Source organism: Miscanthus floridulus, chromosome 17, assembly GCF_019320115.1.
Source record: "Miscanthus floridulus cultivar M001 chromosome 17, ASM1932011v1, whole genome shotgun sequence".
NCBI classification, from domain to species: Eukaryota; Viridiplantae; Streptophyta; class Magnoliopsida; order Poales; family Poaceae; genus Miscanthus; species Miscanthus floridulus.
The window spans coordinates 109,272,675-109,344,763 of record NC_089596.1 but is presented as its reverse complement, the minus strand read 5'-3'; the positions used below and the strand labels follow the sequence as shown (position 1 = coordinate 109,344,763).

Below are 72,089 nucleotides of genomic sequence, written 5' to 3'. Positions count from 1 at the left end.
GGAGCACCTCCCCTGCTCTCGGTCACTGACCCGCAGGGCCCAGCCGTAGTGGCGTGGCCTTGCCCGGCCGAGCTGGGCCAGGCTGGCTTGGGCCGAAGCCCCGAGCCAGGCCGCCGCCCTCTCCTTCGCTCGGTCTGCGCGGGCCGAATGTGGCCGTGGGCTAGTTGGTTTCCACGGGCTGGCCTAGTAGTAATAGGAAGATTTCTTTTTCAGTTTTCTTTTATTATTTAGAAAGAGAAATGATTTGGAAAATGTTTGTATACTCAAATTTGCTCCAAATCTGTTAAAACAAATTTTGCTAGGTTCCCTGTCACCAGATCTACATGATAAAAATATTGCATGTCATTTTTGAGATACTTTTCTGTAGAGCTTTATTTAATCCTTGATATTGCTGATAACTTGAAAAATGTGTAGAAAAACCTATAGGCTTCAGAAAAATAGGATTCCAAGTTTGTTAATCTTCTTATGTAATGTACTTCCTAGGAAAAATATGTGTCATGCATGTGCTGTAGAAAAATTATGAGGTGTAGTTCAAGTGCCTTTAATGGCTAATTTTTGTTATTTTTGCTAGAGAGCAAAATTTGTATAAAACATGCATGTGATAATTTTTGTACAGTGGTTAATTGCTGTGTAGAACATAGGAAAAATATTTCCTCTGTTGTTTGACACTTTTCACAGCACAAAGTATTTTCATGTTCATAATCATGCCATAGCTTGTTATTTTTGTGTAGGCTAATCCACTCATTCAAATACCATGAAAATCTGATGGTAGACTACTTAGGGTAGTACTGTGATATGGTAATTTTCTAAGTTTTTTCTAAGCAATAAAAATAGATGTTGCTATTCAAACCTATTATTAATTAGGGTTTAATCAAGTGTTGCTTTATGTGTGATTAAGAAATTAGTGAAGCTTTGGTGTATCTTTGAAGCATTTAATAAGATGTGTTGACTTAGCATATTAGTAGTAGAAGAGAATGTAGTAGATGACATGTGCTTGTAGTATATGTTCTTGGATGATGTTGACTGCCTTGCATTCAAGCATATCCATTGTATTCATCTCATCCGATGCACCGATTGCATAAGCACTTACGCACATTGCATCATACAAGATCGCAAACCGAGAACCCAGTCGTCATACCCGAGGAGCAGCTCGAGGTGCAGCCGCAGGAAGTGCCCGAAGCCGATGAGGAGGACGTTGAGGAACTTTCGGAGTGCCCCGATCACCGCCCAAGCTCCTTCGAGAGAGGCAAGCCCCGAAGCATTTTCTCCTCGGTTTGCAATTATTAATTCAATGCTTTACTTTCATTGATGCATTACATTCAGGAGTTGTTTGCAACCGTTGCTGCATTATGCCTTGTCTATCTTTGTTATACTATATCCTTATTACCCTAGTATCCGCAGTCGAGTCAATGCTTAGCTGGCTTAGACCGGTAGAAGTCGGGTGATTTCCTATCACCTGCGAGCTATAGGTGGTTACCTGAATCTACTTGGATAACTATGTAGCCATGGTATAACTAAGTGTTAAATGAAGTTGAGACCGGACGGAGACTTATAGAATTTTGGACTGTAGTGCTTTCTGTCTGTGTCGATTAAGGACCGACCGTTGTTGGGCCTCGAGTCATGTTGAACACATGCCTTACATTTAGCTGGCCGGATAAAGTACCTTCCAACCATGAACCTAGGAGATTATTCGGGCTGAGTAGATTGCCCACAGCGCACTATGCCAGAGCAGGTGTGGTAGAACATGGCGGCGAGATGATAAGACCAAAGTGCAGTCGGTCGGCCCCCGGGTACATGTGGTTCCTGGTAAACTCGAGATTCCTGGATAGTTGACTCGGTGATCAATATCTCACTTTAGCGGGTGAGTGAGGTTTGTGTAAGGAATAAATCACCAGCTGGTTAGGAATCAATTCGAATCGCCATCGCTCTTGGATAGTGAGCACTTGACTTGAGTTACTTCATCGTAGTAATGTTAATGGAACACTTGGACAGTTATAATGAATATGACAATATGGAAGTTGTTAATGATCATTAGTTATCATTATTGGCTTAATCACAAGTTTGCTCTAGTATAGGTGCAAATCTAGTCGACAGGTTAATAATAATTAACTTGACAATAATGCTTTTGGAAAGGTTCTTGAAATGCTAAAAATGCTTCTTTTTGCAAATGAGTCAGCTACCCTACTATAAAGCCTTCATAATCCTTGGTGTCACTTATTTTCGGTTATGTCGGGTAAGTCTAGTTGAGTACCTTCTCGTACTCAGGGTTTTATTCCCACTTGTTGTAGATGGGCAGATGTATTACGGCTACTATATCAACTGCCTTTATCCTGCGATGGGTGATGCTTAGGACCATGGGCATTGTCATTCCTTATGTCTTGTCTGATGCTTTTATTGGAGATGATCATTAGCTGGCACTGTATTTGAACTCCGTGTGAGTGCGTGTGGTTTTGAACAAATGGCTTCCGCTACTTCTATTTGAACTCATTTTGTAATAACTATGTTTAAACTCTGATGTATCTGAGATGCAAACTTTTATGTAATATGTGATGGTGACCGCTAAACTTATTATGATCTTAGCTGGTATGTAAGTTGGTTTGAAATCCTTCGTGATTTCACGGACTACCGGGTTATACGGGCTTAAGTTTGCTAAATCGTCTACTCTAGCGAATGATTTTCTTACTTAATTTCATATAATTGGTCGGTTCTGTTACAGCTGGCATCAGAGCATGGTTTAGCATGTTACTGTTCAAAAGTGTATTTAAAACAAAAAGGCATTTGAAAAACATGATTTCCAAACTAAAAAGTGTGCCAGTGGTCATATCCTTTATGCCCAGTTAAGGACTCTAGGTGGCTTAATTAAGTACTAACTTGGGGTTCTTGCATCATATTTCTCTTTCATCGCTCATACGGCGTGCTATTGTATGAGTGCCACTTGTTTGAGTGGTAGTGTATGGATCATTTGCCTCTACGCCTCGGTAAGTGTGAGTTGTGAGAGTATGATCGGATACACCGCCGATCTAGGGTGAATGCTTATATAATGCTAGAGTAATTACATGTTCTAGCATGTTTTACAAAGGTATCTCATGTGTGGGTATTCTGTCTGTTGAGGCGATGCCGTCAATAGGACGATGGTTCGGGTAGTTACTACCGTTGTACACGTATCTGGGGATTCGTGTAGAGTGTGTAGATAAAATTTACTGCTTTTATGCATTCATTGGGAATTGGGCTGAAATGAATCTTCTGTAGGTACATAACAACGCTATCGTGTAGAACGTATTAGCTACGTATTTGAGAGATCGTTTGTATGCCACTGAATTCATCGCTAGAAATTATTTATTCATAAGTTTGTGAGAACGTACGGCACGTACATACATCATATTACTTGTGCATTTCATTCATGTCATGCATTCCTCCCCTTATAAATTGATTATCTCATTTTGATAAAAGTTGTATCACCTAAAATATGTTTCCCCGGGGTAATAAAAGAACTTTTGCTATAGATGGCCCGCACGAAGCAAACCGCCCGTAAGTCCACCGGAGGAAGAGCACCTCGACGTCCGTTGGCCCTGAGGGAGCACCACACCACGGACACCTTCTTGAGCGAGTTTGGCATGCCGACCTTGCTTTGGAGAGTGCTCCATGATGTGGGGTACCCAGAGGGTCAAGAGCCGGTGTACTCTTGGAATGAGAGCCAGTTAGCAGAGGATGGACTTGCAGTGGTAGAGATCACGGTTCCTGCTCTTGGTGATGCTCTAGATTGGGATGGTTGGCACTTGGAGTTTGAGGGTCGCACTCCTGCTGAGGGTGCAGAGGGAGCAGCTTTCCGTGTCATCAGGGATATCATGAGCATATTTCCCAGTGAGCTTGTAGTAGCTCTAGCTGGCACTTTTCCTAGGGATGATCCTCGTGATGCTATTTGGGTTCAGCCTCAGGGAAGTGCCTTGGTCAGAGGTCTAGCTGAGGGACAGGCTAGCGACAATCAGGCTATGAGTGCTATGTTCACCACCATCAGAGCATATGAGGGTCTTGAGAGTACCTACTGGACTTTGACTGGCTTACGTGGTCAAGATAAGCTCAAGGGGAGAAAGCAGAAGAAGAAATAGGCACGTGCTATAGCTAGTTTGCAGGAGCAGTTAGCTGATATGAACTTACAGCGGAACCAGGCGGTTGAGAGAGGTGATAGAGCTATGTAGCGGGTGTATACGTTGACTTAAGCCAACAACAATGCAGACCGCATAATTGGATAGTTGGTTCAGGAAAGGAATGAAGCCTAGGACGAGAGGGACCTTCTGCTACAGAGGGTCAATGAGCTAGAGGAGTACAACGGCAACCTGCACGAGGAGTTTCACATGCTCTACAATGGGGTTGGCCCATATGCTCCTCCAGACGCCACTGGCATGGACATCGACGACGACAACAAGGATGAGCCTGTAGTTTCACCTAGGGGTGATGGTGATGTCTTTGATCCCGACGATGGCCCCAAGGAGTAGGCTAGTTGCCTTGCGCTAGTATCTAGGTCCTATCGCGATGACCTTTCTTTTGTTGGCATGTAACCTAATGTATTTTGCTTTGAACTTATGAGACTTGGCATATGGTTGGAACTTGATTAAGAATGCGATATCTAAACGCATAAAAGTCTAGTGTATGTATGCTGGCAATTTGGTTGTATGGACGCGATGTTTGCTGTTGAAGTAATTTGATTAAGTGATGTTGTTTTAATTGGGATGCGATTGTTGTGCCTCTGTTTTATTGTATGAATTTATTCTCTCTAGTAAATTCAGTACGGCACAATTTTTCCTTCACTCGCAATTATTACAGCTTCACTCAATCATTACTTGTTGCTGAAATATGCATATGACAAACACTCGCCAAACCATGTATGAGGCCACTGAGACCGGTGCTAATGGTGCAGGGACCAGTGGTGGTGGTGGAAACCATGGCAACAACAATGAGCCTCCCCATGAACTGCATTTGCCACCTCCTCCCCCATTTACCCTCGAGATGTTCCTCGCACAGTTGCTCAGGAGTCAGCGCAACGCGGAACAATCCTAGAAGAACATGGAGGATTTTCTGCATACCATCGCCAACAACGTTTAGCGCGGTAACAATCAGGGTGGTGGCATTAGGGTGAACCAATATAGCAGCTTCAAAGATTTTATGGACACCAGGCCACCAATATTCAAGGAAGCAATAGAGCCACTTGATGCTGAGGAATGGATCAATACTATGGAAGATAAATTCCGTGTGTTGAGGATGACTGAGGTATTGAAAATGGAGTATGCTACACATCAGTTGCAAGGACCAGCGAGAATGTGGTGGAAGCACCACCTTCCCTCCAAATGCTCAGATTTCATGGAGAGAGTTCGCTGAGGCCTTCCGTGGAGTTTATATTCCACCTGGGCTGACCGAGATGAAGTTGGGAGAGTTCTTGGCGTTGAATTAGGGCACCAAGACCGTGACGCAATATTTGCATGCCTTCAACAACTTGTGTCGTTATGCTCCCGACATGGTTGACATCGATGCTAAGAGAATTGCCAGTTTCAAGAGGGGACTCAATCCAAAGATGATGAAGCATGTGGGTACCAATAACCTCGCCAGATTCAATGACTTCATCAGCGACTATCTAAAGCAGGAAAAGAACAACAATGCCAGCACCGTAGCCAAGACTCGCATGAGAGCACTAGAGGGTGGTCCGTCCCAAGCAAGAGCACCTACGGGAGGTCGTCCTCCATATCACCCATCGGCACCTGGCGCTAGGTTTAGGCCACCTCAGCAGAGAAGTCAGAATTTTCGTGGACCCTAGAAGCCTTACAAGATGGCAGTACATCCCAACAAGGCAGCCGCAACTGCGATACAAGGCAGTTCTAAGGGAGCTGTGGGATCTGCTAGGATAGTGAGGGGACCCTGCTATAATTGTGATCAACCCGGCCACTTCTCGAGGTTTTGTCCTTATCCACCCAAGAAGAAGCAGCAGACTTATAATGCTAGGGTGCATAGTACGACTGTGGATGAAATTCCTGAGGGAGAGCCCGTAACCGCTGGTAAGTTTCCAGTCAACAAAAACCCTGCAGTTGTTCTATTTGATTCTAGATCATCGCATTCTTTTATGAGTCAAGCATTTGCACAGAAACATGAACAACTATGCATAGAATTGGGTTATGGTTACCGTATAAGTTCAGCAGGGGCTGATGTTTTGACCAATCGAATGGTTCGAGGGGCAACCCTTGAATTAGGTAGCAGGAAGTTCTGAGTGAACTTGATAGTTATGCCTGGACTAGTTTTGGATGTCATTATAGGGATGAATTGGATGAAGGATTGGGGAGTAGTCATAGATACTGGAAGTCGAGTACTTACCCTTAAGGATCCCCTGGGTGAGGGTACTTTCCAAGTACCATTGCCTTGGAGAACAGACCTTATAAGTGTGACATGTGCTATGGCAGTCATTCCTATTCATCAAATTCTGGTAGTGTGTGAATTCCTGGATGTATTCCTAGATGAGCTACCTGGTCTTCCACCGGATAGGGATATTGAGTTTGGAATTGAGTTAATCCCTAGAACAACTCTGATTTCAAGGAGACCCTATCGGATGCCTCCAGATGAATTAGCTAAGCTGAAGAAGCAACTAGAAGATTTATCAAAAAAGGGGTTTATTCGGCCAAGCAAGTCTGAATGGGGATGTCCCACCTTGTTTGTGAAGAAGAAGAAAGAGGGCACATTGAGAATGTGCATAGATTACAGGCCACTTAACGCTGTAACCATCAAGAATAAGTATCCCTTGCCTCATATTGATGTTCTGTTTGACCAGTTAGCCAAGGCTAAGGTGTTCTCAAAAATAGATTTGAGATCCGGTTATCATCAGATCAAGATTAGGCCATAAGATATATCAAAAACTGCATTTTCCACCTGATACGGGTTGTATGAGTATCTTGTCATGTCCTTTGGCTTGACAAATGCTCCTGTATACTTTATGTTTTCGATGAATACAGTTTTCATGCCACAATTGGATAAGTTCATGGTCGTGTTCATTAATGACATTCTGGTGTACTCCGAGAACGAGAAGGATCATGAAGAGCATCTGAGAATTGTCTTGACCAGACTTAGAGATCATCAACTATATGCTAAGTTTAGCAAATGCAAATTCTGGTTTAAGAAAGTTCCTTTCCTTGGTCATATTCTGTCAGAAAATGGAGTTTCAGTCGATCCAAGTAAGGTGCAAGAGGTTATAGAAGGCACCGACCATAGTTCCTGAGATTAGAAGTTTCTTAGGACTAGCCGGTTACTACCATCGCTTTATACTAGACTTCTTGAAGATTGCCAAACCGATGACAAGTCTGCTATAGAAGGATCACAAGTTTGTGTGGACAGAGGAGTGTGAAGCAGCTTTCCACACTTTGCGGAAACTGTTGACCACTGCTCCTATTCTAGCACAACCAGATATCGAGAAACCATTTGATGTGTTTTGCGATGCATCGAAAACTAGATTGGGTTGTGTTCTTATGCAAGAAAGGAGAGTCATTGCTTATGCCTCACGTCAATTGAGAAAGCACGAGGTCAACTATCCAACACATGATCTCGAACTTGCTGTAGTTGTGCGTGCCCTAAAAATTTGGAGACATTATCTACTTGGTAATGTGTGCAACATTTTCATAGATCACAAGAGTCTCAAGTACATCTTTACCCAACCCAAGCTGAACATGAGACAGCGTAGATGGTTGGAATTGATCAAGGATTACAACTTGAATGTGCAATATCATCCTAGAAAGGCCAATGTAGTGGCAAATGCTTTGAGCAAAAAGTCACATTACTTGAATGTGCAGCCATTACTTGAAGATGGGTTCGATCTGATGCATCCTGCTGTGTTACATAGTATTTAGATTAGTTGCTCTTTGGAGAGTAAGATAATAGAAGGCCAAAAAACCGATAAGGGAATATTCCACATCAAAGAGAAAATAAAAGAAAAGCCATCTCAGCACTTTAAAGTGGATGAATAGGGCGTGTTGTGGTTTGACGACCGTCTTGTGGTTCCTAAGGATCGAGAGCTTAGGAATAAACTCATGGATGAAGCTCACCTTTCTAAGCTATTTATCCATCCGGGAAGTAGTAAGATGTATCAAGAACTAAGACCTCGTTATTGGTGGACCAAAATGAAGAAAGAAGTTACAGCATATGTCGCCAGATGTGACACATGTTGTAGAGTGAAAGCCATTCATATGAAACCTGCCAGTATGTTGCAACCCTTGTCAGTCCCTAGTTGGAAGTGGGATGATATAAGTATGGATTTTATCTTGGGTTTGCCCACTACTCAAAAGGGACATGATTCGATTTGGGTGATTGTGGACCGTCTTACTAAGACCGCTCATTTCTTGCCTGTCAAGACAGAATATCGACCCCCTCAATATGTCGAGAAGTATATCATAGAAATTATAAGGTTGCATGGTATACCAAAGACTATAGTATCTGATAGAGGATCATAGTTCATGGCTCACTTTTGGGAACATTTACACAAAGGCTTAGGAACTAGTTTGATTCGTAGCATCGCTTATCATCCTCAGACAGATGGTCAGACTAAACGAGTGAATGCTATTTTGGAGGATATGTTAAGAGCCTGTGTATTGTCTTCTAAGGGATCATGGGAGTCATGGTTGCCATTAGCTGAGTTTTCTTACAATAATAGTTATCAAGAAAGCATCAAGATGGCTCCATTCGAAGCTTTGTATGGCAGAAAATGTAGAACACCATTAAATTGGGTCGAGCTAGGAGATAGCAGGTATTATGGCATTGACTTTGTAGAAGAAGCCGAGAAGAAAGTTCATATTATTCAGCAAAATATGAAGGCGGCCCAATCTCATCAGAAAAGTTATGCAGACAGAAGAAGGAGACCTCTTGTGTTTGAAGTTGATGACTATGTTTATCTGAAGGTCACGCCAATGAAGAAGAAATGGTTTGGAGTCCGGAGAAAACTTGTCGCTAGATTCGTAGGACCATACAAGATTTTGGAAAAAAGAGGTCCAGTAGCTTATAAGTTAGAGTTACCTGAGACAATGAGTACCGTCTTCCTAGTTTTCCATGTATCCCATCTCAAGAAATGTTTGCGTGTCCCGGAGGAAAGAATAGAACCTCGAGGTATCCAACTTAAATCAGATTTGGTGTATCGTGAGCAACCGGTCCATGTGTTAGACACTAAAGAATGTGCTACTCGGAATAGTGTGGTGAAAACATACAAGATATAGTGGAATCATCATGATGAGGGAGATGCAACTTGGGAAACGGGAGAATATCTACAAAAAGCTTATGAAGATTTTTATAACAAATGGTTCGTAACCCAAATCTCGGGACGAGATTTTTATAAGGGGGGAGGGCTGTAACACCCCGATGTTATGCCAGCATTTAGGCACTGCAAATCATGCATATCATGCATCATCAAGCATCCTAATCATACATGTCTAATCATGTAAATAATAACTGAAACCCTGCTTCGAAACGTAGGAAACATGCTCGGGAAACATGAATGTTGCATACACTTGTTTAGAGTTGTTTTTGCCCTAATTATGTTTGCTAGGTTAGTACAACATGTTTGGCTATCATTGTAAAGCATCTAGAATTATTTAGCACAGTTTTTGGAGCAAAGTTTGTATTTAAATTATTGCCAAATTTAGCTTTAAAAATAATTCTCCAAAATTAAGGTTTTGAGTTAAAATTGACTTTAATTTTATAATTCAAAATCTAGCAAGAATTGGACTTTGGTCATAAAAGCAAAGATGTAGAGGATTAAATTCTAAGCAACTTTTATTTTTGGGCCATTTTCAAAAGAAGTCATTTTCTTGCTCAAAATGATATTTGAAAACTGGTATTTGAAATTTCCTTAAAAATCAAAAATTGAAAAATGCTTTTCTCCTTTCACGGGCCGTCGCCTCCTTTCTCGGCCCACGGCCGAAGCCGGCCTACCAACGCGCTGCTCGCCCATGCGCTTCTGGCCCAGCAGGTCATCGCCTCAGCCCAGCCCCGTGCCGCGTCTGGCCTGCCTCCGCGCTGCGCCGCACCGTTCCCGCGCGCCACGTCTCGATCGCGCCAGAGCACGCCCGTCGTGTGGCGACCATGAGCCGGCGACGCCCGCCGTGCGGCAGCCACGGCCTGACCTCACCTCCACGCACGCGCCTTCTTCTGCTCGACCATGCTGCCTCCTCCTCATTCCTCCTCCCGCTCTCTTAGGCACAGCGCCAGCAGCAGCAGCTCGCGCCCACACTCGCCACGAGCTCCGCCACCGCACGCCGCGCCTCTCCGGCGGCACCCCTCCCATGCCTCCATTCCCCGATTCCCACTACCAGTGGCTCCACCTAGCCTCCCTGCTTCGCTTGCGCTCGCTTGCAGCCGCTGTCGTCGAGGTAAGGACCAAGCTCGGCCACCTCCTTCCTCTCTGGCGAGCGCGCTGCCGCGGCCAGGTAGTTCGTCACGCCACCGGGCCACCTCCACCATCCTAGCCGGTGCGGCTCAGCAAGGCATGCACACTGGCACCACCCGCGCCACCAGAAGGGCTCGCCGCCGGTGAGCACCGGCCGGCGGAGCACCTCCCCTGCTCTCGGTCGCTGACCCGTAGGGCCTAGCCGCAGTGGCATGGCCTTGCCCCGCCGAGCTGGGCCAGGCTGGCTTGGGCTAAAGCCCCGAGCCAGGCCGCCGCCCTCTCCTTCGCTCGGTCTGTGCGGGCCGAATGTGGCCATGGGCCAGTTGGTTTCCACGGGCCGGCCCAGTAGTAATAGGAAGATTTCTTTTTTAGTTTTCTTTTATTATTTGGAAAGAGAAATGATTTGGAAAATGTTTGTATACTCAAATTTGCTCCAAATCTGTTGAAACAAATTTTGCTAGGTTCCTTGTCACCAGATCTACATGATAAAAATATTGCATGTCATTTTTGAGATACTTTTCTGTAGAGCTTTATTTAATCCTTGATATTGCTGATAACTTGAAAAATATGTAGAAAAACCTATAGGCTTCAGAAAAATAGGATTCCAAGTTTGTTAATCTTCTTATGTAATGTACTTCCTAGGAAAAATATGTGTCATGCATGTGCTGTAGAAAAATTATGAGGTGTAGTTCAAGTGCCTTTAATGGCTGATTTTTGTTATTTTTGCTAGAGAGTAAAATTTGTATAAAACATGCATGTGATAATTTTTGTACAGTGATTAATTGCTGTATAGAACATAGGAAAAATATTTCCTCTATTGTTTGACACTTTTCACAGCACAAAGTATTTTCATGTTCATAATCATGCCATAGCTTGTTATTTTTGTGTAGGCTAATCCACTCATTCAAATACCATGAAAATCTGATGGTAGACTACTTAGGGTAGTACTGTGATATGGTAATTTTCTAAGATTTTTCTAAGCAATAAAAATAGATGTTGCTATTCAAACCTATTATTAATTAGGGTTTAATCAAGTGTTGCTTTATGTGTGATTAAGAAATTAGTGAAGCTTTAGTGTATCTTTGAAGCATTTAATAAGATGTGTTGACTTAGCATATTAGTAGTAGAAAGAGAATGTAGTAGATGACATGTGCTTGTAGTATATGTTCTTGGATGATGTTGACTACCTTGCATTCAAGCATATCCATTGTATTCATCTCATCCGATGCACCGATTGCATAAGCACTTACGCACATTGCATCATACAGGATTGCAAACCAAGAACCTAGTCATCATACCCGAGGAACCCGAGGACCAGCTCAAGGTGCAGCTACAGGAAGTGCCCGAAGCCGACGAGGAGGACGTTGAGGAACTTTCGGAGTGCCCCGATCACCGCCCGAGCTCCTTTGAGAGAGGCAAGCCCCGGAGCATTTTCTCCCCAGTTTGCAATTATTAATTCAATGCTTTACTTTACTTGATGCATTACGTTCAGGAGTTGTTTACAACTGTTGCTGCATTATACCTTGTCTACCTTTGTTATACTATATCCTTGTTACCCTGGTATCCGCAGTCGAGTCAATGCTTAGCTGGCTTAGACCGGTAGAAGTCGGGTGATTTCCTATCACCTGCGAGCTATAGGTGGTTACCTAGATCTGCTTGGAAAACTATGTAGTCATGGTATAACTAAGTGTTAAATGAAGTTGAGACCGGACGGAGACTTACAGAGTTTTGGACTGTAGTGCTTTCCATCTGTGTCGATTAAGGACCGACCGTTGTTGGGCCTCGAGTCATGTTGAACGCATGCCTTACATTTAGCTAGCCGGATAAAGTACCTTCCGACCGCGAAGCTGGGAGATTATTCGGGCCGAGTAGATTGCCCGCAGCGCACTGTGCCGGAGCAGGTGTGGTAGGACACGGGGGCGAGATGATAAGACCAAAGTGCAGTCGGTCGGCCCCTGGGTACATGTGGTTCCTGGCAAACTCGAGATTCCTAGATAGTTGACTCGGTGATCAATATCTCACTTTAGCGGATGAGTGAGGTTTGTGTAAGGAATAAATCACCAGCTGGTTAGGAATCGATTCAAATCGCCATCGCTCCTGGATAGTGAGCTCTTGACTTGAGTTACTTCATCGTAGTAATGTTAATGGAACACTTGGACAGTTATAATGAATATGACAATATGGAAGTTGTTAATGATCATTGGTTATCATTATTGGCTTAATCACATGTTTGCTCTAGTATAGGTGCAAATCTAGTCGATAGGTTAATAATAATTAACTTGACAATAATGCTTTTGGAAAGGTTCTTGAAATGCTAAAAATGCTTCTTTTTGCAAATAAGTCAGCTACCCTACTATAAAGCCTTCATAATCCTTGGTGTTACTTATTTTCGGTTATGTCGGGTAAGTCTAGCTGAGTACCTTCTCGTACTCAGGGTTTTATTCCCACTTATTGTAGATGGGCAGATGTATTATGGCTACTATATCAACTGCCTTTATCCTGCGATGGGTGATGCTTAGGACCATGGGCATGGTTATTCCTTACATCTCGTCTGATGCTTTTGTTGGAGATGATCATTAGCTAGCACTGTATTTGAACTCCGTGTGAGTGCATGTGGTTTTGAACAAATGGCTTTCGCTACTTCTATTTGAACTCATTTTGTAATAACTATGTTTAAACTCTGATGTATCTGAGATGCAAACTTTTATGTAATATGTGATGGTGACCACTAAACTTATTACGATCTTGGCTGGTTTGTAAGTTGGATTGAAATCCTTCGTGATTTCATGGACTACCAGTTATACGGGCTTAAGTTTGCTAAATCGTCTGCTTTGGCGGATGATTTTCTTACTTAATTTCGTATAATTGGTCGGTTCTGTTACAGTATGGTCCTCAGTATTATGGTTGACTTGAGCGCCTTACCTTATCTGCTCCACCTGCTCCATGGGCCCACACCAAGCTAGCATTCTCGGTCAGTCATTCCCAGTCAACCCCGACCGTGTCAGTCAGGAAAGAGCAGCGTGCAGAGGCCCGACGTATCCTTGGTCGAAGAAAGGGGGTCAGAGTCGAACTGTGGTCCCACCATGACCAGGCCTTCCGGTCAGGGCTTTGACCAGATCTCCTAGCTGAAGGTGCCAGTTGGGGACCAGATCTTGGTCTTGGCCTGTCATTGTGTATCTAGGGTGGCCCAGGCGCGTGCTGTCGCTGCGCCACTGAAAGGACGAGATGGCAGACTAGAGGGGGGTGAATAGTCTTTTCTAAAAATAATCACGTCGGCTAACCGATATAAATGCAGAATTAAAACAATCGGTCTAGCCAAGACTACACCCCTATATATGTTCACTAACACCTTGCAAAAATACAAATTATGCAACTAAGGTGCTAGGGTAGGTAGAGCTCTCCTAAACAATTCTAGGAGCAAGGTTACACAAACTTATGCCACTAGTACTTTAAGCAACAAGGGAGCTCCTACACATGCTAGTAAGCAAAAGCACAAAGCTAACTAAGCTCACTAGCAATGCTCAATAACAAAGCAACCAATGCCTAATTAGAGAGTGCAAATACTTAGCTACACAAATTAAGCAGTGTGACTAACAAGGTTACTAAAACCAAATTAGCCACGCAAGGGAGCTACTTCTATGCTACACAAGCAAGAAGGTAATTAGCAAGCTACACAAGCTATCTAATTACAAGAGCAATTACACAAGCTTAATATGTATAAAAGTAATTGCAAGCTTGTGTAATGGGGATGCAAACCAATGGGAAGAACAAGGTTGACATGAAGATTTTTCTCCCGAGGTTCACGTGTTTGCCAACATGCTAGTCCCCGCTGTGTTGACTGCTCACTTGGTGGTTTGGCGGCTAATTAGCATCACCCGCTAAGCCCACACGTCGAGCGCCGCAAGAACCTACCCCTTGAGTGAGGGTAGCTCAATGACACGCTTTACTAAAGTTGCTCTTCGCGACTCCTATGGGGCGAGCACGATGCCCCTCACAAAGCACTTCTCCAGAGCACCGCACAAGCTTCTTGTGGGCTTTGACGGAGACCACCACCAAGCCATCTAGGAGGTGACAACCTCCAAGAGTAACAAGCACCACCGGCTTACAACTCGATCACCTAGTGCCACTCGATGCAACCTCACGATGCAATCGCACTAGAATCGCTCACTCACACTATCGGATGATCACTATCAAGTATGTGTGAGATGGAGGGCTCCTAAGCACTCTCAAGCATGGACACAAAGTCCCCTGAGGTGCTCAGCACCAGCCATGGCCGAAGGCCACTTCTATTTATAGCCCTAAGGGCTAAACTAGCCATTACCCCTTTACTAGGCAAAAATCGGGCCGACCGGACGCTCCGGTCGTGTTGACCAAACGCTGGACCTCAGCGTCCGGTCGCCCGTAGACGGCCATGTGTCCCGATTCCAACAGTCACTTGACCTGACCGGACGCAGCAGCTTCAACTGACCGGATGCTGGTCCTCAGCGTCCGGTCGTTTACAGTAAGCTCCCCAAGGCATATTTCTTCGATCGGACGTGTCCGGTCCACCTTGACCGGACACAGACTAGCGTCCGGTGCAATACCCTCGGTACTGTGCAGACCCGTCAGTTTGACTGGAGGCACGCTGCCAGGGTTCGGTGCTTTCAGACCCAGCGTCTGGTTAGTTGACCGATGCCAGTGTCTTTGTGATCAACTCGTTTTCACTTCTAACTTCTTCACCCTTGCTCCAATGTGCCAACCACAAGAACTTGCATCCGGTGCAATAGAAAATAGGCATTCCATTTTCCCGAAAGCGCCAAATCCTACCGAGCTTGCAAGGCGGGAGGGAGAGAGGGACCCAAACCCATCTCAACCCTGCAAACACCACCTCCTTTGTAGATGTGCCAACGCCACCAAGTGTACACCAGCATGTGTATGTGTGTTAGCTTTTCACAATCATTTCCCAAAGGATGTTAGCCACTCAACTTGCCACGCCACTCGATCCTAGCGATGATGCAAAGTTAGATCACTTGAGTGGCACTAGATGACCGATATGCAAACAAGTTTGCTCCTCTTGATAGTACGGCCATCTATCCTAAACCCGATCATAAACTTCTCTACACACCTATGACCGGTGAAATGAAATGCCCTAGGTTATACCTTTGCCTTGCACATTCCATTCCATCTCCTCCAATGTCGATGCAACACATGCACCAACACAATCAACAATGATATGATCCACTTCATATCATCACATGATCATATTGGTTCATCGATCTTGACTTTACTTGCTCTTCACCGTTGCTATCGTCCATCGGTGCCAAGTCTTGCTCAAGCTTCACCACCACGCGGTCCATCACTCCAAAGCCTTCGACTTGCCCTTCACGCTTGCAACCGGTCCATCAAGCCAAGTCTTGTCTTGATCTTCTCCACCTTGATCACATGACTCAATGTCATGTCTCATGTGCATTTAAGCTCCTTCATCATCACATGTGTGAGCTTTGCAACATCTCCAAGCCATTTTCACCTTCATGGCATATGTTGCTCACACACATGTACCTATGGACTAATCACCTGTGTATCTCACATAAACACAATTAGTCCACCTAGGTTGTCACTCAATTACCAAAACCAAACAAGGACCTTTCAGCCACCTGTTGGGCCAAGTTTTGTAGGGAAGCGGGTCTATTGGGGACCCTGGGTTTATGAACCTGACAGGAGCCCCCGAGTCCCTTTGGGGCTTCTGTGAAGCCATAAAGGGGTTGTTGAGTTGCTGCTTTTGAGAGCACACAGGAGTACGATGCTAGAAGATCTCTCATAAGGAGAGAGCATCGTACGTCTTGAATGGTCCCCTCTCCAGGATTCTAGATCAGAGGACGGAGAGAGGGAGGAGAGCATTGTAGCGGGAGGACAAGGATCTTGGCTCCCTTGTTTCGCTTCATGCCCCAAGGTGCGGACTAGTCTTGGGGCTATTCACACATGCTTTGCGTGTTATTGTAAAAGCCCAGGGCTTGTGTTTTTAGCTTAATGAAAGCTTGTATTTGCTTTGTAATTCATGTGCCCATTGCGCCGTGGAGGCAGGCTGTTTATTGGAACTTTGGTGTTTTCCCCCTTGGTTTGTTGTACCATGTTGGGTACCCAAGTACGATTTAGGCGCCTAGCCTCCACGGGGAGGACTAGCGAAGGACGTGAAGGCATGCTGGGGGATATTGGCACCCAGCCTTTGATGAGGGGACTGGCGAAGGATGTGGAGGTGGGCCGAGTAGACATAGGCGCCCAGCCCCCAAAGGGGGGGGGAACTCATCGGTGGTCTGTCATCTGCCGGGTGCGCGCAAGCACACCCGGTGGGTGTAGCCCCTGAGCCTAGGACCGACTGGTGAGTCGGTCGAAGGCTGAGCACCTTAGTGCTCTTTCCTAGGGCCACAGACTCCTGTGTTCTTGCTGGTCAGGGTGTTTGCCTGTTTTCATCCCACCCGTGACCCGCACGATCAGTTAGATTCCTGAGTCAAGGTCAGGTGGCCCGAGCCCTTGAGCCCCATTGGGCTCGGTAGGGGTTGGTCTAGTTTCATGCGTCACCCTGTCCATGGTTTCCACAACCAAAGGGGTTGAGTTAACATCGCTTGCCTCGATGGCTCAATTGACGTGCTCGGTGAGCTCACTAACGGGCATGTTCGAGTGGAATCTGGGTCCATCGTTCGTAATGGGGTCAGCATAGACCTCATGTGGCATTCCACTACTCTTTAACCCACCTCTCGGTAGAGGCCTGAGCCATTCTAGAGACTGACTCAGGTGGCCCGCTGGTCTCCCCTTGATGGAGATTCTATGGGCATGGTTCAAGGTTAGGATCGAACGAGAAGGTTGAGATGACCCTATCCACTCTTGAGCAGGTCGGGCAAGGGCCTCTAGGGCTCATCTATATTTTCTCCCCTAGCTATGTTTGACACGAGGCGCCCTCGAGCCCTTTGCGGGCTAGCCTTTGAACTCGGTCGGTCGCAGCTCAAATCGAATGAGACGACTACCGCTTCGTGACGCAATGCGAAGCGTTGTGATGCAACAATTACATATGCAATGCTTAGATGTATGGGATGAATGTATGACTGAATGTATGAATGCATGCATGAGAATGGATGAATAAGTGCTCATGCACTGGAAAAGTAAAACAGGGGTTGGTAAAGTTACCTCGATGGCTGGAGTGGCAGGTTCAGGGAGCTCCTATCGGATATGTTCGAGTGGAATCTGGGTCTGTCGTTCGTGACGGAGCCAACATAACCCGCATGGGGCATTCCACTGCTCCTTACATGTCTCTCGATAGCCGCCCGAGCCATCCGATCAACTCGAGTGACCCGCTGGCCTCTCCTCAATGGAGATTCCATCAGTGGGCACCTCCAAACCCTGCCTGGGAAGGCGAAGGGTTGTTTGCATGTGGTTGCACCTCATTTCCCATGCCTGGGTTGTGGTAGTGGTGGGCCTCGCCCAAGCCATGTCCTATTAGCCAGGCGATGTCCTATCGGTCTGGCCATGTCCTGTCAGCCAGGGCCACGTCCCACCGCATGCCTTTCCGCATTACATAGGGGAAGGGAGAGGGTTTTCCTCCTGTTCTTTCGCCTTTCTTCAACTGTTGCCGTGTCAGTCGAGAAAGAGCAGCGTGTAGAGGCCCAGTGTATCCTTGGTCGGAGAAAGGGGGTCGGAGTCGGACTATGGTCCCACCATGGCTAGACCTTCTAGTCGGGGCTCTAACCAGATCTCCTAGCCGGAGGTGCCGGTCGGGGCTCGGATCGTGGTCTTGGCCTATTATTGTATATCTGGGCTAGCCTAGGCGTGTGCTGTCACTGCACCTCCTGCTGGGCTGAGTTTTGTAGGGAAGCGGGTCCATTAGGGACCCTAGGTTTATGTACCCGACAATGGCTTACCCAGAAAATGGCTTGTTCGGCTTGTTTTTCAGCTAGAACAGTGTTTTCAGCCAAGTTTCAGCAAGCTGAACAGGGCCAATTAGGCTTTCTTTCATTCAAGAGCTTATAAGGTGTCTTCTCTTTCAATAGATGATAATAGAGTCGGTTGCTATAGTAGCAAGCCGTGTTGATTGTTTTGGCCTAAAATGAATGACTCACATTGTATTCACTCAACATTGATCTTGCCATGTCAATCAAAGTTCTATTCTTCCTCTCAACTAGGCCATTTGATTGTGGAGTGTACTTGGCTAAGAATTGATGCCTAATCCCAAACTCATCACACAAATCATCAACTCTTGTGTTCTTGAATTCACTTCCATTGTCACTTCTCACGTTCTTGATAGTTGTTTCAAACTCATTGTGAATTCTCTTGATGAATGTCTTGAAGGTTGCAAACGCATCACTCATATCAACAAGAAAGAATACCCATGTATATCTAGTGAAATCATCCACAATCACAAATCCATATTTGTTTCCACCAATGCTAGTGTATGTGGTTGGTCCAAACAAGTCCATGTGCAACAACTCAAATGCCTTAGATGTACTCATCATGCTCTTCTTAGTATGTGTGTTGCCTACTTGCTTTCCGGTTTGATATGCACTATAAAGCTTATCCTTCTCAAATATGACATTTTTCAAACCTCTAACTAGATCATACTTATTCAACTTGTTCAATTGTTTCATTCCAACATGACCAAGCCTTCTATGCCTTAACCAACTCATGCTAGACTTAGTGAGCAAACATGTTGACAATTGAGCTTCTCTAGCATTGAAATCAGCCAAGTATAGATTCTCATATCTAAATTCTTTAAATATTAAGTTAGAGCCATCTACACTTATAATCTCTACAACATCCACACCAAATATGCACATAAAACCAAGATCACATAATTGAGCTACCGACAATAGGTTAAAGTTTAAGCTCTCTACTAGTAGCACATTAGAAATGCTCAAGTCATTAGATATTGCAATCTTACCAAGATTTTTGACCTTGCCTTTGCCATTTTCACCAAATGTGATACTGTCAATCCCATTCCTCTCATTTGCATTGATTGAATTGAACATTCTTGAATCACCAGTCATGTGTTGTGTGCACCTACTATCAAGCACCCAATGCCTTTCTCTAGCTTTATAATTGACCTACAAAAGAAGATCAATCCTTTTAGGTACCCAAACTTGCTAGGGTCCTTGAAGGTTAGTTACCAAGGTCTTTGGTACCCAAATGGCATTCTTTGGGCCCACAATTGGTGTACCAATAAACTTAGCCTTCACACCATTGGCACCCTTAACAAGCGTGTAACAAGAATCAAATCTAATTGAGGATACATTAGGTTGCTTGTTCTTGTTAGTCTTGTAATATTACTCTATATGCCCAACTTGCTTGCATCTATTGCAAAACTGACTATTGCCCTTCACAAAGATAACTTTGGGAGTGATAAAGGCCACCTTGACTTTCTTGGGGGTATAGCCTAATCCCTCTTTGTTGAGAGAAAACCTTTGGCTATCCAAGCACTTTAGCAAGCGGGCATCTCCACCATAGGCATTGCCTAAGGCACGAGTGAGCTCATTCACCTCCTTCTTGAGGGTCTCATTTTCCACCATTAGTGAGGCATCACAAGTGAAACCATCACTCAAAGGTGAAGTAGAAGTGGTAGTACTACAAGGGGGGTTAGTGGGAGCAACAACAATGGGCTTATAAAATGATTCATCAAGAATATCACATGTTAGTCCCACATCACATGTAACAATCACTTGTTCCTTCTTGGCTTCCTCCTTCTTAACTTGCTCGAGGAGAGTGAACTGAGATTTTTCAAGCTTAGTGTGAGCCTTGCAAGCTCCTCATGGTCTTCCTTTAGACTCTCATGAGAAGCATTGAGCTCATCAAAGGATTGCTCAAGAGATTTGATCTTCTTAAGCAATTCTTTGCACTCCTTTCTCTTCTTCTAAAAGCAAGTGTGTACTTGCTCGCACATGTCCAAGGCTCCTCCTTGGTGTACTCCTCCTCATCATCACTCCTACAATCATCACTATCACAATCATCATCACTCACATCATATTTTACCTTAGTGGGCTTTGCCATGAGGCAGATCGATGGAGTGTCGAAGATGGAAGGCTTGTTGTTGATGGCGATGCTTGCTAGTGATTTCTTGATGGATTTCTTGTTATCATCACTAAAATCATCACTATCCAATGAGCCATCACAATCTCATGTCACCACATAGCCTCCACCATTCTTCTTCTTTTGGAAGGTCATCTTTTTATCCTTCTTTTCCTTCTTATCCTTCTTATGCTTCTTTTTTTATCCTCATCATTGTCACTATTGTAGGGACAATCCACTACAATGTGATCTGGGCTCTTGCACTTGTAGCATCTCCTCACATACTCCTTGTTGTGATCTCTTCTCTTTCTTGCACCATAGCTCATCTTCTTCATGAATTTGCCCATCTTGCGCACAAAAAGAGTCATAGCTTCATCATCAATGTCACTAATATCTTCATCATCACTTGATTCTTTCTTAGACTTGCCCTTGTTCTTGGATGATGAGCTAGACTTGAATGCTACACTCTTCTTCTTCTTGTCTTCATCTTCCTTCTTATCATCCTTGTCAAACCCCTCCCTTTCCATATGGTATGTCTCTTGTGTCATGACATAACCTAGTACTTGGTTAAGGGTAATCTCCTTCAATCCTCCTCTTATGATGAGCAATCTCAACATCTCAAATCTTAGAGGTAAGCACATCAAGAACCAATGAGAGACATCATCATTATTGATCTTCTCTCCTAAAGCCTTCAAATCATTGACAATCACTTGCAAACGATGGAACATCTCTGAAATACTCTCATCATCCTTCATCTTGAATCTTATCAACTTATCCTTGAGGATGTACAACTTGGCACTCTTCACCGCTGGTGTGCCCTCATAGGTCTCCTCCAATCTCTTCCATACCTCACTAGCCTTCTCACAATCCTTGATTTGCTTAGACACATTGGAATCAATGGCATTGTAGATGGTGTTGAGAGCCATTGTGTTGCATTGCTTGTTGGCCTTGTCTTGATTGATGAGATTGGTGGGGTCAAGAATCACATAGTCACTCTTGGTCACATCCCACATTTGATCATTCATTGAACCAAGCTACATCTTCATCTTTCTCTTCTAATAATCATAGCATGTTGTTTACACCAAAATTTGGAAAGGAGGTCATGGTGACTCAAAAGTTCCCAAGATCATGTCATCAAGGAATCAATTACATGCAAATCGGAACTAGCTGATTCAGATGCAAGAATTATGATCGGCTTTCTTCGGATGGCGCCAGCGGATAAGGACAAAGGCTATGATCAGCGCCAGGACAGAATGTGATGGACTCTCAAAAAGGGAAAGATTAGAGTCTAAGTTATCTTAAAATTAGGAATATTTTTATTTTTTATACCAAAGGTTGTAACAAATCATGCTTGAGTAGGATTCATGTTTAGACTCTGGGTATAAATACCAAACCCTGGCTATTGTAAAAGCAATCAATCAATCAAATACAAAGTCAATTACTTTTTTTGGCTCTGGCCACCCCTTAGGAGTAGGACTAGAGTAGATCTCGGTGAGTTCTTCAGTGAGTATGGTTGCATCGATCCGATCGACCTCCACTGCTTGTCTGTAAGTACCATCATGGTTTATACCACTATTTGTATGGCTACATCGATCCGGTCGACCTCCACTGCAACTCTGGTATAGGCTAGTTATCGATTCTTGTCTAATTCAAGTATGGCATGCGTGATTCTGCCTCACACCCCACTGCTTGAATTAGATCAAGGTCAAGTTATCGGCTCTACCTTAGTATGGTAGTCTTTGGTAGATTTATCAAGTTACCAATATTGCTTATTGCTTTCATTGTTTATCTAATTATAGCAATATCAGTCTGCCCGATTTAGATTGATTTGGATCGGCCTTATATCTTGTTTAACTCATCGTTTGCTAATCTAAAACTGATCTAATCTATATCTTAAGCGATGAGTTATGTTTTTCATTGGCTGTTTTGCGTCAATCTTAATCGTGCATAGCGTGCGGTTAAGGCATGTCCGATCTTGACTAGATCCATTAGTTAATGAAAACCATTGCACGGCCTATCATCACGACCTGTGGGATTCTACCTCTCACCCCACTGTTGGCACCGTGGAGTAGAGATCATTAGTTAGTAGACCCATTCCTGAGAAGGCATGACCTTACCTATGCGCTATGCCTGAATCGGATGTTTACCGATATCGAATGCTTCCACGAACAGTTCACATTATGAGATCATTGAAGTAGAGATAAGTTGAAAGATGTGTTAGCCCCATGATCTTGTTATTTATTACGGCCTACATGATTCTACGTCATGCCCCACTGATATTAGTAATGAGTTAGGGTCGTCAAGTCTATTGTTGTTTCTATGGCCTGCATGATTCTGCCTCATGCCCCACTGGTCATGGCGATAGATGAGATCTAACATGTTAATTAGATTTATCTTTATTAAATGGTTAAGAGGTGTTGAATTATTTCTTTAAATAAAAGGAGTTTGATTACTTGTAATCATTGGTTCAGTATAAACCAATCATCATTGATATCTTATTGCCATTGATTAATATTTGCTTAAATAACATTTATCCTGAATGATAACTGATCCTTCTTATACAACCCTATGAGCTTTAATCGATTCATTCTTGTGAATATGCTGGAATTGGCTATTTAGTCGATTTCCTCTCATATCGGCTCTCAGAGCCGCATATTCGGGACTGTCTAGCAATGCTGGCACGTTCCGCCCTTCATTACTAATAAGCTTTCTGTCTTTGTCAATTGCAGGGTCAAATTGACTGGCACGTCTCGAGAGGATTGCACAGGATCGACCACCCTTGCACTAAAGCTAGGCGGATCTGCTCCATTGAGCGGACCCTTTTGGCTTGTTGCGTGTGTCCTTGGCACGGAGGCGAAAATTCTGTGTCAACACATGTGCCATCAATGAACGGTGGTTTGCCCCCCATATGGTTGAATACAACTTGAGCCATAATTTGACACTGAGGTTGTTAAGCCTTCAATCAAACGGTTACCATAGCTTCGATACCACTTGAAAGGTCCTAATATGGCTAGAGGGGGGTGAATAGCCTATATAAAAATCTACAAGAGCACTAGAACAATTGATTAGTATGACAAACGGCGTAATGCAATTTTGCTCTAGTTCTACAAGGGTTGCAAGCCACCTATCACAACAATTCTAGTTGCTATGATCACTAGCACACACAACAAGCTAGGTTACCACTCACTAAGCTAGTGTGCTCTCAACGACTAACTAAAGGGACACACTAACCAAACTAACAAGCTCTCAAAGATTAACTATACTAAAGAGCTTGACAACTAGTTTGCAAGGAATATAAAAGAGTGAGTAGGGTGATTATACCACCGCATCAAGGAATGAACCAATCACAAAGTGGAGACAACCAATCACCGGGAGAAATCCAAGCATACAAGAGACACAAGATTTTTCTCCCGAGGTTCACGTGCTTGCCGGCATGCTAGTCCCCGTTGTGTCAACCAACACTTGGTGGTTTGGTGTCTAAGAGGTGTTGCACGACCTCATCCACACAATTGGACACCGTAAGAACCTACCCACAAGTGAGGTAGCTCAATGACACATGCAATCCAATAGAGTACCTTTTGGCTCTTCGCTGGGAGAAGGTCAAGAACCCGCACAAGCAGCCGATCGAGGCCGGAGACAATCACCAACTCTGCTCAATGATCCTCCAATCACCGGGTCATCTAGGTGTCAGCAAACACCAAGAGTAACAAGCTCACAACCAGCCCAAATCACCCAACTAGTGCACAAGATGATGCAACTCAATGCAATGCACTAGAGGCTCTCCAATCTCACCCAAGATGATGAAATCAAGTGAACAAGTGAGTGGAGTATGTTACTTAGCTTCCTAAGTGTGTGCACATGTATAAGAGGTGCCAAGAGAGTGGCCAAGGCTAGCCACACCCTCTATTTATAGCCACACAAGTAAATAGAGCCGTTACCCCTTGGAGCTGCTTTTTGTGAGGGCATCGGATAGGGTGGTGTGGTCATCGGACAAGGGGTGGCGGTGCCCTCAACGGTCGAATTCCAATGGTCGACCAATGGCTAGTTGGTCACTGGACAGGGTGATGGTGGCACCGGATAGGTGGTGGTGGTGCTACCCTGGCCGAGCCCCCGTTTTCCCTTCTCTCTAGATAAATAGGGCAGTGCACCGCCACCCCACGGTGGTGACCAGGATGGTGCCCCCTCAGCCTTAACTCCAGCAAACCCAGCCTCGGTTAAAAAGCAGTGGTGGTGCCGAACAGCCATCGATGGTGCACCGCACACACATGGTGGTGCACACCACCGTGTTCGGTGACCACTCCGACGCTCGCGCTCAGAACCAAGTCAGCCAGGCACCACCACAGGGGCGATGGTGCACTGAACAAGGGGGTGGTGGTGCCACCCAGGTACCAAACCCTTCCCTAACTTGCAAACTTTTTCGCGTTTCGTTCCATGGCAACTTAGAGCAAAGCGATGCTAACTCTCAAAGTATTTTCTCAAAACATGTTAGAGCCAAGTTAGCATTTCTCAAATCATTTTCGATAAATATTTTTGCTTGCTCTTCGATGTGCACTAGGCCTATATGCAATGCATGAAGTCCAACATCTAGTGGCACTAGATAACCGAATTATCTAGTTAAGAACCCCTCTTAATAGTACGGCCATCTACCCTAAATGTGATCACACTCTCTATTGTGTCTTGATCATCGAAACAAAACCCCTATTTATACCTTTGCCTTGATCTCCATAGGGTTTTGTTTTTCTTTTTCTTCTTTTCCAAGTTGAGCACTTGATCATCATCACATGTGGTCATCTTATCATTTCATGTGAACATCACCATCTCTTGAGTGCCACCATGCTCCACACTTGGATTGCACCAATCTAGCTCATATCACAACTCATGACAAAGGTTAGTGCTAGGTTTCATCAATTATCCAAAACCAAACTAGGGCTTTCAGATGGTTCCTTAGCTAATTTGCCTAGAAACTAGCCACTCCATTCTTCACCACGTAAGTGTGATATCCTGGCCATGTTCTTCGGTCCGTACGGGCTAGATGATCTATCCCTAACTAGTGTGTGATTAGGGATCAATTCGATGTCAACACTATCTATTTCAACTATAAGTTATTCTAACTTTTCTAAATAAATATATTTTTATTATGTTTCTATACATAGCCTATGTAGGGGACCATGATGCCTAAGAGGGGGAGTGAATTAGGCAACTTAAAATTCTAACTCAAAGCTATGGCCTCTTCTTCTAACCTTAGCAAAATCTATGCAAAAGATAAACTATCTAAATGTGCAACTACGATTTTGCTAGTGTGTTGCTATCTCTACTGCAAAAGGAATTAAGTAAACAATGTAAATGCAGAAGCTAAAGAGTAAGGTAGAGATATACAAACTCCCGTCGATGACTTCGGTATTCTTACCGAGGTATCAAAAAGCACGCAAGCTTCCCCTAGTCCTCGTTGGAGCCCCTCGCATGGAATCCCTCACAAGGGCCAAGCTCCCGGTCGGGTAACTCTGTGGATAGCCCCCAGCCTTCCCCACGGTCAAGTGGGTCTCCGGTGTGCCTCTCTCGGACCGCTCCCCGCCATCTTCACTATCAAGCTTTCGGCCAAAATGTTGTGGACCTTGTTCCCTCCAGTACACGGTGGCGGCCACACCACAAACGCGGTTGGTGTGATCTCACAAGACTATAAGCCCCTCCAATGTACAACAATGGTGCGCGCAAACACCGAGTGGTAAGAGATATACAAACCTCACTAAACATTAGGCCTAAACCTAGAGCAAGCGCATAAGCGGTGGTCTAATCAACCTAAGCACTTTGCAAAGCACCTACGCTAATCACCTAATAAATCACTAAGCACTATGCAAGTGAAGATCACTAAAATGGTGTATCAACACCCTTGATATGTTTCCACAGCTCCACACCTGTCAAATGGCTGGTTAGAGGGTCTATTTATAAGCCCCATTGAGAAAGTAGCCATTGAGGACGAAATCCCGCTTTTCTGCTACTGATTGGACGCTCAGGTCGTCCTGATCGGATGTGTCCGGTCGTCCTGACCATTAGAGCCACGATCAACTGATCGGACGCTGCCAACATTCGGTCACATGCCACCAAACGCGTCCGGTCGTAATTTCGCCGCTTTGGAACCTTTCTGTACTCGATCGGACGCTGCAGTCCTGCGTCCGGTCGATTTGCCACCTGCGTCCGGTCAGTACTGAATGTGTTGCCGGTGATGATGAATAGTACCATCGGTGCGTTGGGTCGATTTCAGTACTCAACGTCCGGTCGCTGCTGCTGACGCCTGCTGTTGCCGAGCCTCTTGATCGGAGCGTCCGGTCGCTCAGCGTCTGGTCACCTCTGTGAGCTCGTTTCTTCGTGATCTTGCATCCGGCTTGATTTCTATCTTCGTGCTTAGTCTTTGTTTGATATCTTGGGTCTTTTCTTGTACTTCTAAGGTCTTGTTTATGGTGTTGATCATCGGATCATCCCGTCGCCTTCGTCCAAGTCACGTCTTGCACCCTATTGGACTACAAAACAATCGCTTGTAAATTTATTAGTCCAATTTAGTTGTGTTGGTCATCAAACACCAAAATTCAAAGTAATAGACCTATGGTCCATTTTCCTTACAGCCTATATGTGCGATTTGAAACCAAGCAGTACAGCGGTACATAAAGGACAGCTCGTCAACGTACCAATTATACCACACATCTATTTCTTTAGTCACTAATAACTTACTCCATGGCAATCGCCTTGACTTGAGTGGTCAGCTACCAGTAGTTCTAATAATGTTTGGCTGAGAGTTTTTTTTGGTTATTTGGATCGGTACCATTGCAACTTTATAAGTTTGGAGAAATATCATTACTATTCACCTATTCTGAGGCATACCATTGCAATTCATTCTTTCTTTGAATATGCCATGGTCTACATCTGGGGAAGACTTGTGCCTAGCTGCAGGTGTATCTAGCGACAACATATTTTCATAGGGACCGATTTTGCCCTTCCCTTGAGGTGGAAAACGGTTCATGACGTCCACTGGGATGCCGTCGTGGTGCCCATCCGCCGCCGCCGCCGGTGGTCCGCATCCTCACACGCCACCTCTACCCCTGTCCCAATTCGCTACGTCTCCCGCTGGCGGCATAGCTTCGGAAGCGGTGCAACTTGCCCCGCGCGCAGCGCCCTCGGTAGCCCCCCGCGCGTGGCACCTTCTAGCGGCGGCGCGTCTTGCCCTACGCACGTGGCACGGTGCCCCCGGTGGTGGTGGCGTGGGTTACCCCGTGCATAGGGCGTCCCCGGCAGCTCCACCTAGACCCGCGCGCACCGGGGAGCTCCGTCCAGACCACGTGTGTCGGCGTGCTCCGTACCGACGGCACCGGCAAGGTTCGCCCAGGTCGTGTGCGTCAGTGGTCCGCCCAGACAACTCTCAGACACACGCACGAGCTCCACTCTACCCCCACCCCGCCCCCGCACCCAACCCAAGGCATCGCGCCACACGGCCACGCCCACTGCCATGGATGCGGGTAGGCCATCACTGCTCCTCCTGGCCACGATTGCCGCCCTACTGGTTGAGCCTTATCACGGATGTGGCTCATTAGGGAGACACAGCAGCACCGCCCTGGCAACTGTTGCTGCACCCGAGGATGCAGACCACTGTGGCGGGGGATGGGCACCGCGGACGGTGTCGGACAGGAGGAGGAAGATAACCTTTTTTCACCTAAAGGCAAGGGCAAAATCGTCCCTACGAAAATACGTTGTCGTCAGATACTGCTGCAGCTGGGTCCAAGTCTTTCCTAGACGTATACCATGGCATATTTCAATGAAACGAAGAATTATAATGATGCACCTCAGAATAGGTGAATAGCAACGGTGTTTTTCTAGACTTGCAAAATTATAATGATGCCGATCAAAATAACCTTTTTTTTTTACAAAAACCCGAGTCAATGATATCCCGGAAGCAGACCCTGCAGAAGTACAGCACAAGCGCACCTCCTTCCCAGCGCACAAAAAAAAGAAAGAAAAAAGAAAGAAGAAAAAAGAAAAAAGAAGAAAAAGAAGAAAAAGAAAGAACAACCATCCGCTCTTCTTTCCCTGTTCACCAAACCAAACAGAAGCCGTACTCCACTGCTCTTCTCCCCAATCAGCCATGCTCGCCCACCGTCTCCTCCTCGTCGCGGTCGCCGCCGCGGCTGCTGTGAGCGGCGCCGTCTTCGCTGAGCCGACGGCGTATGAAGCCCTCGCCGACTTCGACTTCCCGCCGGGGATCCTCCCCAAGGGCGTGGTCGCCTACACGCTCGACAACGCCACGGGCGCCTTCACGGCCACGCTCGATGCCTCCGCGTCCGGATCCTCCGTCTGCGAGTTCTCCATCGAGGGCTCCTACTCGCTGCGCTACCAGACCAAGATCACCGGCAAGATCGCCCCCGACCACCTCACCGACCTCCAGGGGGTCTCCGTCAAGGTCCTCTTCCTCTGGATCAACATCGTCGAGGTCACCCGCCGCGGCGACAACCTCGAGTTCTCCGTCGGCATCGTCTCCGCTGACTTCGGGATTGAGAACTTCCTCGAGTGCCCCACCTGCGGCTGCGGGTTCAACTGCAACGACCTGCTCATGCTGCAGCAGCCGGGGGCCGCCACCGCCAAGCTGCGCCTGCGAGGTGCCTTCTAGAATTCCACTTCTGCAGATTCGGTGACTGCTGCTGTAAGCTGCCACTACTAGTAGTGCTGTATGTCTTAGTAGATGTGGGATAATAAAGAGGGCAAACTTGAAAGATCCCAGCTTTTAGATGTGGGATGGGGTAGCAAGTTCAGGACTCGATTTCATGTTTCACCAACTGTTTTAGGAACGGCCAGAGAAGCAATTAAGATCTTTCAAATATTTTAATTTATATTTCTCTATGGAAATTGTCTTCTTTCCACTGAGATGTTTGCCCTCATGTGAATTAGTTTCTGAAGTGGTGATAGTTGAATCCTATGGTTATGGATGGTTGCTTCAAGTGCTTGTTGTCTTTGTTAGTTCCAGACTTTATTAGTTTTCTGTTTTGATGGGACAAAATATTTGTTCTCACATAGAGTAATTTTTTACTTTACAAGAGCAACACCATTGTTGCTACTGTGATTTCACTTCAGAAGCAATCAGATTTAAGAAAGGAGTTAACCCTTTTTTCCTAAAAAGGAGGAGAATTGCAACAATATTTAAAGTCATTCAAAGTTTTTTTTTGCTTCTAGTTGGAAAATAATGATGAGAAATAGAAAAGTATAATTTGTTAATTTGTTGAAGGGCGGGCCTGGTGCAAGCGGTAGAGTCTTGCCATCTGTGACCGGAAGGTCCCGGGTTCGAGTCGCGGTCTCCTCGCATTGCACAGGGAGGGTAAGGCTTGTCACTAACACCCTTTCCCAGACCCCACACAGAGCGGGAGCTCTCTGCACTGGGTACGTCCTTTATAATTTGTTAATTTGTTGTAGTTGAATTGCTGGTTATGTATGGTGTGCTTTAATTGTCTGTTGTTGTAGTTGGTTTAAGGCTTCTTTAATTTTCCATTTCGAGAAGAAATGATGTTTTGCTTTTGGACCATTGTGTGTGTGTGGAGATTGTTGCTACAATGATTGCAAAAGGAGCTAGATTTTTCTAAGGACACTACAGTTTTCCTCCAAAAAGAGTGGAATTGCTTAGTACAAAGCACTATGTACCTAGTACCTTTGACATGGCAGTTTCTGCTTCACTATAGCTACTTTACTACCATCTTCTCTTTTTTTTTTTCTCGAGCATGCAGAAGAGCTGCATATGCATTAATAGAAGAAAAGAGTTACAACACACAGGCATGCTAGTTTATATATCATTTGGTTATGGTTATAGTTCCCTTTTCTGTACTTCTCAGCTTTTAGTTTGATAGCAAGTTCAGAAAGAACTTGATGTCACGCTTCTTGTACTATTTCAGACAGTTTAGAGACGCCAGAAAAGGAATTAAGATCCATCATCGGTTCTAATTTATGAGTCCCTTGTGGAAATTGTGTTCTTTCCCTTGTGATGTCTGCTGCATGTGAATGAATTTCTGAACTGCTGGTTGTTGAATCCAATGGTTATGGGTGGTTTGCATTTTGATGGGAAATGGTTTGTTTCCATCCTAGTTGGAAAATAAGCATGGGAATATAGATGTTCATGCAGCCCGAGGCACGACGGCATGGCACGAAGCCCGTTTTTTTAGCCCGGCACGAGCACGACCCGGCCCGGTGACGTGCGGGCCTGGGTTGGCCCGGCCCGAGGCAGCAGGCCGTGCTTGGGCCGCACCCCTGGCACGGCATGGCCCGAAATTTAGTGGAGGCCCGGTGTCGGCCTGCTGCTGGCCTTGGCCTGCTAAAGGCCCACGCTCCCACTGCCCCAAAACCCTATCCCGTCTCCCTCCCGGTCTCCCCACGCGCCGCACTCGCGAACCGCGAGTCCGTGACTCGCGCACCGGCGCCGCACTTCCCACTCCTCACTCCTCACCCGCACTCGGCTCTCGCTCGTTGCTCCCTCCGCACGTCCGGTCGCAGCTCGTGCGCGCTGCCTCTGGCTTCGAGCGCGCCGGCAGCCGGCCTCCTTCACAACCCGCCCCCTTGAGCGGCGACCGCCTCCTCCACAACCCGCGCGGCCGCACCGCAGGCGCCGGCATCAAGCGTGGTGGCGTCGAGTGTGGCTACCGGCTGGCCGGCCACCTCCTCCTCCACGCCCCCGCGCGGCCACACCGCAAGCACCGGCCACCTCCGCCTCCTCCACGCCACCAATGCGGCTCGCGGAGCTGCCTGCTGCCTCCTGCTCTCCCGGCCTCCCCTTCCCAGTTCCCACTCTCTTAGTGGGCCTCGGGCCGGCACGACATGCTAAAAAAGCCGGGCTCATCGGGCCGGCCCGGCACGAAAAGTGGCCCGGCAGGCCGTGCCTGGGCCATCAGCGAGGCACGAAGCCCAGGTAGGCACGGCCCAGAGGCACACCGGGCCCTGTCGTGCCGTGCATCTGCCGGCCCGTTGGCCATATATACATGGGAAAGGGAATATAAATTTATGTACATGTGTATGTGAACCTTATATGCTGCTCTCAATCTCCCATTTGAATTCCGAAGCTTAATTTATTCTGTCCTGGTAGTTGAAACCCATGGCTGTGAATGGTGTGCTTTAATTGTCTGCTATTGGAGTTGGTTGAAGCCTTGAAGGCTTCATTAGTTTGCTTTCAGACTGTCGAGAGAGATCTTAATTCAGTATGTGTCGTAGAAGAGATATTATTGTTGCTATACATTGCTTTCAAAAAGGAGCTAGAATTTTCTTCCTTTGTAATTTTCTATGCTTAGTATAAAACACTGTTTACCTTTGACATGAAAATGTCTTATTTTTGTCCAGTTAGATTACTAGTATTATAATTTGGTAATGTTTGTAATTCCTAATAACTGCACTCTCTATACTTCAGAAGCAATCAGATTTTAAGAAATGAGTTAACCTTTTTTCCTAAAAAGGAGGAGAATTGCAACAATATTTAAAGTTATTCAAAGTTTTTTCTTTCTTTCTAGTTGAGAGAGATTGAGAGAGTTACCGTGCAAAAGCGAAAGCGCTACATTTTTCTAGGGACACTACAGTTTTCTTCCAAAAAGAGTTGAATTGCTTAGTACAAAACACTATGTACCTTTCATATGGCAATTTCTGCTTCACTATAGCTAGTTTACTATCATCTTCTCTCTTTTTTTCCTCAAATATGCAGAAGAGCTGCATATCATTGCATTATGGAAGAAAAGAGTTACAACATACAGACATGCTAGTTTATTATTATCATTTGGTTATGTTTATAGTTCTCTTTTCTATACTTCTCAGCTTTTAGTTTAATAGCAAGATCAGAAAGAACTTGATGTCACGCCTCATGTACTGTTTCAGACTGTTTAGAGAGACCCGAGAAGGAATTAGGATCAATCATTGGTTCTAATTTATGATTCCCTTGTGGAAATTGTGTTCTTTCGCTTGTGATATGTGCTGCATGTGAATGAATTTGTGAAGTTAGTTGTTGAATCCAATGCGGGTTCGAGTCACGGTCTCCTCGCATTGCACAGGCGAGGGTAAGGCTTGCCACTGACAGCCTTTCCTAGACCCCGCATAGAGTGGAAGCTCTCTGCACTGGGTATGCCCCTTTTTTTTAGTTGTTGAATCCAATGGTTATGGATGGTTCGCATTGGTTATCTGTCGGCTGAAAACTCCAGTAGTTTGTATTTTGATGGGAAATGGTTTCTTTCCATCCTAGATGGAAAATAACCATGGGAAAGCGAATAGAAATTTCTGTGCATGTGTATGTGTCGACATAGAATTTTCGCCTCCGTGTCGAGGACACACGCAGCAAGTCGGAAGGGTCCGCTCGATGAAACAGATCCGCCTGGTTTCAGTGCAAGGGTGGTCGATCCTACTTAATCCTCCCGAGACGTCCCAGTCAATTTGACCCTGCAATTGAGAAGGAGAGAAAGCTTATCAGTAATTAAGGGTGGAACGTGTCGGTGTTGCCAGACAGTCCTGAATGTGTGGCTCTGAGAGCCGATATGAGAGGAAATTGACTAAATAGCCGATCCCAGCATGTTCACAAGAATGAATCGATTAAAGCTTATGGGGTTATATAAGAAGGATCGGTTATCATTCAGGATAAATATTTTTTTAAGCAAATATTAATCAATGGCAATAAGATATCAATGATGATTGGTTTATACTGAGCCAATCATTACAAGTAACCGAACTCCTTTTATTTAAAGAAACAACTCAACACCTCTTAACTATTTAATAAAGGTAAATCTAATGAACATGTTAGATCTCATCTATCGCCATGACCAGTTGGGGCATGAGGCAGAATCATACAGGCTGTAGAAATAACAATAGACTCAATGACCCTAACTCATTACTAATATCATTGGGGCATGATGCAAAATCATGCAGGCTGTAATACCATAACAAGATCATGGGGCTAACGCATCTTTCAACTTATCTTTACTTCAATGATCTCGTAATGTGAACTATTCGTGAAAGCATTCGATATCGGCTAAACAGTCGATTCAGGCATAGCGCACAGTTAAGGTCATGCCTTCTCAGGGATAGGTCTACTAACTAACGATCCCCACTCCACGGTGCCAATAGTGGGGTAAGAGGCAGAATCCCATAGGCCGTGATGACGGGCCATAGAACGGTTTTCATTAACTAATAGATCTACTCAAGATTGGACATGCCTTAACCGCACGCTATGCACGATTAAGATTGACGCAAAACAACCGATAAAAAACATAACTCATCGTTTAAGATGTAGATTAGATCAGCTTTAGATTAGCAAACGATGAGTTAAACAAGATATAAGGCCGATCCATATCAATCTCAATCGGGCAGAGTGATATTGTTGTAATTAGATAAACAATGAAAGCAATAAACAATATCGATAACTTAATGAATCTACCAAAGACTGCCATACTAAGGTCGAGCCGATAACTTGACCTTTATCTAATTCAAGCAGTGGGGTGTGAGGCAGAATCACACAGACCATACTTGAATTGGACAAGAATCGATAACTAGCCTATACCAGAGTCGCAGTGGGGGTCAACCGGATCGATGTAGCCATACGAACAAAGGTATAAACCATGACGATACTTACAGACAAGTAGTGGAGGTCGACCGGATCGATGCAGTCGTACTCGCTGAAGAACTCATCAAGATCTACTCTACTCCTACTCCTAAGGGGTGGCCGGAGCCGAAAAAAGTAATTGACTTTGTATTTGATTGATTGTTGATTTCTACAATAGCTGGGGTTTGGTATTTATACCCGGAGTCTAAACATGAATCCTACTCAAGCACGATTTGTTACAACCTTTGGCATAAAATGAAAATATTTCTAATTTAAGATAACTTGGACTCTAATCTTTCCCTTTTCGTAGAGTCCAGCATGTTTCGTCCCAGCGCCAATCATAGTCTCTATCGTTATCTGCTGGCGCTATTTGAAGAAAGCTGATTCTAGTGCTGCATCCGAATCAGCTGGTTCCGATCCGCACGCAATCGATTCCTTACTGACATGATTTTGGGAGTTCTCGAGCTCTTGAGATCCTCCTTCCAAATTCTGGTGTAAACACATGCCCCTCCAATTTTGGGACAAAAGTAATTTTATTCTAAAATTATCCTGTCTGTATCCTTCATCGGTCCACAACCACGGGTAGAGAACCTTGATCTAGGGTCCACCGTTTGTCGCCACTTACATCCATTCACGAGCCCATGCCTCAACCTTTGCAAGAGCACTACTGTTTCACGGGCATTTGGATTCACCTTCCCGGACTGGCTATAAAACGCTCGTCTGACCCTAGCGAGAGCAACTCGACACTTCAGCCATGTTTTTCTTCCATCTACTCTTTCGAGTGCCTCTAGTTCCACCAGACCCCCATGGTCTGCCTTTTTGTTATGAAGACCTTTGAGCGGCTAGAAGAATTCTTATGCATAGGGCGATTGCGTTACTTATCCTAGCGCCTCATTGAGCAAGAAGACCAGTCACTATGGTTAGAAGAATTCTTGTGATATCACCTGAGTCTTCTCTCCATGCTCGCAAAGCTATCCTAGTGTTTGCGAGGGCTAGAATGTGTAATCACCTTCCCCTTGTTATTCCTCCAAATGCCCACCGGGAAAGCCTCAGGCTTCTTTCTCATAGTTCCTTAATTTATCGAGAAATCTGTTGAGCATATGTTAGGCAGGCGACCTTTCTTCCTCTCGGATATAACTTTATTGATGGGCCGACGTGACTTGGTTCACAATGAGTTTCGGCCTTGTGAAAATTCAGACTCCCTTCAATCCAAAGAAGTTCTGGTGAGTTAATCCCTGGTCAGTGCATCCACCCCATGATATTTTGTAATTTAGGGAAGTACTAAATTCGAGTCTGTTATCTCTTCGTTATCCGTCCCCTGAACTTTCGGAGTGCCGTTCCGCTTCTGTTTCTGATTCCAAACTCACACCCCTGGCAAAACCTATCTTCTCGCCTTCTTGGGCTATATAAATGGGCCTCGGTAGTGGATCTAACAATAACTTGCTTCGCCTCAAACCTTCTACAATCTTAGCATAGTTCTCGTTTTTCTGTAGGTCAGAAATCATGGAGAACAGCAAGAGGTTTCCTGAGAAAGTCTTCATCGAATCTGCATCATCTCATCAGCGCCTTCGTCGTCAGGAGGGTATATCTTGTGATGTCCCCACTGCCTCGGGGGATAGGGCCGACTTTGTTTGGCCTTTAGGGCCTTCTTCATCAACAACTCATTGCCAGCTCCCTTGTCACCAAAGAAGGCGGATTGATAACGATGATCTGCTTGCCTCCATCGATCGTCATGGCCAGAGTCTCGCTGAATGTCTTTCCCTCGCAGAATCGGCCCTAGCCATGGTTCGATGTCGATCACCTCCCACGGCCGATTCAGTGGAGGATAGGTTGGCCAAGGCCAAAGCCAGAATTGCGGGTGAGATACCTATCATAGCTCTTGCTTCTTTTCAATTTCATTTTCGAGACTCTGATTGTCTTCCCTTTGAATCCTTTAGATCTGTCTGCTCAACTGGAGAGTCTCCGAATGGCTATGGAATACGCGACGGGATTCGTCAACGCCAGAGGCGACGTTCCGGTGGTTCGTCTGCACGACATCTCGAACCGCGTCAGGGAGGTTGCTTTGCACGGCATTCGCCATGGTGCTGCTATGGCGTTGGTCTCTGCGCAAGTCTACTCTAGCCACGAGCTTCGATTCCTTCCCCATGGTTTTCTAGCCACGTCGCACTTTGGGGATTATGAAGGCTTGATCGAGGATTTTTCCAGTGCCACTGATTCCGTAGCTCTTATTTCTCAGGCTGATGGTATAATAGCCAAGGTATTTTCTAGCCCATAGTTTGTAATAGGTGATATTAGCAAACAATCTCTCCATCTCAAGTGATTTTCCTTTTCTCTTGTATAATATATGTATCACTTTATCCGTGTTTGCTTTGTTCCTGCGGGCGATACACTCTGTCTCGCTTTTACCCTTCTGGGGTTTTCTTCGCATTAGAAATGATACCTTTCTGGTATCGGCTGTTAAAGCTATCGACCGAGCAAATTGGTTATCAAATACTAATCCAAACATTAGGGTAATATTCCTTCAAATATTCCCCATTCGATTTCTCTACCGAATTCTTCTTCTCCTCCCAGTGTCTCCAAAATGTACCAAGCGCACAACGCCTGAGCCGATAAGGTTTCTCCTGATTAGGCGACCATATCGGCTATTTTGCCTTTTGGTCGTCATAAGTATGTCTTCGAGAGCATCTCTAGATCAGCCAGAGAAGTCAATAGCCCGCGGGAGCTGATGCCATTTGACTACAAATACCGAGAGTGACCCATGATGTTCCAGACTTGAAATCCGTATGTCATCGCGTACCTCGTGTAGAACCGATCATATTCTCCGTTGTTTACTCACGCCTCCTCCTTTGGCTGAAGAGCCGATTTAATACAGCCGATCCAGGCCTCTAGTTCAATGAAGTATGAAAACACGGCTTTCACTAAGAGAACCCTTCGATTTTCTGCCTTTCGGTCGCTCGGCGCCGTGTTCCCATCATCATTAGTGAAGTGGCGTCCGCCTCTTCGCTTTAGGTCTTCAAATACCGGCTAGTGGTTTCGGCCTCGAATACATCCCCACTCGCAACTGTTCCTTCATTCTTCTCTGCCTGCCGAAGTCCTATAGCGGTTTTTCCTTTTCTCTTTCGTAGATCCAATCATCCCTCATGGCTGGCGAAGACAACCGAGGCAAGCGCGCAGTGGAGGAAATCATGGAGGGGAATATGCCGATGAACCAGCGTCTCCGACGTATGAGGTGAGATTGACATTTCTTGTTTATGATGATGAACAGTTCTGATTCACCTACAGGTTTGTTCTAAACGATAGTCTCCGTCCTCTTCCCAGGGCCGGTGGGCCTTCTGACGCCGCATCTTCTTTTTCCAGCCTCGTCGTCGGATTATTCTGGCTCCTACAATAGAGACGACGCCTGACGCTACCTTCATGAGTGGAGGATGGCTTAGAATCGCTATTCCGAGGCGACTTGGGAGAACGGCCAACTGGAAATTTGCCTTGGGGTTTCTTAGGCTACCCTTCATGCGGCTGAGGAGGAGGCCAGCGTCGTCCGAGCACGGCTAGCTAAGTCTGACGCCACAATTGCGGGTAAGATAAATTCCAGGAATGCCTCATTCCGATTTTCATTATCTCTGTCTTGATAGTCCTTTGTTCCTATGACTGTCAGCCCTGATAGTGCAGTTAGAGTCCCTCCAACTGGCAGCGAACGTAGACACGAACGTCATCAATGCGTGGGGTTCCCATATTGACGCTCGTCTCCAAGACATCCTAGCCCGCGTTTGGGAGATCGCCCTCCACGGTGTTTGTCATGGTGCGGCAGTGGCGCTGACCGCGGCGCAAGTTCAAACTGGGTATGAGCTCTACGCCATGGAGACTGGTTTCCCAATGGGTGATGGCCCTGAGGAGCATGAAGACCTGCTCGAAGAATTCACCATGGCCGCGGAGGCCATAGTAGACGTCACATCCGCTCAAGATGTAGTGAACAAGGTCTTTGATTAGTTTGTTCTTAGGGTAATCCATTGAATAAAGACCCATGTTCTTCTATGGATATGCTTCAATGCAATGCCTTCGTATACGATTGTGAATGTTTCTTGCTCTTTTTGTTTTTTGTTCTATAGGCGATACACATCATATCAGCTTTTACTATCTTTGAAGATCTTTCATTTTTGAACTAGAGGCAATACCTTCCTAGTACTGGCTATTGGAGCCGAGAACAAATCGGCTATCAAATTTAGATGTCAGAATAACATCTCTTTATGCATTTTTCATTCCAAAGATCAAACGATCGATCAATCCAAGTCAGGCATCCTATTAAGCAAAACAGAGCTTCTCTTAAGAAATCCATCAACTCTGAATCGCACTTATACTTTAATTCAGCATTCACCTACGTCGGTCTAAACCCATTTCCAATAGTCAATGTTTATTTTTCCTTAACTCAATGGCCAACGCAATGCCATAATTATTGATTAAAACAAACTTTTAGAGCCGATTGCTTGAACTGGCTGTTGGCCTTCATTATTAATCCTGATGAAGCCTCCTTCCCATGTTTTGCCAGAAAGGCATTCGAAGTCTCCTAATTCCCAAAACACTGGATCGGCTGTTGCGATGCTCACAGACTCATCAGCGTGAACCACCTCGACATCATCCCCATGCCATTGAATCAAACATTGATGTATGGTTGATGGCATAGAACAGTTTGCGTGAATCTAGTCACGACCGAGCCAACTGTATGAGCCTTTTCCATCGATGACAAAGAACGTGGTGAGCAGAGTTTTATTTCCGATTGTTAACTCGATGTTTATTGCCCCCTAGGTCTTAGATGTATTCCCTCCGAAGTCTCTAAGCATCATGTCGGTCTCAAGCAAATCTCCTTGTCCCTTGCCAAGCTTATGAAAAGTAGTGTAAGACATAAGATTGACAGAAGCACCTCCATCCACTAACATTTTGTTCATCGGCTTTCCATCAACAAAACCTTTCATGTATAAAGCCTTCAAGTGACGATGTTTGACTAGCTTATCAAATATCGCTTGGTGTGTAACCGTCAACTTGGCAACCATCTCTTCATACTCTGATTCATCGAAGTCTGAGTAAACTTCCTGATCCGCCGGAGCTCTGAATTCTAATGGTAATAGAAAAGACATTTAGATATTAGCCGATGGTTGTTTCTCATTAGCTATTTGCTTGGTATGCCATACTTGAGTTTTACTGGATGGCTGAGCATGTTCCATCTCCTTATTCCTTAGGCGTTGCACTCTTCTCTTCTGGCTTCTTGTTAAACCTCCGGGACACCATTGGCCTTCCTGTCAAACATGTTCCCTCTGGTTGTTTCCTTCTTTATGATCAGCCCAGTCTTGGTCAACAATTCTCTTTCTCAACCGATCATGAATACTTTTATTTTTTAAGCGTCGATCCATGTTATTATGATGATATGTATTCTAGGCATGGATAGATCGGCGGTTGATTTGAGATTGCCTAAACTCCCAATATTGATTACTACATTCTAGACAGTCATGTCTGGTAGGCAATTTCAAACCTTCGTTCCAGCAGTATCTGAAGAAAGGATAATTCTAGTGTGATTCAGCTTGCTTCCTTTCATATCTTTCTTCTTCTAGTTGACGCTGGTATTCTTGATCCTCTAACCATTGCTGATAATCTTTTTCCTTCTACTGCTGCCACTTATTCAACAGGATCCAAGATGTGACTCGTGACCTCGTTGCTCCATCCTTCGACGTTCCCCCCTGCTCGTATCGGCTCTTCTGCTGATCATGACATTTTTTAATCTCTCTGTATTCATCAGCCGATATCCGCATCTTGGGATCGACTATTCTATCTTCTCTTGATTTGGTCGATGTTAGGACCTTAGTTTTTCCTTTGAATATCACAACATCAATCATATTTTGATCTCTTGGGAAAGGATTATCATCAACTTTCATCTTCAGAGGCATATCGAACTTGAGCCTCCCTTGCTGAATAGCCCTCTGTATATGCTGCTGGAAAATTCTGCACTCATTAGTGGAATGGGAAGTAGCATTATGGAACTTGCAGAACTTCTTATTCTTCAACTGTTCAGGGGGCAACATAACATGATTGTCCGACAATTTGATCTAGCCCTTCTCAAGTAAAAAGTCAAAGAGCTTGTCTGATTTTGTGACATCAAAGTCATAGCTCTCCTCAACTCTTCTTCCCCAAGAATTTTACACTATTACTATCTTCTTGCTCCAATTCCATTCAGCTGCAGCAACCCCCTCTTCTTCATCTTCATAGCCGTCATATGTTGAGTATGGATCATAAGCTTTGGCTATAGTGGTATTCTTCTAGAATCAAGTGTCTCTACGCATACTCTGAAATTGGCTGTTGAGCGCTGCTACTCGTTGAGCCAATTGACCCAATGAAAGCTCTAGTTTGGTTTTGATGAATTGATGAAACCCTAAGTACTAACCTAGTTTATCAAGTGATCATGAGATAGGTAGCACACTCCAAGTGATGAAGCAAATGAAGATCATAGCATGATGATGATGATACCATGATGATGATCAAGTGCTTAGACTTGGAAAGAAGAAAGAGAAAAACAAAAAGCTCAAGGCAAAGGTATAAACTATATGAGCTATTTTGTTTTGGTGATCAAGACACTTAGACAGTGTGATCACATTTAGGATTGATAGCCGTACTATTAAGAGGGGTGAAACTCATATCAGAATGCGGTTATCAAAGTGCCACTAGATGCTCTAACTCATTGCATATGCATTTAGGATCTAGTGTTGTGCTAACACTCTTGAAAATGTTTGTGAAAATATGCTAACACATGTGCACAAGGTGATACACTTGGTGGTTGGCACATTTGATCAAGGGTGGTGAAGTTTGGGAGCAAAGGTAAGACTCCACCAGCGTAGTGTCCGTCCGTAGAGTGCGGATAGTCCGACGGTGCCTCCGGCGCCCTAGACAGAAAAGACGGAGGTCACTAGAAGTGACCGGACGCTGGCCTCGGTTGGATTGGCGCGTTCGGTCAGATGTATTAGCGAAGACACTGGCGTCGATCAAACGACCGGACGCTGGGTCGCTCTGCGATCGGACGCTGACAGGGTGCGTCCGGTCAGCGCTGACGTGAGGCGCACAGAGGAGACATCGTCTGACCGGACGTTGGTAGGGTCTGGTCAAGCATGACCGGACGAGTCCGGTCGGCAAAATATGTTTCTGGAACCGTACTGGAAACGACCGGACGCTGGAGGCTCAGAGTCCGGTCAGTTGTAGTGGAGCGTCCAGTCAACAGATGACTGTTGAAATCTGACGAACAATATTTGAAGCAGGGGACACGTGGCATGAATCACGTGATCGGACGCTGAGGGCCAGCGTCCGGTCGATCAGACCGGAGCATCTGGTCACCCCGCGCTGTACTCAGTGAAGGGGTACAACGGCTCTATTTTGTGGGGGCTTCTATTTAAGCCCCATGGCCGGTTGAAGCTCATAACTTTGGCCATTTGCATTGACATAGGAACCTTATGAGCTTAGCCAAAGCCCTCCCACTCATCTCCATCATTGATTCGTCATCTTTGTGAGATTGGGAGAGAATCCAAGTACATTGCTTGAGTGTTTGCATCTAGAGGCACTTGTTGTTCGTGTTTCGCTGCGGGTTTCGCTTATTACTCTTGGTGGTTGCCGCCACCTAGATGGCTTGAAGCAGCGAGGATCGTTGAGCAGAGGGTGGTGATTGTCTCTACCTCCGATCGTAGTGATTGTGAGGGGTTCTTGACTTTTTCCCGATGGAGAGTCAAAAGGTACTCTAGTGGATTGCTCGTGGCTTGTGTGATCCTCATCTTGTGTTGGTTGAGTGGCACCCTATTGAGGGTTTGGTGTGTGCAGCTAATTAGCGTGTGAACCTCCAAGTGTGTGAATCGCCACAACGAGGACTAGCTTGCCGGCGAGCAAGTGAACCTCGGTAAAAAATCATTGTATTCATCATTGATTCTGAGGTGATTGGTTTTCATTGTTATTCATCCTTGTGATTGATTGGTTCCTTCATCTATGCGGCGGTATAATCTTCTTGATCACTCTTTTTACATTACCGCAAACTAGTTGTCAAGCTCTCTAGTGTAGCTAGTTGTGAGAGCTTGCATGCTTGGTTGGTGTGGCTCTTTAGTTAGCCTTTGAGAGCACACTAACATAGAGTAGTGTCATAGCTATTGTGTGAATAGATACTATCTAAATTCGAATTGTGGTAGGTGGCTTGCATTTTGAGTAGGCTAGCGTAACACTTGCTTCGCCTCATAATTATCTAACCATTTTGTTAAGTGTTGTTGTAGAAATTTTTATTAGGCTATTCATCCCCCTTTAGCCATTAGGACCTTTCAAGTGGTATCAGAGACGAGGTCACTGTGATTTGAGGCTTAACAACCTTTGGTGTAAAAATGGCTCAAATCAACAACACCAAGAAGCCACCCCAATTTGATGGATCAAATTATCCATATTGGAAGTCAAAGATGACCACACATATCAAGTCAATCAATAGAAGAGTATGGAAGGTGGTAGAAACCAAAATTGAGATTGAAGATTTAGAGAATCCCACCGTGGCCAAAGAAGTGCTTCTCCAAAATAATGACATTGCTCTAAGTGCTATTTATGATGCAATTGATGAAAGAACATTTGAGCAAATCAAGAATATTGAGATGGCTAATGAGACATGGAAGAAGTTGGAAGAATCATTTGAGGGCACTCAAGCCGTGAAGGGTGCAAAGGCACATATCCTCAAAGAGAAGTTTGCAAGCTTCAAGATGAAGGAAGATGAGACTGTGCCGGAGATGTTTCATAGGCTTCAAGTGCTTATCAATGATCTCAAAGCACTTGGAGAAGAGGTGAAGGACAAAGACTTCTCTCACAAGTTCTTGAGATGTTTATCTTCAAGATTTGGCACATTGGTCACTATTCTAGTAAGGAGTGGTTTGGAAACCATGACACCAAACCAAGTGTTGGGAGACATCATGGCCGATGATACATATAGAGATAAAGATGAGAAGGAAGAAAAGAAGGATGACAAGAAGAAGAGCATGGCATTCAAAGCCACATCATCCAAGGGCAAAGCTAAGCAAGAAACATCAAGTGAAGAAGATGATTCATGGGATGATGATGATGATGAGAAGATGGCTCTCTTTGTCAAGAAGTTTGACAAGTTCATGATAAAGAAGGGCTACCATGCTAGAAGAAAGAAGTATTCATCCAAGAACAAGGAAGAGTCAAGAAGGTGCTTCAAGAGTGGAAGCAAAGATCATCTTGTTGCTCAATGCCCATACAATAGCGACAATGATGATAACAACAAGAAGAACAAGAAGAAGGACAAGAAGGAAAAGAAAGAGAAGAAGGACAAGATGGCATTCAAGAAGAAGAATGATGGTTCATATGTAGTCACTTGGGATAGTGATGCTTCCTCAAGTGATGATGATCATGATAGTGATGATAACAAGACCACCAAGAAGAAGGTTCTTGCAAGCATTGCTATCAATGAGAAGCCATCTCTCTTTGAATCTTCATCATGCTTCATGGCTAAAGCCACTAAGGTATAATCTTGTGATGATGAACATGAAAATGATAGTGATAGTGATAATGATGAACCTACTAAAGATGAATTATTTGACATGCTAGAAGATGCTAAAGAACACTTTGACATCAAGAGAAGGGAATGCAAAAGCTTGCGTAAGGAACTAATAGCCCTTAAGCAAGCCTTTGATGAGCTAAATGCATCTCATGAGAGGCTAGAGGAAGCCAATGAGAAGCTTGGCAAAGCTCACAAAAAGCTTGAAAAAGCTCATTCCTCTTTGCTTGATGAGCAAAATAAAAAGAAGCATGTTGAAACTTGCAATATAGGTTTAACTTGTGATATAATTGATGAATCACTATCTATGCCTATCGTTGTTGCCTCTACTAACCCTTCTTGTAGCACTCTACTTCTACCTCATCTAGTAGTGATGGTCTCACTTATGATGCCTCACTAGTGGTCGAGAATGAGAACCTCAAGAAGGAGGTCAATAAGCTCACTCACACCTTAGCTAAAGCTTATGGTGGTGAGGACCACTTGCTTATGTGCTTGAGTAGCTAAAGAGCTTCTCTCTACAAAGAGGGATTGTGCTATACCCCCAAGAAAGGCAAGGCAGCCTTTGCTCCTCACAAAATTAGTTTTGTGAAGAACAATGGTCGGTTTTGCAATAGTTGCAAGCAAGTGGGTCATAAAGTGCAATAATGCAACAACAAGACCAAAAATGCTAACATATCTTCCACAAAGCTTGATTCATGCTATATGCTTACTAAGAGTACAAATAGTGTGAAGGCTAAATTCATTGCTAAACCATAGATGGGCTCAAAGAAGTAAGCCATTTGGGTTCCAAAGAGCTTAGTAACTAACCTTCAAGGACCCAAGTAAGTTTGGGTACCTAAAAAGAATTGATCTTCTTTTATAGGTTAATTACAAAGCCGGAGGAAGACATTGGGTTCTTGATAGTGGGTGCACTCAACACATGACCGGAGATGCAAGAATGTTCAACTCAATCAACACCAATGGCAATGATGGTTATGATAGTATCACATTTGGTGATAATGGCAAAGGCAAGGTCAAAGGGCTTCGTAAGATTGCAATATCCAATGACATGAGCATTTCCAATGTGTTGCTAGTAGAGAGCTTGAACTTCAATTTGCTATCCGTGGCTCAATTGTGTGATCTTGGATTCAAATGCATATTTGGGGTAGATGATGTAGAGATCATAAGTGTAGATGGCTCTAATTTGATCTTCAAAGGCTTTAGATATGAGAATCTATACTTGGTTGATTTCAATGTTAGTGAAGCTAAATTATCTACATGCTTGTTCACTAAGTCTAGCATGGGTTGGTTATGGCATAGAATGCTTGGTTATGTTGGAATGAAACAATTGAATAGATTGATTAAGCATGACTTAGTTAGAGGCTTGAAAGATGTTGTGTTTGAAAAGAATAAGCTTTGTAGCTCTTGTCAAGCCGGCAAACAAGTTGGAAACATCCATCCTAAGAAAAGCATGATGAGCACTAGTAAAGCATTTGAGTTATTGTACATGGATTTGTTTGGGCCAACACAATATAATAGCATCGGTGGTAACAAATATGACTTTGTGATAGTGGATGATTATACTAGATACACTTGAGTATTCTTTCTAGTGGACAAAAGTGATGTATTTGTAATATTCAAATCATTTGTCAAAGGCATTCATAATGAGTTTGAAACAACCATCAAGAGAGTTAGAAGTGACAATGGTAGTGAGTTCAAGAACACTAAAATTAATGAGTTGTGTGATGAATTTAGAATTAGACATCAATTCTCGGCCAAGTACACTCCACAATCAAATAGCCTTGTTGAGAGGAAGAATAGAACACTCATTGATATGGCAAGGTCTATGCTTAGTGAGTACAATGTGAGTCAATCCTTTTGGGCCGAAGCTATCAACACGGCTTGCTATTGTAGCAACCGCCTCTATTGTCACCCATTGAAAGAGAAGACACCATATGAGCTCTTGAATGGTAGAAAGCCCAACATTGCTTATTTTCGGGTCTTTGATTGCAAATGCTATATCTTGAAGAAAGACACTAGATTGGGCAAGTTTGACAAGAAATATGATGAAGGATTCCTACTTGGTTATTTCACTACAAGCAAAGCATATAGAGTTTAGAATTTGGATAGTGATACTCTTGAGGAAGTTCATGATGTTGAATTTGATGAAACCAAGGGTTCACAAGTAGAGAATGAGAACTTGGAAGATGTTAGAGGCATTCAACTTTCAAATGCCATGAAGAACATGGATATTGGTGAATTGAAGCCAAGGCAAGTGAATGATGATGAAGATGATCAAGTACAAGTGCTCTCCAACTCAAACGTGCAAGATGATACAAATCAAGCTAGTACAAGTGGATCTAATGACAATGAACAAGATCAAGTAGCTAGTACATCATCTCAACCCAATGATCAAGCAAGTGCAAGCAATCAAGTTCCAATACTCCAATCAACTAATGTTGCAAGGGATCATCCATTGGACACTATCATTGGTGATATTTCAAGAGGTGTACAAATAAGATCAAGATTGGCATCATTTTGTAAACACTTCTCATTTGTGTCATCCATTGAAACAAAGAAGATAGATGAAGCATTGAAGGGTGTTGATTAGGTGAATGCTATGCATGAAGAATTAAATAACTTCATAAGAAATCAAGTATGGGAATTAGTAGAGAGACCAAAGGGACACAATGTGATTGGAACCAAATTGGTCTTTAGAAACAAGCAAGATCAAGATGGGATAGTAGTAAGGAACAAAGCAAGATTAGTAGCACAAGGCTATACACAAGTTGAAGGTCTTGACTTTGAAGAAATATATGCCCCGGTTGATAGATTGGAAGCCATAAGAATCTTGCTAGCCTATGCTTGTGCCCACAACATCAAACTCTATCAAATGGATGTTAAGAGTGCATTTCTCAATGGTTATATCAATGAAGAAGTGTATGTTGAGCAACCTCCGGGTTTTGAAGATGACAAGAAGCCCAACCATGTGTACAAGTTGAAGAAAGCATTGTATGGCTTAAAGCAAGCACCAAGAGCATGGTATGAGAGATTGAGGGATTTTCTACTCTCTAAAGGGTTCACAATGGGCAAGGTTGACACCACTCTTTTCATCAAAATGATTAGAAAAGATCTATTTGTATTACAGATCTATGTTGATGACATCATATTTGGATCAACCAATCAAGACTTTTGTGATGAGTTTGGAAAGATAATGGCTAATGAGTTTGAGATGTCCATGATTGGAGAGTTAAGTTACTTCCTTGGACTTCAAATGAAGCAATTGAAGAATGGTACATTTGTGAGTTAAGGCAAGTACATCAAGAACATGATCAAGAAGTTTGGCATGAGTGATAGCAAAGTCATTAGTACACCAATGGGAACCAATGGCAACTTGGATAGTAATGCAAGTGAAAATATGGTGAATCAAAAGTTGTATCGGTCTATGATTGGAAGCCTACTCTATGTGACCGCATCAAGGCTGGATGTCATGTTTAGTGTATGCATGTGTGCAAGATTTCAAGCCTCACTAAGAGAAAGTCATTTGAAGGCTATAAAGAGAATATTGAGGTACTTAAAGCATATACAAAATGTTGGTTTGTGGTATCCCAAAGGAGCAAAGTTTGAGTTAGTTGGTTACTCCGACTCGGATTATGCGGGATGCAAGGTTGAAAGAAAGATTACCTTGGGCACATGTCAATTGTTGGGAAGATCACTTATTTCATGGTCATCAAAGAAGCAAAATAGTGTTGCATTATCAATCGCCAAAGTCGAATACATATCCGCCGGTAGTTGTTGTGCACAAATACTTTGGATGAAGGCTACTTGGAGTGACTTTGGAATTAAGTTCAAGAAAGTGCCATTGCTATGTGACAATGAGAGTGCAATCAAGTTAACCAACAATCCGGTTCAACATGCAAGAACAAAGCACATTGATGTCCGCCACCATTTCATAAGAGATCACCAACAAAAAGGGGACATTTGCATTGAGAGTGTAGGCACCGAAGATCAACTTGCCGACATATTCACCAAGCCATTGGATGAGAAAAGGTTTTGCAAGCTAAGGAATGAGTTGAACATATTGGATTTTTCAAATATGTGTTGATGCACCCCCACTCATATGACATGCCTCTCCTTCGAGCTAGTTAAGGTAAAAGTTGATTGGCATGATATACATTCTTGCTAAGGACATGTTTAGTGCATCTAGTCACATTTCTAATCTCATTAGGACTTTTAAGTGGTTCTATTTTATTAGGCTCATTCATGAAAATCAAATGTTTTTTATGTCTATATGATATCACTATTGCTTCTATGCTTGACTTGATCTAGTGGTAGCATATGACATGTTTATGGGCTTGTAAACCTAGTGTTTAATCTAGAATATGAGCTCTAAGTGTTTAACTCAACATGGTACAAGATAACCCTTATTTAGAGGTGTGAAGAAGTTTGTCCTTGGATCAAACCGAGTTAAACATCTTTGGTAAATGATCTAGATTAGACCAAATTTAGGTACATGATTCTCACCCCATTGATTGACATTGATTATCTCGACCCTACAAGTAATACTATCTATATTTTGAACATTTGTGGTCATTGATGACAAAGGGGGAGAGAAACAAAGATATAGTGAAATAGGGGGGGAAATATCATAAAGGGAGAGAAACATAAAGATATACTTGATATATATGACATAGGGGGAGAGAAGTGAAAAGAAAAGGGATCAATTAAAATTTTGAGCACACAATTAGGGGGAGCAAGCTCATGAACTTGGATGATGCATTTGAATGTGCATTTCATATGTTTGCTTGCATGGCACAAGTATTAAATTTAAACATCCATGCTTGTGTGATGTATGCTAGTTGTAAGTTTGAATGATAATATGAAAAACTAGCATGAATATATTTTCTAGTGATTTTATTCTCTAGTATTATCAAGTGGTATCTATTCGAAATATTTCCATGTGGTATATTTTCAAATGGTATCAAGCTAATCATAGTGCTAAGGAAGGTATAATGGTGCACTCCGATTGGTTTCATGCTTCAAAGGTCCATCTTTTATACCTTAGTATTATTTGGTAGATATTGACTCCTATATTTCCTATCCAAGCATATGTGCAAGCTACAATCCAAACTCTTAGCACATATGTATGGGGAGCAATTGCTACCATTTGGGGTTCATAAAACTTGTCCATATCCTTTTACACATGGTAAATATGCTTGGGCAAGTAACATGGATTCAATTGAATTTCAATTCATATCTTTGTGAAAGGGTTGTCATCAATTATCAAAAAGGGGGAGATTGAAAGCTCTAGTTTGGTTTTGGTGAATTGATGAAACCCTAAGTGCTAACCTAGTTTATTAAGTGATCATGAGATAGGTAGCACACTCCAAGTGATGAAGCAAATGAAGATCATAGCATGATGATGATACCATGATGATGATCAAGTGCTTAGACTTTGAAAGAAGAAAGAGAAAAACAAAAAGCTCAAGGCAAAGGTATAAACCATAGAAGCTATTTTGTTTTAGTGATCAAGACACTTAGAGAGTGTGATCACATTTAGGATTGATAACCGTACTATTAAGAGGGGTGAAACTCGTATCGGAATGCGGTTATCAAAGTGCCACTAGATGCTCTAACTCATTGCATATGCATTTAGGATCTAGTGGAGTGCTAACACCCTTGAAAATGTTTTTGAAAATATGTTAACACATGTGCACAAGGTGATACACTTGGTGGTTGGCACATTTGATCAAGGGTGGTGAAGTTTGGGAGCAAGGGTAAGAAACTCTATCGGCGAAGTGTCCGCCTATAGAGTGCGGACAGTCCGACAGTGCCACCAGCGCCCTAGATAGAAAAGACGGAGGTCACTGGAAGTGACCGGACGCTGGCCTCGGTTGGACTGGCGCGTCTAGTCAAATGTATTAGCGAAGACGCTGGCATCGGTCAAACGACCGGACGCTGGGTCGCTCTGCGATCGGACGCTGGCAGGGTGTGTCCGGTCAGTGCTGACGTCCGCTGATGTGAGGCGCACAGAGGAGACATCGTCTAACCAGACGCTGGTAGGGTCTGATCAAGCATGACCGGCCGAGTCCGGTCGGTAAAATACGTTTCAGGAACCTTACTGGAAACGACGGATGCTGGAGGCTCAAAGTTCGGTCAGTTATAGCGGAGCGTCCGGTCAACAGATGACTGTTGAAATCTGACGAACAGTATTTGAAGCAGGGGACACGTGGCGTGAATCACGTGACCAGACGCTGAGGGCCAGCGTCCGGTCGATCGGACCGGAGCGTCCGGTCACCCCGTGCTGTACCCAGTGAAGGGGTACAACGGCTCTATTTCATGGAGGCTTCTATTTAAGCCCCATGGCCAGTTGAAGCTTATACCTTTTGCCATTTGCATTGACGTAGCAATCTTGTGAGCTTAGCCAAAGTCCTCCCACTCATCTCCATCATTGATTCATCATCTTTGTGAGATTGCGAGAGAATCCAAGTGCATTGCTTGAGTGTTTGCATCTAGAGACACTTGTTGTTTGTGTTTCGCTGCGGGTTTTACTTGTTACTCTTGGTGGTTGCCACCACCTAGACTGCTTGGAGCAGCGAGGATCGTTGAGCAGATGGTGGTGATTGTCTCCGGCTCCGATCGTGGTGATTGTGAGGGGTTCTTGACCTTTCCCCGAAAGAGAGCCAAAAGGTACTCTGGTGGATTGCTCATGGCTTGTGTGATCCTCATCTTGTGCTGGTTGTGCAGCACCATATTGAGGGTTTGGCGTGTGAAGCTAAGTAGCGCATGAACCTCCAAGTGAGTGAATCGTCACAATGAGAACTAGCTTACCGATAAGCAAGTGAACCTCGGTAAAAAATCATTGTGTTCATCATTGATTCCGAGGTGATTGGTCTTTATTGTTATTCATCCTTGTGATTGATTGGTTCCTCCATCTACGTGGCGGTATAATCTTCTTGATCACTCTCTTTATATTACCGCAAACTAGTTATCAAGCTCTTTAGTGTAGCTAGTTGTGAGAGCTTGCATACTTGGTTGGTATGGCTCTTTAGTTAGCCTTTGAGAGCACACTAACATAGAGTAGTGTCATAGCTATTGTGTGAATAGATACTATCTAAATTAGAATTGTGGTAGGTGGCTTGCATTTTGAGTAGGCTAGCGCAACACTTGCTTCGCCTCATAATTGTCTAACCATTTTGTTAAGTGTTGTTGTAGAAATTTTTATTAGGCTATTCACCCTCCCTCTAGCCATTAGGACTTTTCACCCAAGTTGTCAAATTCTTGTCCTAGCAGCTTTTCCTTTCACATTGGCAGTATTCCTTGACAGCTAAAGCAGCTAGCTGATCATCGGTCAAACTCAATGAGAAGCACAAATTTCTAGTCTCTCGGAATCTCTGAAGAAACTCAGTCCCCGATTCATTAGCCCTATGTCTCATGATCGTCAGATCGATGATCTTCTTTTCTTCAGTCCCAGTGTAAAAATATGTATGAAACTTTTTCTCTAGGTCAGCCCAATTGGCAATGGAGTTGACTAGTAGTGACGAGAACTAAGTGAAGGCTGGCCCTGACAGGGATAAGGAGAAGAAATGAACCCGATGAGCATCCTCAACTGATGCTTCACCCAATTATATAAGATACCAACTGACATGGTCTATTGTGCTTGTACTGTCTTGATCAGTAAATTTGGCGAACTCTGGGAGCCTATAATTTATAGGAAGGGCGACCAAATCATACCATTCTAGATATGGATGTTTGTATGAAAATGTCAGCCCCTTTGGCTTTAAATCGAACTGATTCTTCATCATCACGGTCACCTTCAGCAGCAACTCATCAGCTTGCGAATTTGGATTTCTCGGTACTTGCTGACCCATGTGTGGATTGAAATCTCGCGTGCCTTGATATCCTAGATTTGGCATCATGTGGAGGGTGTTATAATCCATGCCATAGTGATAGCCTTGTGGAATCTCAATCTGTTAGGTCCTTTGCTGGCTTGTTGCTTGAAGTCTCTGATTATAGACATAAGGATCTATATCTCTATGGATCTTTTAAATTGATGGTGCTATCTTTTGAGCCGACGACGGTATGTGGCCTGAAGTGCCAAATTTGATCATCTGGTTCTGACTTTGCCCCGTCAACTGTTGTACATGCTGTATTGACGGTTTAGGATTGTACTGTACCTGATTTGTAGCAGTGCCTGGAGTTTGTTCAGATGAACCTTGAAGTGTCTGGACATCACCATTACCAGCAGATACTGCTTCTTGATGGCTGGTACCAACTTGATTAGTTCCTTGAGTCGACGGATCTGGAATGTTATAACAAGTTGATCCAACCTGACCAACTGGAATCCCATGAATCGCCTCTTTCATGGCGTTGTGAAATGCGTCAACGAAAGCTCCATTACGGCTTGATATGGCATCATGAATAGATTTATCTATGGCTTCTGTAAAGAAACGTCTGTCTTTAGCTTCAATTGTATCTGTCTGCCCGTGTAGTAGAACCCTTGGTAGCAAAAATTTCTGAATAATTGTGTTGTCACGTGTTTTGGTGTAGGACAACAAATACTTCTTCTAAAATTCTTCTGTAGCCTTGCTGATGGTATCCTTATCTTCGTCAGGTAGGTCTTCATAGTGTACCATAAGGATGTTGTCGCCGTTGTGAGCCGCCATGACGATTGTGGTGTCCCACCGGGCGTGCCAGAAACGTGTATCGACACAGAATTTTCGCCTCCGTGCCGAGGACACACGCAGCAAGCTGGAAGGGTCCGCTCGATGGAGCAGATCCGCCTGGCTTCAGCGCAAGGGTGGTCGATCCTACGCAATCCTCCCGAGACGTACCAGTCAATTTGATCTTGCAATTGATAAGGAGAGAAAGCTTATCAGTAATTAAGGGCGAAACATTCCGGTGTTGCCAGACAGTCCCGAATATGTGGCTCTGAGAGTCGATACGAGAGGAAATCGACTAAATAGCCGATCCCAGCATGTTCACAAGAATGAATCGATTAAAGCTCATGGGGTCGTATAAGAAGGATCGGTTATCATTCAGGATAAATGTTTTTTAAGCAAATATTAATCAATGACAATAAGATATCAATGATGATTGGTTTATACTGAGCCAATGATTACAAGTAACCGAACTCCTTTTATTTAAAGAAACAACTCAACACCTCTTAACCATTTAATAAAGGTAAATCTAATGAACATGTTAGATCTCATCTATCGTCATAACCAGAGGGGCATGAGGTAGAATCATGCAAGCCGTAGAAACAACAATAGACTCGACGACCCTAACTCATTACTAATATCAGTAGAGCATGAGGCAGAATCATGTAGGCCGTAATACCATAACAAGATCATGGGGCAAACGCATCTTTCAACTTATCTCTACTTCAATGATCTCGTAATGTGAACTGTTCGTGAAAGCATTCGATATCGGCTAAACCGCTGATTCAGGCATAGCGCACTGTTAAAGTCATGCCTTCTCAGAAACAGGTCTACTAACTAACGATCCCCCACTCCACGGTGTCAATAGTGGGGTGAGAGGTAGAATCCCACAGGCCGTGATGACGGGCCATGGAACGGTTTTCATTAACTAATAGATCTACTCAAGATCGAACATGCCTTAACCGCACGCTATGCACGATTAAGATTGACGCAAAACAGCCGATAAAAAACATAACTCATAACTTAAGATGTAGATTAGATCAGTTTTAGATTAGCAAACGATGAGTTAAACAAGATATAAGGCCGATCCATATCCATCTCAATCGGACAGAGTGATATTGTTGTAATTAGATAAACAATGAAAGCAATAAGCAATATCGGTAACTTAATGAATCTCCAAAGACTGCCATACTAAGGTAGAGCCGATAACTTGACCTTGATCTAATTCAAGCAGTGGGGTGTGAGACAGAATCACATAGGCCATACTTGAATTAGACAAGAATTGATAACTAGCCTATACCAGAGTCGCAGTGGGGGTCGACCGGATCGATGCAGCCATACGAACAGAGGTATAAACCATGACGGTACTTACAGACAAGTAGTGGAGGTCGACCGGATCGATGCAGCCGTACTCGCTGAAGAACTCGCCGAGATCTATTCTACTCCTACTCCTAAGGGGTGGCCGGAGCCGAAAAAAATAATTAACTTTGTATTTGATTGATTGTTGATTTCTATAATAGCCGGAGTTTGGTATTTATACCGAAGTCTAAACATGAATCCTACTCAAGCACGATTTGTTACAACCTTTGACATAAAATAAAAATATTCTTAATTTAAGATAACTTGGACTCTAATCTTCTCTTTTTCGTAGAGTCCAGCATGTTTCGTCCCAGCGTCAATCATAGTCTTTGTCGTTATCTACTGGCGCTATTTGAAGAAAGCCGATTCTAATGCTGTATCCGAATCAGCTGGTTCCGATCCGCACTCAATCGATTCCTTGCTGACATGATTTTGGGAGTTCTCGAGCTCTTGAGATCCTCCTCCCAAATTCTGGTGTAAACAGTATGTGAACCTTATTTGCTGCTCTCAATCTCCCATTGGAATTCCAAAGCTTAATTTATTATGTCCTGGTAGTTGAAACCCACGGCTGTGAAATGTGTGAATGGTTTGCTTTAATTGTCTGCTATTGTAGTTGGTTGAAGCCTTGAAAGCTTCATTAGTTTGCCATTTCGAGTAAAAATGAACTATTGCTTTCAGACTGTCGAGAGATCTTAATTCAGTATGTGTGGCGCAAGAGATGTTATTGTTGCTGTAATTTTCTATGCTTAGTATAAACACTACTATGCTTAGTATAAACACTACGTACCTTTGACATGAAAATGTCTATTTCTGTCCAGTTATATTACTAGTATTATCACTTGGTAATGTTTGTGCTTCGTAATAACACTATGTACTTCTCAACTTTCAGATCGCATGGCAAGTTCAGGATGAACTTGATGTCATGTTTCATGTACTGTTTTATACATTCTTGAGAGACCAGAGAAGCAATTGGTTAGAGAGCCTCAGCGGCACTCCACAGGTTCTCACAGCGCAACGGTGCCCTTGTGTCAGGGTGGGGCAGGGGTTTGGGGGTTTTCTCGGCCCGTGTGAGAAGGTCTTCTCTATCACAGCAATGCCTGGGGGTGGTCTTACCCTCTGCAGGTCGAGTTTTTTTTTCTAGTTTTTTAATCCCTTTTGGAAATCACACTCTTTACCTTGTGATGTCTGCTTCATGTGGATGCCTGTGATAGTTTAATCCCATGGCTGTGCCCTATGGATTGTGGTTTGAGCATCTGTTCTGGTAGACTGGAAGTTGTTTGATGGGTTCATGCCATTTCGAGTGGACATGAAGATGCTTCCGGACTGTTGAAAGATGGCTTAGATAGCAATCATTATTGTACTATAGGAGCACTGTCTTTGTTTCAGAAGGAATTAAATGTTAAGAAATGACTTCAAAATTTTCCCTAGAGAAGAGGGGATATTGCTATGTAGTTTCTAAACTGCAAATTATGGCGATGAAGAAAAAAAAAGACATAATGGCTTCAAATATTCTGTAAATATGTCCTTTCCCCCTTCCCAAACATGCAGGAGAACTGTGTATCGTTGCATTAAGAAGCGAGTTACTTCTAGTTTGTCATTTGCTCCGTTTACAGAGTGAAACTACAACACAGCCTAGGCGTCTATTTCCCGCTGTGTAGATTTGTCTTCGAGATAGTAATTTCATCTGCTCTGGAGCTATTTCACCATTATTGTGTGGTATTGTTTCTAGTTCCTTATCAGTTCCTTCAGAGAGATTGCAAGATTGTGTGATTTATATTAAATGTTGTACTTTTAAGAGGTTTCGTATGCGCTTTGTGTTTTGATATTCAGAATCAGCAGTGGATATGATCCTTGGGTTCATTTCTGAAATAAGACTGCTACATTTTCCTTCTATGTGAGTTTACTTATGGAAGAGTTTTGGTTGGTTCCTTTATACATTGTTCAGGCTTACAAAGAGGTCATGGCCTTACCAATTGAACTAAGCATTGGTTGGCACGTGCTGTAGTTATTGCATAGGAAGAAAATGGACTTAACTGTATGTGAATGCAGGTGTCCCCCCACCCCCACAACGTTAACCAAGAAGTTAGTCAGGTACTGAACGAGCTCTAGTGGACCCATGACCGAATCTATTTGGCTAGCACACAAGTAAACTGAAGATTCCTAGGCATTGAAGAGTTCCAGAATCCAAATTGTTCAGAAGAAAGAAAACTCTCCGATTAGATTGCAAAACATTTTATTGCTTTTATTTCAAAGCTGGTCACCGATTGTCAGCACATTACGAAACTGAGTTCAGAATAAGAATACCACTGTTTGAACATTACGAAAGGGTCAGCCACATACAAAATTTACTGGTTAAAGGTTTAAATTTTACCACCCTCAGCTACATTTCAATATCTTCTGATGCAACAGTTTTGAACTGAAAAAAAGAGCAAATATGAAGCACAAAGTGAAAATTCATGTGTTCCAACTATAGCCGCTTTTGTCAGCACAATGTAGGCAAATGCCTATCAACTTTCAGTTACTGAAAATTTTAGTCAAGCTGTGCTGTGCAATATCAATCAGCAATCAGCATTGAGTCTGGCAACTCATACTACTTGAATTGTTTCTGTTGCAGTTACACAGCAAAGATGCTGACTACATTAGGAAAGCAAAAATATGAAGGGAGATCTACTTCATAATTGTGTTGATAGATTGGAATCACCATTTGAAGGAGACGAGTTTTTCCTTTATTCTGTTATATATCCATTTATGTTGTTAGAGATGTATTCTAGGTTTCCACCAGAATTGTGAACTTGGCCCCTTAACTACCTGTAACTATCAGTGATATTGCTGTTAGTGAAGGGGGTAAAACATCATCTATATTGTTGCAGTCTGTTTTGCAAAATCAGCTCGCTATTATCTACAAGAATGAGAGATTGTTCTAGCTTCCATAGTTGTAAGATCAAAATAGACGCTATTACAATTTTTAAGGGCCAGGTTCTTCAGGACAGATTATATAGCTTATAACAAAAGATGCGACTCCAGTGCCATTGGTGTAAACTGTAAAGAAAGAACACAAAACACCTTTCCTAGTGGAGAAGATGGAGTTGTTTTCTCTTGTGGTTGTGGAAAGTTCACTTTCCAACCCTGAAACAAACGGGATAACAATGAATTGAAAGGTTTGTTTTGTGCTGTTATAAATGTAGTTAATTCTGTGCTTTCACTGTTGCTTTTGGTATGATGTCCCACCGTATGACGACATGAGCATACAATGGACCCACAAGAATTCCCAATGAACTGCGTAGGAACTAGATCAGTTGGCACAGAAATTACACGAAATTCCTCTCAAATTGGCCCAGAATTAAGATAGCCAATAACAATCGGCTGCCATCTTCAGATAATCATGTAGCTTGGTCGTGTGATCTTGACGGACAGTGCATGCGTCAGTCATCCTGCAGTATCCTCTGCTTGAGCATCTCGGCGCGCAGGTCGGCGGCGTCCACCTCCTTGGTGCCGGTCACCGGACGGTAGTAGCCGGTCTCGGGGTCAGGCTCCCAGAACGCCGTCTTCTCCTCCGTCGTGGTCGCCATGGCGCTGGCGATGTCCTTGGCCACCGTGCCCAGCTTCACCGCCTTCTCCTCCACCTTCTTCAGGGACTCCGCCGCCACCGTTATCGCTGCAGAGAGCCCCCTCCTGGATATACAGCTGGACGCCACACGTGCCATCCGATCGCGATCCGACGACGGTTAGGTTCAGTTCGACCTAGCCCTCCCTGTTGGTTCTCGGTGCCCGACTGCCCGTTGCCGTCTCTCTCTTCTGTCTTCTCGGAGGAATGAAGGCTACGACGACCAAGCACACTAATACGCTTTTACTCCTTGTTATTATATAGATAGACAAAAAAGGATGGTGGAACCTAATAATGAGCAATGGCAACGAGAGGTTGTTAGAACTTGCTGGAAGGCACGTTTTCTCACATGCATTAGCCGAGTTCTATATATGTGTAGAAGACATACCGTTATGGTTTCTGTTTTTAGGGGTTTTTTTAGTGAATTCTGTTTGTAGGTAGGAAAGACAATGATGACGACAGTTTCAAAAAAAGAAAAGACAATGATGATGACACTTAGCCCTAGCGTCTATTTTGTGGGAGCAGGCCTTCAACTTACATGGGCTTCCAGATATTAAAGGCCCAAGGATATTTGTATTTCATTTCATTTCGTGAAAGCTGAATGATTTATCATTTCACTAGCAAATTTTACGTACAACTTATTGCGGTATTACCTTGACCCACTCATGCTGTCGTGCTAATGATAATGAGCTAACTATCTTTCTTTCGTTTAAGTAGGCGTGACCAACCATAATTTGATTAAATAAAATAAATTTCACAAATAAATGCTAGGTGCAATAAAAAATTCATTTTATAGGAGAAATTGGTCGGAGATTGACCTAGCTTAAATTGACTTAAGGAGGATACAATTTATCTGTATGGGGCTTTAGACTCGTACATGTGTCTATGCTTGTCATCCGTAAAAGCAAGAAAGGTGGGGGTATGGTGACAGATGACATATTGTAGGATGGAAGAAAAGGTGTTAGAGTAAGGGATTCCAGTGCAGTTGCTATCACTACCACAAAACCAATTTTAGGGGACAACCCCTCTGATTAACATAGGTGGGCATATCTAGGGATTGCCTCTATAAATGATCTAGCGGCCTCTAGGAAAATGTCCGCCTCTAAAATAATTTACAAACACGGACATCCTCTAAGAAAATGTCCGTATCTGAAAATCATTTACAGAGACGGGCGTTTTAAGGCGACCGGCTCTGAAAAACACCAATCAGCAGAGGCTGTAAATTGATTTTTTTAGAGGTGGGCATCTTTAGATGTCGTCTTTGAAATTCACTATTAACAGAGACATCCATCCTAAGCAGCTGTCTCTAAAAATCGATTTTTAGAGGCAGGCATAAATAGTGACATCCAAAAATAATTCATAACTTTTCTATATGAACTCGAAGAAAAACTTCATATCAAAGTTGTAGCACTCGACACGATCTACAACTTTATAGTTAATTTTTTATTTGAACAGTTTAGAGTCTCAAAATATTGCTTCAAGTTTATAGATTTTAAAATATGAAATTTGGAATTTTCAAACAACCTAGGATGTTGACATGGTCTATACCAAAGTTGTAGTTCTCAATACAATCTACAATTTTGTAGTTGAAAAGTTTTTTATTTGAAGTCACTTAGAGTCCCAAATATGTGTTTTAAGTTTATAGAAATTCAAAATTTTGAATTTCTAAATGATCTTGAATGTTCACATAGTTAATACTATAATTGTAGTGGATGCTCTAATCTACATTTTTTGGTGAAATAACTTTTTGATTGAAGTTGTTTAGTGTCTCAATTTTTATTTTAAATTCACACATTTTTTAGATTCAATTTCTTGTTTTTTCAAACAATCTCGGGTGGAGATAGTGAAGGAGCTAGGATATGTAAAAGGCGAAGCATTAGAGATAAATGATACATGTTGATCTGGGGTAGCAAAGGTGAAGAAGGAGCTAGGATCTGTAGTACTAGCTAGGCAAGAAGAACTGCTGATGTTGAAAGCTATTTGTGTTGTTTGTGTTTGTATCCTATTAGCCTAGTTTTATTCTGATGCTCATTGTATTGTTGGTGAAGTGAATTCCATGTACTTGTGATGTGTTAGTGTTGCTAACTGGCGTGAGTGTGTTCAGTAACAACTATATTTTGTAACTATATTAAATACATGTTGTTGTGTTCTTGAGGGCCACTGAAATGCCATTTTTTGGTAAATGCTATGACAAATATATCTCAAAAATACAATGCAATGTCTATGAGTGTCAAAGTTGGGACAAATAAAGCATCATAGGAATGGAATGGAATAAAAGTTAAGGCAAAATCCTGCAACATGTATTTAATAGTTTACTAGAATTGATATTTCATTCCATTTGATAATAGTTTCCCAGAACTGAGCATGAAAAGCATCACTGTTTGCTGCATCCATCTATATCAGACCCATTAATATCATACAATCGAGCAGACAAGCAAACCCATTCAAGCATCATTGACCATAGTTTGATGCATCCATCTAACTATCTACCTGAGCTATAAATATCATACAAAAGAGTAGAAAGCACCTATCTACACAAAATATGCTGCATTTTTGTACGTTGACATAGAACTGTCCTTATTAGTTCTTTTTCCAAGATATATGCTTATATACATACAAAATCATCATCATTTTGTTGTTGACGTGACATAGGAGGAGCCAGGGGGCTACCTACATATATCCATGGGCCACCCGCCCTCACGCGCCCGTCACATATGGATGAGGACAAGTTCAGCCTATGCTGGTGTCGCGGGTTCAGAACCACGACAAGTATCGTGTTGTTTATCGAAGGTCGATGTGTAGATCTCCGGTGGCTTAGACACTCAAAACACTTAGTGACACATGCGTTTTATCCTAGTTCAGGCTTCTGAGCCCTATGTCCCAAAGTACAATGTTCTTCGTGGTAGGAATACCCAGTCGGGGGTTTCTTACAATGGAGGAATTGAGAGGGAGATTGGTAGGGGATTGCACAGTGATATCCTAGAGTCTTGGTGAGATCGTCCGAGCAAATGAGTCTCGGGCCAATCGTCCCCTTCTATGGGAGCCCATGCCTCCCCTTATAATTAAATTGAGGAGAGAATGGGGTTACAAAGCGGATGGATCCTAATTAAGCTAGGGATTCTACCTTGGGCTTCAGTCTCCTTCATCTTGGCATCGTTGGGTCCTTCCTTGTCGTGTAGGAGGGGCCCGATAACGACGCAACTACTCCCTGACATCTGCTGCAATCTGATGCTTGACCGTTAGGTGTTGTCTACTGTGGCAGGGCCTTTCCTAAGTGAGCCTTCTCCAGGCTTCCTCGATATGCAAGGATCCTCTCCTTGCCCTAAGGATTTGACGAGCAGGCCTAGAGCCTCTGGCTCCATGGGTCTAGGGTAATCCGTTGTCTTGATGCGTAACACCCCTTGCGTGGCCCTAGCGAGGAAGTGGTCGATAGTGCCTCACAATTATGGAATGGGAATGCGGTGTAGTGCTTCTACGCCCATCAGGTTCTGAACCACCTGACAGATCCCAGAGCTAGCTTCCGGTCTTGGCTTGAGGATTTTGTTGGACTCAAGCCAAGAATGGGGCGTTCGCTCGGGATGAGGCTAGGCTGGGGCTCGCCTTTGGTCAGGAATCCCCGCGTTCTGGCTGAGCCCCCCAAGCGACAGCGATGCTTGCCTTTTTGGGTTTGCCCTTCTAATATCAAGGGCCTCCTCGGGGGGAGGGCCACATTCAGCCTACCGAGCTATTCTTTTTTGGCCAAAGGGTACGCGCGAGCGTACCCGATGGGTATAGCCCCCGAGTCCCCAAGTGATTCAGAGAATCGATCGGTGGGTCACTCGGACTGTCGCATCCTTTGTCTGGAGACTTAACATACCTCTATGTTAGACTCTCGTCAGCTGACCATGCCACGTCGACAAAAATGATGCTGATGAGGTAGAATGAGCTTGTAGTGAATGGCTTATCAAGTTTAAGGGCCTATAAATATAATTTCAAAGTCTATAGACCTATATGGCATACCAAGACAATCTTGTTGGCATACGGTGCATTTAACTCGTATGCATATATCTACCCCTTTTCTAAGATAATTTTTTTGAAAGGAAAAAAGAAAAATGACAACAAATAATACCCTCTATATATTTATAATCACGATAAGGAACACGGACCCCTCTCTCTAGCTCCCCACTCCCCACTCCCCACTCCTGTTCCTTTGCACATGGATGCGGTCAGATCATACTGTATTCAGAAACGCGCCATGCCTGGCCCCAAATGGCCAAAGAAAAAGCCACTTCTCCGGGGCACCCCTTACGTTGCTCCCGTCACCTAGAGATCTAGCATAGATTTGTAGGAGCGTGCGTGCACACACCGCTGCCAGTAGGCTGCCATCCATGATCAGATCAGTCATCAGTTCCATGCGTCATGTATAGCGATGTGTTGTTGTCCATATCTTGTGGCTCTTCTGCCATCCGAACTGAACCACGAGCCACACACTAGCTGGTTCGTCAAAGATGGATGCAACCATGGTAACAGTCGGACAGAGTAAAGTGCAAGCAGCCAAGCAAGCAACCGTCCAATTCCATGTGGTTGAGTGTTGGCGACGACCAAGCAAACCTCCCCGTTCCCCGGCCGTCGTCAGCCACCCAACACCCAAGTCCAACGCCAACGCGCGCATGCAGTGCTCTTAGGGAAGTGGCCGGCCGATGTGACTCTTTTCTTCGGAATGGGCCACTACATGCAGCGTGCGTCTGTCAATTGATGACGGTTGATGGAGCAGCCATGGCCGATATAATTTTATTGTACAGCTAGCTCACAATGCAATGTTCTAGTACAAATATGGATGATCTGCGGTTCGTTGGTACCATGCAATAGTAAAATATCCCCTCTCTAGGGAAAAAAATTAAGTCAGTTTTGAAACAACTTTGACGGCAAATCTTTGCTATTTCCCCGTTAAAAAAGAATGTAATTCTCGCTCTCACGTATCAGAAAAAATAGCACAAAATACAAAAGACGCATGTACCTCTTCTATTTTTATTCTCCATATGTGTTGATTGGACAAAAACAAATGATTGTACCTATAAACTCTACTCCCTCCGTCCCAATAAAAATGCAATTGTAGGATCTGGCACACAAACTAATGCTTTGGAAAAATGACAGAAATACCCCTATACTAGCTATCAAGGACCACCGTCTAAAACCCTCTCTCCTACCTGTAGCGAAACAGTGACGAGAAGAATGGACGGTGCTCCGCTATAGCCTGTGTGTGGGTGGTGCGGTAGATTTTTTTTTCAACGGGACGAAGCTTCTGGATGAGAGTTGAGAGCCATTGTGCTCGTCTGATAGCCTGACATCCTGAGACCTAGCACTAGGAGCTACGAATGCACTTTTCTAGGGACATTTTTTGAACCGTAGAATCACAGTTTTTATGGGACGGAGGGAGTATACATTATTGCATACTACATCTATAAAGCATGTCACAAGCTAGAATTGCGTTCTTTTTGAGAGCCAGGACCAGGAGTGCTAGATTTGCATTCTTTAAGACTGAGGGAGTACCATATAGTTTATGAACCCATATTATTTAACACTACCACGTACTATGAAAAGTACTTTTGAGGGATAAATACAGCACATATATAGTGAACATGTTTGCAATAAGAATATTTAGCAATACAACACATATAGTGAAAATGTTTGCAATCAGAATACTGCTGAATAGTTCAAGCGAACAGGGCCATAAGCTTCAAACCGGGCGTCTGATTTTAGACGTATGAGGCTGAAATGCTGGATGCAGTCATGCAGCTGCTGCATGGCCGCGGCTCCAGCCTCCAGGTCTGGTGGCCAAGCAAACGCGCCCGTGGCAACAATGTACTCCATTGCATTGCATGGATACATACACAACCGAGACATGCATGAAGCGTAAGCAGTGCGTGATGAGATGAGATGATGGACGATGTGATGGTGGTCAACTGGTCTTGCTGGCAGTGGCAGCAGTGAAGTTTGGGCGTCTCCAAGTCGCCAATCATGATGGGGACGCACGCTCTGCTCTGCGCTGCTCCGACCTCTCTCATCTGGATCTGCTCCACTAGTCCACTGCATGGGGTTGCATTACTTGCCATCCATCCAGTCGAGGTCGAGGTCGAGGTACGGTCTAGCCATGCATCCCATACCTTTTTACTGTTTCCTTGCAGAAGCAGCAACAGTGTCGTGTCAATTGAGTGTTTGCCCTTGCATGCATGAGATCCAACTAGACGTGCGGAGGAACGTATATATTGCAGGCTTGCACCTTGCAGTGTGCAAGGCAAAGCTACCGGTCGATCCATCGGACGGGCGTTCGGTCTGCAGCGACGACGACGACGCACGTCGGAATTGAAGTAACTGCATCCATGTTTGGATCAACGCAAGCTACTAGCTACTCAATCCATCATTCCATCTGTCCATCGATCTATCTATCATCTGTCTCTCTCTCCTCACGCAACCACTACTCATAGCTTGTATGCTACGTAGGGCGTAAAATCGTATAAATTAAGAGAGAGAGAGAGAGAGAGAGAGAGAGAGAGAGAGAGAGAGAGATTGCAAGAGCCTAGAGGCATAGATTTTTCCCCTTCAAAAGGACGTACGGCAAAAGCACTGTTTAGACGAGAGATATATTTCTCATCTAATAAGCGCATTATATTGGGTTCGCTTCGCTGAAAAAACGAGCCGAAATAGATTTGTTGTGAGAGAAAAATACTGTTCTGGCTGAAAAACAAGCTGAAAAGTACGGATTATAAGACAAACGAACAGGACAATTGTTGGAATATCATCGTACTTTTTGCACGTGCTCCTATCTATTTATTCGTGCATAGGAATTTGCTGTAGTTTTAGTACACTACTACATAATGCACAATCCCTACCGGCTCATCACTGTCGGACAATTTAAAACCGACAAAGATAGAGGTATCATTGTATGTTTCTAAGTAAAAACCTATCACTACCGCAATTATCACTATCGATCGGTAATACAACACGATATTGATAATTGATTACCTCATCCTAGATCCAAAATTTCTTTTCAATGTGATTAACTCCGAATTCCTGTCAGTTCGCACATCCTTCCCTTATCTCCTTCTATCTTTCCTCTCTCCCTCACATAGAATCTCCTCTCTCTCTCTCTCCCTCCCTTTTTGCCTCGCTAGATCTCTTCCTCCTCGGCCCGAGGGCAAAACAGGCTGCGCAGGCGGCGGATCCGGAGAATCAACAGTGATTGCAAGTCGTGGGGCTGTGATATAATAACCAACTTAGTGTCTTGGCATGAAATTTCAAATCATGGCAATTCCAACTATATACACAAATAATTCATGTGCTGTTGTAAATGGCGTTCGGCTGGTAGCCTTTGGGCTGATTTTGGATGGTTTTGGATGATTGAATAGTATTCTGTGAGAGAAAATAAGCTGAAACAAGCTGAAACAAGCGGAAATAAGCCGGGACATGATCAGCCGAACGGGGTGTTTATGTTTTGATGCAAAATTTTACACGTTCCAAAATTATAGTTCGCTCTAACAATGTTCTAAGTCAACCTTCTCTAAATTTGATCGAATCTCTAAAACATACATCAAATTAGTTTTATTAAATTATTCATGAAATATAACTTCATATTGCATTTATTTATACTTATTTTTTTTAAAAAAAAGAGGTAGTTAAAGTTGGAGAGGTTTGACTTAACAGGAAGTTAAAATAAACTTATTTTAAGAGTAGAGGAGGGCGCACGCACGAACATCTCCACACCACAGTACCACACACGAACGGAGCATCCCCATGCATGTATGTGTTGAAACATTTCAGTACGGGTAAGTAGCTCGTGTAGCGCGTTACTGCAGCCACACAGGCATAGCCTGTCAATAGATCAAACTGTGCACGTTGTGTTTGTTCAGCACGTACTACTATATTTGTTTATTTCAGTACCTATGGATACGCTTGTCAATTTGGCACACGACGTCGACGCTTATACATATTTTTTTGTTTATTTATTTATAGGCATATACAAATATGCCCCGTTCAGTTTACCCAGAAGCCGACTAAAAAAAAAACCGAACAAGCCGGCTTCTGGATAGTCAATGCTCTGCGTATACGTGTAACGTAACAATTCCATGCATGCGTGTTGTCGCATGACTGCACTATGTAGATGTGACTACGAGGATATCCAAGGTTTATTAAATGTTCCTTAATTTCATGAATTTTTTGGTCGGTTATCCAATATAACTGACAGTGTTAGACCGACAGGGATAGTGTATCTTGCGGTAATGATTCTTGGTCTTGGTCGGTTATTCAGACTATAGCCGATCCCACCCTTTAATAATGTGGTTTAGTTGTTGTCGTCTCAATTTTATGCCTCCCTCCGTCTCAAAATAAGTGTCGTTCTCACTTTTTGTAAACATTTTTAACTTTGACCAAATATATATTAGAAAAATATTAATATTTATAGTAAATAATTAGTATGATTAAATAGATCATTGAATTTATTTTCATAATAAACTTATTTGGAGATACAAATATTGCTAATATTTTCTATAAATCTAGTCAAACTTAAAAAAGTTTGACCGGCACGAAAACCATAGCGTCATTTATTTTGGGATAGATGGAGTATATAATAAGTATTCTCAGTATACTTGGTTTGACGGCTGACACAGGCATTGCATTTCGTAATCTGAACAACTTAACTATTTTAACTTTTTCAGCCCCCTTGCTTATGTAAAAATTGACATGCAAAAAAAGGAGAATGGGCCCAAGTGTTCTTCGTCGTTGAATCGAGGAGACGAGGACGATGCCTACAGATTATTGTTCTTCATAGTTTTTCTCGGGAGGGTTTTGTAGTTGAAATTTTGATATTTTCCAGATACAAACAGATAGCAGAGAATGCTTTTAAAAATATCTCTAGCAGGGTATATGAAACCTTATTTATATTATCAAAATTTTAAAGAATGAGAATTAGTCACCATAAGGCATTCCAACATACTACACAGGAGAAATCTAAGAAAGACTATCATAGTATCACCTAGATACAGCTACAAACACGAATTGAAATTGCACCAGCTGGATTTATTTTGTTTCCTCCTCCTACTTTTATTCCTCAAATACACAAAAGATTTGTGCATCATTGTCATTAAGTTGAAAAAGTTCAAGCATATAAACGACATGCTTTGGGCGCCCTAGCTAGGTGGTCTAGGTTACAAACAGAAAGCCGGACCTTCCTTGTTTCTAGTTTCACGCTAAGCTATTACTCATGGGCTAAACAACCTAAATAGGGCAACAATATGGCCTATGGTGCCCCTGTGTCGCTATACTCGTGGGCTAAACCACCTGCTGGTTGTGAAACCCTACTAGTCTGCAAGCCAGGAAGAGCCCACTCAGTGCTATACAGTGAGCCTAACCCTACTGGTCCATTCACTGGAATTTCAGGCTTTGCAGTGGACCTAACCCTAATCAGTTTTTGACCCCACCTTTAAATGAAGTGACCTGTAACTACGCCGTGGACGTTGCCTTGATGCATGAAGCAAGGTCGACAAATTGAAGGCATAAAAATAAACGGACCATGGGCCTAGGCTTGTTTGGATTAGTTAGGACTAGTTAGTAGTTGGAGCTAAAAATTATCTTAGTTTGCTATCTCCAACAGTCTCTCTTAAACTTATTCTCTAAATTATTATTTGAAAAGTTATTTTAATAAAAATCGCTATATATATCTTTCCTCCCTTCAACAGTTTCTCTATATCTTGTACGCACTCTAGAACGGTACAGTCCCGCTCTCTATCTTTGGTTAGCGAGAAATTCGGGATAGATGAAGGCTATATTTAGATATCTAATTAAAGAAGCTATTGGAGGATATTTTTTTCACCAAAATCTCTATTCCCATCAATTATGAAGGAAACAAAAAGATTGTTAGAGTTGCTTCAACTAGCTATATAGGCTTGGCTTAAAAAGTTAACCCACCACCTATTAACCCCACGTTGGATAGGCTAGAACTAATTTTAGCTAATTTTATATATACTAGGATGCTCGCGAATCCGACGATAGATAAGCTGCTGGAACGCTGCCGAGGTAGCTCTAATGGAAGCCATGCCCATGCCATGATGCCATCACACGGCAATGCAAGCACTCAAGGTTTGCGTACTGACCGGCCGGCCGGCGGAGTTTACTGACTTTACTGCGTGCAGAAAGGCAGCATGTGATCGCCGATCGGAGGGAGCGGGGGAGAAACTCAACACTCGAAACTTTCCAAGAAGAGGCCTCCAACAATGATGATGACGTGTGCGTGGCTTCCATATATAATTTCTCTTCCACCGTAGCTGCATATGGAGTGGACGACGTACGAGCATCATTGTTATTCATTGCTTCAGCCTTTTTTCGCTCTTCAGAGTTCAGATGACAGTGCAGAACTACGGCAGCAGCAGTTGTGCATAGGTCATGCACATGTAGGAATCCGTCCGGCCAGTTTTCACTCTGGCCTCTGCGTGCTGCTCCCGACGACGATCGATGGATGGAAAGATATGATCGATACGAGGGAAACCCTCTGTTCCACTCGTACATAAGCCGGCTGAAGCTATTTTGTTGTGAGAGAAAAATACTTTATATTCTGGTATGATAAGTTCAAGCTAGCAGGGCTATCCGTGCATGCTGCCATGCCTTGCCATCATTCGGTCGTGTACCCATCATCATTTGCCCCACTGCTTCTGCAGCTGCGTGGCACATATGCCCACAGCCTGACAGCCTCCTGCCTCCTCTCTCTTCTCTTCCTGCAACAGTCTAGTAGGAGTACCTGCTACTGCTAGTGTACGTACATGCATGTGCACTCAGATACGTACGTACGTATGTACTAGTAAATTGCTCATAGCAGTGCAGATCAATCCATCCAACGCTACTTCACATGCATATTATTTATCTTTATTTTCAAGCTTACTTGTTAGCTAATGAAAGGCTCTCTGCGGATCAGATATAGAGATTGTTAAAAGCCGGCCCTCATTTAGATTATTGGCTAGAGCTTTTAACAGGCATATATGGTACGGTGGCAAAAACAAGAGAGGGAGAAAGCTTGTGGACTGAAGAAAAAGCAGGAGCAAAAGTTAACCTCGTACGTTGAGATCAGATAGATCCTAACAATCTTTAGATGATCCAATAAACTCGGCCAAAAACTTGCATGACGACGTACTCCTGCCTCAAAGAGCTAGGCCGGCCGGTGGCTCTAACTTGGCTCCATCTATGGCACGAGCCTAATCCGCCATAGTAAGGGCGACAGGAGTTTCAGTGAGTGATGGGTGATGAGTAGAGACAAGGGAGTTTTCGCAAAGAAGAGGAATCAGCCATAGTACACCATTGCTTCAACAAGACTCAAGGACCCTTGGATTCTCATCCGAGGGACATTGAATTAATTTGATATTAGGCACCTCATTAGGATATCTCTTTGGAGAGGATTTTATTATGATAATGTCTTCTCTTCCTCCCACGCCCTAGTTTTCGAGGGCCCTGCTCAGCTACTACATCCTCTGTTACGAATGGGGGATGATTTGAGAATGAAGAAATGAAGTTTAATTAACGTTGGATCATGATCAGAGGGCGCAAAATCGTTGACGCCTGAGAAAATAAGTACTTTGCATTTGACCTGAGGTAGACTACTTCCTCTTTTAGTCTTCTCTGCGAGTGACATTTTCTTCTTTTTAGTTACTCCTCTCCATAAAAAAATGCAATTCTTATTTTGCGAGGAGTCAAACAATTTAATGTTTAATCAAAGTTATATAAAAAAGGATATAGTAACATTTATGTTACAAGTTAAGTATCATTAAATTAATTAGTTATAAAAGATATTTTGTAGTAAATCTAGTTGGAGACATAAACATTAATACTATTTACTATAAACTTATTCAAAGTTAAACTAGTTTGCCTTACATAGATTACGTAGTTGTATCCTTTTGTGGATGGAGGTAGTAACGTCACGGCATGTTGCATCAGCTTCCAGAGAGTAACCTACTTAAATTAAATTGATATAGAATATACAAGGGAACCATGATGTCATAATAAGAGCCTCTTTGGTACCGCTCCTATCCTGAGCTTTACTCTCAGCTTCCATGGAGCCCCGACAAACACTTAAAATGCAACTTGAATCTGGTGGGGAGTTGACGAGAATCACTTCTCCATTTATACTACAAGCTGGGAGCTAAAAAAAACCGCTTCCCGCTGCTCCCTATTCATTTGTCACATGAATCACTTCAACTGCTCTCCACCTTACTCCCACTAGAATCACTCCTTAGGAGAATCAATAAGTGAAGCTCAAGAATAAGAAGTGAAGCTTTACTAAAGTGGCCCTAAACAGCTTTAGTTTTGTAGGCAGTCTATTGCACCCTTGCACACGATGGACACACACTTGACACTTTCTCACTCAAACTCACTTGAAGACTCGACCCTACTCTGCTCCCCCTTGCGTGTCCTCTGTGTGTGTGTGTTACATGTTCGCATCCAGCCATCCAGGCCGGCGTCTCCGCTCAGCGCCTATATAAACCTACCAATAGACGTTGTTCGCTACTTGTACATTCTCCACTCCCACTCTTCTTCTCTAAAGCTACACATAAAGTACTGCTGCAATGTATTCCAGGCCCAGCCGTTAGCACTTGATGCATGCGTCAATCCGACCTACCGGTGTTTTTCCTGTGCTTGGTGAGAAGGTCCCTGTTGGAGAAGCAGGGCACGTGCAGAGACACGCCGGAGCACGGCCGCGCCGATCCATCGACCCCGCACACCTGCTGCGTGTGGGGGTGGAGATCGTCGATCGAAGCGAGGAAAGCTCTTGCTTGTTGCTTCAAGGCTAGCTCCTGCACGTGCTCCCCTTCTCCACCATGGCCTTCTCACCACCTCCCGCCGGCCGCCGTGCGCCATTGTCACGATCCATGGGCCTCAGCTACGCCGACGACGCTTCTGTCGTCTCGTCACTGGGTGATCGACGGCTGAACCTTGGTGCTGCGGCTGCAGCAACACGAGCAAGCAGGGACGCTGCGAGCTCTGCCATTTTAATGTCGCTGGTCGTGGGGTCAACCTTCATCCACGAACCATCTTCTGTTTCTATTATTTATTTATTTATTTATTTTTCATTGTAGCCTGTAATGCACTCACCCATTTTAGTTTGGTTTTTTAGGAGTCCCAACTACTGAAATATTTATACAAATAGGAAAAAAAATGTAAAGTAGCTAGAAATCCCTAAGCCAATGAGTTCACGTCTAAATTTAAAACTAGTATAAAAGGTCCTGAGCAAACAAATACTAAGCTGCCGGTAAAATTCCTAAACTAACGAGTCATAAGTTGAAACGTGTGCTGTTAGAAGTCACGAGAAAAAGTTACTAGTAGTAATAAATTAGGGAAAAAAAAGGAGCTGAATTTTAGATCTAAATTTGGAAGAAATCAAGCTAGCTGTCAAGCTTGTCCTGTTGAACGCTTTCACTTTAATTCGGAAGTTTTCTTTTCTATCTCCAGCAGATATTTGTCTACTTGATGAATGCTTGCACGTTGAATCACAGGGTTTTCACAGGGTCTTTCACACAAATTTGCCCCATCGATTGGGTTTGAGAAGCAAGGTCTTGTGTTTTCCATATCCCCCAATGATTTCAATTTCAACCAAATGATTTAAGTGTAACATGGCGGATGTTCTCAATCTCAAGGCCAAAGTTTTTAGTTTTCAAGCAAAGTTATTACTGTTGTGTGTTTGATCTCAAATCAAAAGTTTGAGCTTTCGGTGCAGAGCTTATGATGCTGAATGCATTAATCTCAAGTTCAAAGTTTCAATACGAATATCAAATAATAACTAAAATAAAAGTTTCATACCGAATGCAAAAGTTTGTCCTATTGAATGTATTCTGGAAATAAGAAGTTTCCAATTCTCTAACGATTGTTGTTCAGTGGAAAAAAATTCAAAATTAAATACTTTCACCAAGCGCATATGCACCGTGATAATGGCCAAAAGTTACCGCTTGCTCCTTCCTTACCCTGGAGTTACAATCTCTGAACGAAATGGCAAAGACGAGCATGTCATCATGTCATTCATACAACCACTATAACATTAATGTTCTGTCCTTTTTCAAGCTACGTACTAGTATGCCTTCCTCCTACAGTCCTTCACCCCGTCACTCACCTCCTCAACACAGCATGACCTTCGTCTGAGTGTTTGGAGAAAATTGGAATTTTGCCCCACTTGGCAAGTGGGTTTTGCCCAAATGTTATTAAAGTTGTGAGCTTCACTCAAATGACTTTATCAAAGAAATCCCTTCCTCTAAAATGCCATTCAGACATTTTACCACTCTTTTAATTATTTTCATCCAAATAACCTGAGTTAGAATGACATTTTGTGCCCCTGTGATATTTTATCTTCATCTTTGTCTATCTCAATGGCATTTTAGAGGGAGGGACTTCTTTCATAAAGGAATTTGAGTGAAGCCCACAACTTTAATGGCATTTGAGCGAAACCCACTTGCCATAAAGACAAAATTCTGATTTTCTTGAGTGTTTGGTGTTGCTTCTGTTTTTCTAACCACTTATATATCGCTCTCATGCGCCTTATGTTACAGGAAACAAGCCAACAGTGGTCTGCTTACATGAGACAAAGTTTAATTCTGTCGACATCCATCTAGCTGCTGAATTCCTTGATACAACACTGATTAGTTGATTCTACTTTTTACTTGATGGAATTGTTGTAGCCTAGTGCTCTAATTTAATTTATTGTGGCAGACAACTAGTTTAACAAATCCTTCTCCCTCAGCACTCAGATGACCATCGGACTCTCCAACATGCCATTTTTGCTTTCTACAGTGTATGGCGGTATGGCCCAATTGAAGACTGCAACAAACATTCGTTTCTCTAGGAAGTCATCTCTGGATCTCCGTACACAACCATCTTCAAACTCTTTGTGGTTGTGCATCGGG

General features: G+C 43.6%; 2 protein-coding genes across 2 annotated transcripts; one reads left to right on the top strand and one right to left on the bottom strand.

The window, feature by feature from the left end:
* The first annotated feature begins 28,441 nt into the window (after positions 1 to 28,441).
* On the top strand, positions 28,442 to 29,314 carry LOC136517912 (uncharacterized protein At5g01610-like). Its single transcript, XM_066511568.1, has one exon. The coding sequence runs from the start codon at positions 28,557 to 28,559 to the stop codon at positions 29,076 to 29,078; it is 522 nt and encodes a 173-aa protein (XP_066367665.1). The 5' UTR covers positions 28,442 to 28,556; the 3' UTR covers positions 29,079 to 29,314.
* Positions 29,315 to 55,287: 25,973 nt separating this feature from the next.
* On the bottom strand, positions 55,288 to 57,395 carry LOC136518628 (protein SENESCENCE-ASSOCIATED GENE 21, mitochondrial-like). Its single transcript, XM_066512302.1, has one exon. It carries the CDS (start codon positions 57,281 to 57,283, stop codon positions 57,002 to 57,004), a length of 282 nt encoding a protein of 93 aa, XP_066368399.1. The 5' UTR covers positions 57,284 to 57,395; the 3' UTR covers positions 55,288 to 57,001.
* Between the last annotated feature and the right edge of the window lie 14,694 nt (positions 57,396 to 72,089).

Coding starts and splice junctions, on each gene's coding strand:
- LOC136517912 (XM_066511568.1), top strand. CDS start 28,557: ATGCTCGCCCACCGTCTCCTCCTCGTCGCGGTCGCCGCCGCGGCTGCT.
- LOC136518628 (XM_066512302.1), bottom strand. CDS start 57,283: ATGGCACGTGTGGCGTCCAGCTGTATATCCAGGAGGGGGCTCTCTGCA.